Source organism: Musca autumnalis, unplaced genomic scaffold (assembly GCF_047663935.1).
Source record: "Musca autumnalis isolate F117 unplaced genomic scaffold, ASM4766393v1 scaffold_5, whole genome shotgun sequence".
Taxonomy (NCBI): domain Eukaryota; kingdom Metazoa; phylum Arthropoda; class Insecta; order Diptera; family Muscidae; genus Musca; species Musca autumnalis.
Genome location: NW_027412088.1, coordinates 117,067,362 through 117,139,450, shown reverse-complemented (window position 1 = coordinate 117,139,450; position 72,089 = coordinate 117,067,362). Strand labels below are relative to the sequence as shown.

The 72,089-nt window shown below is 35.6% G+C and overlaps 1 protein-coding gene across 1 annotated transcript; it reads left to right on the top strand.

Annotated features, from left to right (window-relative positions):
• Positions 1-40,504: 40,504 nt before the first annotated feature.
• On the top strand, positions 40,505-62,360 carry Dnaaf3 (Dynein axonemal assembly factor 3). Its single transcript, XM_073989654.1, has 2 exons — positions 40,505-41,291; positions 61,340-62,360. Exons 1-2 carry the CDS (start codon positions 40,602-40,604, stop codon positions 62,075-62,077), a joined length of 1,428 nt encoding a protein of 475 aa, XP_073845755.1. The 5' UTR covers positions 40,505-40,601; the 3' UTR covers positions 62,078-62,360.
• The last annotated feature ends 9,729 nt before the right edge of the window (positions 62,361-72,089 follow it).

Here is a 72,089-nt window from a genome sequence, read left to right as displayed (position 1 = left end):
GAAGCAAAATATTAGGTCTGTACGATAGCCAAAAATTGGTGCAAATTCGTAAAAATTTTTACTGAATGCTGTTCGATAACAAAATTATCCAGCAAAAGAGAGCGAGTTTGGAGAATTTTTGCTGGAAAAATTTGTCCCGCAAAAATTTGCAAGTCTGATCAGCTGGCTTTTAATCACCTGTTCAATGTAAACAACTCGAAATGTTAGCATTTTTGACCAAGAAAATTTAACAATTGCATATTTTCTTTACATTCTTAAGCGTTGTGGATAGGATTAAAGCATTAAATAAGTAAACTGCAATTTTAAAATTTATGTTTTTGTTTCGTTTGGTGTAAAATATGAAAAGAAACAAAAACAAATTTCATACATTTTCGAAAACAGCTTGCAAGTTTTTGCAAAATGTTGTTCGATAACTTTCTGCAATTTTTCTTGCTTGAGAGAGTAAAATTCACTGAGAGAGGTTGCTGGAACTGACTGAGTAATTATTGCTGGGAAAGTTAACGTATACACCTAATATCATAACGCCCCTATTCGTTTCATAATCTATGGTTTTCTGCAATTCTTGTTTTCACCACTGAACTCAAGCAATTGAATACGAAGGAAGGAATGCTATCGTAGGAATTTGAATTTAATGCTGAATATATATAGCAGAGGGATACGATCGTTATCAGGTAACCACCTTCGTCTGTTTTTTTTTTCTGACTTCTCTGTTTAACATGATCTCCCAAATTCTACTTGCATTGCAAGTTCGGAATTAGGAGCAATTGCACGGACAAATGCGGTAATTGAATTTTGTCTGAGACTGTACAATCCAGTACTTGGTACATTGATCCTTGTTAGTAGAGCTATTCCATTAGTTGCCGTTCTTTGTGTGTTTCGGATGCTTGTCACACTAACACGTGACTGTTGTCGATTACTTGATCAATCTATATTTAATTTCGACTTAAATAACATAGTCAAATTAATATCACAAACTAATTAACGTTTAATAAGTATTTACCTACTTAAGTCGCCCGATAAAGCATATTTATCAGATAATTCGTCCAAAAAATCTCCAGTGCTTCCGATTTCATTTTTTTCTTTCCAATTTGAATATCATCCTTTTTCGATGTACTCGTACATACGTACAGTGTACCAACAGTACCAGTGTACATACATATGTATGTATTTGGCCATTTGCAATTGCCTTCCCGCAGAGCACTAAACTGATTGAATTCATACTCCTTTTCAGTGGGGACATCATTATATATCTGGTATCAATATATTTCTGGTACAGCTTAAATTTTATACCGCAAAAATCGGAAGTTGATCTTTCGAAGATGTTTTTACTTACAGTTTAAAAGTATACATATATGCCACAACCTCAATTCCAATGAAATTAGCTCGGTGCTCTTGATTTTTCAAATAACCCACCATGTTTGCGGATTTGTACCTTTTTCTTCATAACTGTGGGAACCACTTCCGGCATTACCATCTTCAGCTTTTCAATCGGAATCTGACCGAAACCACCACTAATCTTTACAAACTCTAAACTAAGCCCTCTCCTTTTAACCATTTTTCTCTGTTAATTTCCTAAAAAGACACTTGAAAATAAATGAAAATCGCTTTGATTGTGAATAAAAATATTCTATACAACTTTCAAAAATGTACAAAACAGAGGCGTACAATGGACTCTCACAGTTGGTGCATATACAATTTTCGCCAAAAACTGTCCAAATAAGTGTCAAGGTATACTCCAAACGCGAAGCTCGATAGAAATTTGAGGAAAACTTGACATTCTAGAAAAGTTTTTGCAAGTTTTTCGCAAATTTTCGCGATTTTTTTTTTTTTTTTTTTTTTTGGTTTTATCCTTTTCTGCCATGAGACCATTCCGAATTGGTGCGAATTGTCAAAATCTGTTCAGCCGTTCTTGAGTTATAAGCGTAATAACTAACATCATCCTTTTTTATATATATAGATTTGTCAGGTTCACTGTTAGAGGGTCGTACAATAAATATTCTAGAAGTATTAAATAATACTAAATATTGTAGCCACTGATTTAAGTGAACCGACAAATGAAATTTGTTATGAAAATCCGAATTTAAAATCTGTGAAATGTTTCTACATGTAATACCATTGGCATTGGGTGAAAAAGTAGAGCTAAAACAGTAACATTTAAATAAGGTCCTGGATTTTAAATAATGTACTGAAAACAAAAAGTCAAACATAACTCCTCAACAAAATTATTTTTTTTATTCTGGACATTTTAGTAAGTTAATCTGAAATCATAGATCAATGCGACTATTGTTTTACAAGAGGAGAACAAAAAGGCCTAAATTAAAATGTCTCAAATAATAACTGTAATATAGGGGCCATGTCAAAGCGTGCGCATTAAATAACATTTTTTGAATAAAGGTTTTCCACATGTTGATATCACAAATTCCGAAATTAGAGCAATGTCGCACGCTGGTCGAAACCACTGATCTAGCGGCGCGAAAGTCAAAAAATCGAACTATAGAATTGCGAAATATTTTCTATTGTATCGATTACAGACACTTTGCAGACAAAGATTTTGTTTTTTCATTTTTGTTGTTGTAAATAATCACTCAAATACAAAAGTTTTTGTTGCATCAGATTTTAAAAAATTGTTGCAAAAAAATTAATTTCATATTTGTTTAAATGTTAAATAAATTCGTAATGAAACCGGACAAGATTTATTTTTAACTAATAGCAGAGGGTGTGATTTAAATTATAAAACTTAGTTTGGGGTCTGGAGGAACTTAGTTATATAGCAATACATTTTCAAAAAATTCAATTTTTTAGTGTTTTTATGGATTGTACGCGCTTGTTCCATAGAGTCCATCTTGTAAACTTGGCCGAACTTGGGTTCGATTATTTTTTTGGGAATGAAATTGGACTCTCTGGATACGGAATAACCACATTAGGGCTGCAAATATTTGCAAATCTTTTGATGACTGCACTTTTAAAATAAAAGATTTTGCTTGAAATTCATACAAATTTAGCTGTGCATTTGTATGAGAGCTAAATTAAAATATGGACCTATCTTGAGAAATGTTTGCAAGGAGGAGTTCTACCCCCGGAGACACTATAAACCCATATTAAAGCTAAATATGTTATTACATATGGTATAACAAATAAAAATTCAACGAATCGGGGGTACCATAAAAGGGGCTACATCGAAACATGAATCCGTATTGAAAATGTTTTGTAAGAAGATTTTACACGCAGTGAGAACACGGAATGCAAAATTACAGCCAAGTTGGTTTAAAAATGTGGTCATGATATTCAAAATACCTTAAATTGGGAGGTACGGTTACATGAGGAGGTACGGTCAAAACGTGCACCTATGTCCATATTTTTTGGTGGAAATATTTTGTGACCACTAGGAACCCTAAGTACTAAGTTACAGCTAATTTGCTACGAAATTGTGGAGCCGATATTTGGTCCATTATTACCCACAGGTACAAGCTGAGTTTGTGCAAAATTTCAGTGACGTATCTCAATTCGTTTGCAAGTTATTAATTTCGCGCCGCTAGATCTGTGCTTTCGACCACCGTGCGTCGGTTGGAAAATGTGGATAAAATTTTCAAAATATCCGTACCATGGACTGAAATTAAGAAAATAAGTTTTTTGGAAATTCAAACCAAAGGTGTACTTAAGTACTTAAATGAATTTATAATATATAATTATTCCACAAACATCCCAGAAGGACAAGGAAGACTTCTCTCATATCAATGAGTGCCCTCCGATTCATATTAGCTCAGTGATATGGGACCTACTGTTTTTCGCCGAGTCCGAACGGCGTGTCTTAAGACACACTTGTAGGAAATGTTGCCAACATTACTGAGGGGTATTTCCCACCGTTGAAAATTTTATGTTGGTTGGCCTGGGAATCGATCCGCAGACCTTCTGGGTGCAAGGCGGGTGTGCATACCATCAATTAAAATAGGTGTTATTAGTGTTCCTTTTCCGCATACAAAGTAGCGGGCATTTTGCTAGTAATACCATAAAGGATTTGAGTGTCCCTTTGCCATAACTTTACTTAGCCCGGCTGTACTTTGGTAATATCTAAAGATGCACAGAATTCAATTCAGGATTGATTTTATGTTATCGCTATAGCTTGTTTTTCTTGACTATTGACGTAGGTTTGAGATCTCGGACATCCACCATGTTGGATAATGTTTCTTCGAGCGTGTCACCATCTGAATTAAAATTTTATTTAAAAGCAGTATCTTAGCATTTCTCTAGAATGAATATCTGCCGTAGTATCATCTTTGTGTGGAATGTTGCAAGAAGAGAATACATTTTTTAGAGTTCATTAGTAAAGACATAGGTCCATTAATATATCCTTTCGGTAGTTAGATGTTGGTGGTTATCGGACAAATAACCCTAAATTCATATTAACCAATCAGATTTGAGTAAATTTGGAGTATACTGGCTATTTAGGCTTGATACTGATTTGATAACATTCGTTGTGAACGGAAGATATATTAACAAATCACATATATAAATGGAAAAAACGTTATTTTAGTCATCAATTAGCAAAAGTTCATTCATGCCTGTTAGAGGAAAAAAATTAAAGAAAAAAGTCATCGTCCTAGTACGCAAGTCTATTTTGACTGGACTAAATATTTTTTATATATGCTTTTTATTGTATAACAATACTTATACCACTTGTTCAGTCCAATAAAGACAAGGAAACGATAAAAACTGAGATACACTTCTTCATACCAATTATCTTTGGAATATTCTCCCTTCTATAATTAACAAATTTCACATTAAATATATCTCAGTACAAATGATTTATAAATTTGGAATAATATTGTTATTTTGCTTCAAATAATATAATACTATTAGGTCTTAAATATAAAACATTAATTCATAAGAATATTATTACTGTCATTGTACTGGATTTACATTCAATAAAATAAATAAATGAAACAATAATCTACAAAGTCAGAACAGAATTCAACAAAGACAAAACACTACAACGAATGCCAATAATTTGTATGTTTTCATGAAACTTAATTAAACACTACGAAATATTTTACCACATAAAAACATTGTTTCGCAAATTGAAGAAATTATGCACTTCATGGAAAATAACATAAATCTCATTGTAATGACTTCCAATAAAGAGCCATGAATGAATGCATCGCACCATAAACGCGCATACACATACAGGCGTTACTTCAAAGCATTTGAAATTATGTATTTCGCATTATTCACGTGATCTTGAAAAACGTAAAAAACGCTAATAACTGTGGCCTCAGCAGAACTCCTCGCTTTGATTTATTCGTAGAATAATTCAAGAGCCAAACAAAAAAGAGAGACATGGATTTATACTGAGAGATAGGCATGGAAACAAAAACAAGTGGGAAAAGCGTTAAGTTCGGTCGGGCCGAACTTTTTATACCCTTCACCACAAATTTCAGCCATTTCGGTGGATTAATGTGGCCACAACATTCAAAATATCGAAAATCTGAAATTACCGTTCTATGGGGGCTATATGATGGCGCGGACCTATACCTACAAATTTCTGGGGGGGAAGTTTTATATCCCCAAAGAAGACTAAATACCAAATTTCAGCCATCTCGGTGTGATAATGAGGCCAAAACCTTAAAAATACCGAAAATCGGGAGATATCGTCCTATGGGGGCTATATCAAAACGTGGACCTATATAAACATTTTATGGTCGAAATGTTTCTTAGCCTCTGGAAACACAAAATACAAAGTTGCAACCGATTCTGTTGTCAAATGGGACTAATACATTCAAAATATTTTAAAATGACGCGTACTTTATATGGGGCGTTATATGGGGGCTATACCAAAACGTGGACCTATATAAACCAACTTTGGTACGAATGTTTTTTTGGCCTCTGGAGACACAAAATACCAAATTACAACCAATTCGGTGGTAAAATGGGACAAATATCTTAAAAATTCCTTAAAACGACTACGCATCACGCGTCATTTTGTATGGGGGCTATACGAAAGCGTGGACCTACATAGCCCACTTTCAATACCAAAAGTCCTACGTACAAATAATAGATTTTCTCAAAATTTCATCCACCTACGTCAATCCGTTCGGACGCTAGAGTGATTTCCACAGACGGATAGACAGACAGACGGACGGACATGGCTATATCGATGTAGAATTGCACGCTGATCAAGAATATATATAGTTTGTGGGGTCTACAATTATTATTTCGAGTAGTTACAAACGTAGTGACAAACTCAATATACCCCCATCCTATGGTGGAGGGTATAACAATAATATGCACAGTGTTTTAAACTGATAAAAATAGTATAAACCAACTTTAATGTTTAAATGAACTTAATTAATGAGTTATATAACCTAAAGAGTTTTTACTGAAAAATGAAAAATGATAGGGAAATACCATCTAAGGAACATAGGATTCCTAAAAAGTGTGGAATATCAATGAAGCAACGTTAATTCTTTCTGCTATATTTGTTGTTTCGATAATAGAAAATTACTTAGGGCGCAAAATTTTTTTATTTCCAGTAGTGGGATTCACCAACTCGTTAAAATTACAATGACTATAATTTCGGCAGTTAACGAAATGTGTCGGTAAGTTTACGATCGAAATAAAGTTGTCGTTAAATCCAGCCGATATTCATAATTCTGCTTTTTAATTTTACAGATTTTTTTAGATAACCAAAAAATTGTTACAGAATTCCACTACAAATACTACCAATTATTTGGCACTGAGGAATGGTTCCTTAAGGGTAAACACTGTGCGAAGGGAAACAATTTTTATCTAATCATTAAATTATAACATTTGAGCTGCCTCAACATTTCATAAACAATAAACAATGTTACCGATCCAGATTTAATTTTCCTACCAACAAGTTGGAAATGTCCAAAAACAAGTGAAAATGTATCAGTCGGCTTTACCGACAGAGATATACACTCAGCCTGTGTGAGTTGAGACTTTCATCTATGGACGATAAAGAATTGAATACCGGCTACGCTACCAAAATCCATTTTCCCAACAATTATGTATTAGGAAGTTTTCAGATATTATGGCCCCTTTTGGGCGTATGAACTTTCCTACAAAATATATATTTGTATTAAAGCTCGCAAGGATGTACCTGAAGGAATGGATCGACATAGTCCATTTTGGAAGTGGATCTTATTTTGGGAGTCATTTCAGTTGGTCATCGTATAACTGTACCACTATGTCAGGAAGCATGGACTTCCCACGAAAAAACATAATATCGCTGTAAACAGGACCACAAGGAATAGCATCGGTATAAACTGCACTTAACCCGAAATGTTGAACTTTTGTGGGGGAGGCAACCCAATGAGAAGACCGATACGAACCATTATGGAAGTTAAACTACATTTAAACAAAATATTAGGAAATCCAAAGTTTGGACCAAATCGATTGCTGCGTACAAGAAAGTAACTTTTGTGAAAGTTTGTAACTTTTGTGGGGGAGGTACCCGAAGTGGATTGATATGGTTCATCTTCGAACTTATACTAAATTTGGTCAAAATATTTTGGCCTGATCCGTTCGAGAGTTATAGTTCTCTCCATTGCACAATGGAGGTTTTTTACACCTTTCTCAGGAAGTATGGACTTGCCCCTCAAAAAACTTGTACGGACGTAACGCGGGCAGCGAATACAAGTTGTTACAACAAAAATCAAAGCGACCTGATCTATGTCTCGTAAGAATATTATGTTGTGCAAATCAGTAGCTGCCTTCGAGGGTTATCGTACGCACTATTATAGCAAAAAGTTTTGAACTTTAGTGAGGAACTTAAACTATGTTTGGACAAAATATTACGAAAGCCAAATTTTGGACCCAATCGGTTTATCACTTCCAGAGTTATCGTGTGCTCCAGCCACTACACATGGTGACGTAGGGCTTTTTGCAGCTTTCGGATAATTTTCTCAGGAAGTATGGACTTGCCCCTGAAAAACTTGTGCGGTCATATGGGGGGAAGCAAATACAAGTTGTTACAACAAAAATCAAAGCGATTCGAGAGTAGGTCTTAAACTACTTACTTACTCACTTAGCTGGCCCATTACAGAATATTTGTTCTATAAGCCGAACTAGAAAAGATCTCCAATTCTCACTTTTCACTGCTTCGCTTTCTGGAATGCTGCTCCTTTTCATCTGTTCATCCACCTGTTTGCTCCATTTAAACTTAGGCCTGTCAATTTTACGTGCACCGCCATGTGGTACGTATTTATATGCCTTTTTAGCGGGTTCATCATCGCTTATCACGGTGCTCTGGAACCAAATTTAAATGGAAGGTGCTTGCACCTGGGTAGTTTTTGCTGAGAAAAATCAAGAAATAAAAAAAATTGTCGGAGCCCTTTTTAAATAAATCCCTATTCAAGTTAACATTTTTAAGGGTCTTTTAGGTCTTCACGATTTTAAATGGAAAACGCAAGTCCAATCGAAATGGGACTAAAAAAATTTTGTAGCTATGAAAATTCTGTACAAAATTGACTTTTATGATATCTTCGTAGTTTTTACCGTTATTGAGATATAGAAGTTCAAATTAGGACAATGGATTAACTGGATTTGCCAGGTCTAAAGCCACATTGGTATGACCCACTTATTTCGTTGACCGTAGGCTTCAGTCGTCCGCACAGTATCACTGACACTATTTTGTAGGCAATAGGGAGAAGACTTATGTCCCTATAGTTAGAGCATACAGTTTTATCTCCTTTCTTGTGGACCGGGCACAGGATGCTCAGGTTCCTACCGTCGGGTACTCGTTCTTCCTGCCAGATGGTGCTAACTAGCTGATGAATACACCCCAGCATTTCGGCTCCGATTTTGAACAGCTCGGCTGGTAAGCCATCGGCTCCTGCTGCTTTATATTATTCAGCCGGTTTATTGCTGTCTTAGCCTCATCTTGGCTGGGCGGTATACATTCAATACCATCTTCTGGGATTTGATCTGTGTATCTTCGCCGTCTTCGCTACTACCGGATACCAAGAGTTTGGAAAAATGTTCTTAGAATACTATCTGTATCATTTACTAAATTACCTTGCTGGTCTCTAAAGGAGGATGTGCCTATACCAAAGCCATCAGTTTGATGTTTCATTCGTTGGTAGAAATTTCGGACTTCATTCTGGCTCCTGTACATCTCGATTTTTTCACACTCCCGCCTTTACATATACAAAATATGTTTCCTTTCTCTCCTTTTCTCCCGATACCTCTCTCGTGTGCTACGCGTTGCTACGGATCGTAGAGTAGCCCTATATGCCCCATTTTTCTCTTCGGTAGCAGCACGACACTGCTGGTCATACCATGGATTCCTTGGTTTAGGTCTCTGGTATCCAAGTATGGATTTTGCGGCCGTTTGCATGGAGTGGACAATATTTTGCCATTGTGCTATGTTATCGGGACGAGGAGTGCTTTTATTAAGCAATTGGGCTAGTTGAGTGGAATATGTTGTGGCTATCGGTTGTGTTTGAAGCCTACCGATGTCCAACTTCCGCGTTGTATCTGTTCGTGCAACGTTTAGACGAGTACGTACCTTTGCTGCAACAAAGGAAGTCGTCCGAATTTATGTTCGCTCGATAAATATCTACCATCTATCACAACATGATCAATTTGATTACTTGATCTTTGATCTGGAGACAGCCAGGTGCCCTTATGAATATCGAGATACTTAAATCTGGTACTACTAACTACCATGTTATTTGCAGCTGCAAAGTCTATCAGCCTCATACTATTGCCAGATGTTTCACTGTGGAGACTGAATTTCCCGACTGTTGGGCCAAAGATATTCTCCTTTCCAATTTTGGCATTAAAATGTCATGGGCAGGGCAACGATCATAAGTTTCTTCTAAGCGCTCGTAAAATATATCTTTGGTCTGTTCGTCCTTTTCTGCAGTGGGAGCATGAGCGCAAATAAAGCTGATGTTGAAGAATTTTGCTTTTAATCGTATTGTAGCGAGCCTTTCATTTCGAAGACAATTTTTGGGGGTAAATTGCAAGATTTTGTTGCATATTTTTATATGAGAATGTATATCCGGCCAAAGACTACCCGCATATTGTTTTTTATCTGACTAAATAGCTTAACGTTTATAGTTATTGCCGTTTTAAGAAATGAGCAGACATTGAGTGCGCAGTCTTGTGACTCAATTCGAACATACTCACTGAGAGGACTTCTTCGTCTATACTCTAATCCCTTAAAAATTCGTATACAATTTGTGGTCCCTTGAAGTGGTTTCCTTCGCACTCATAAATTGAAAATCCCGATAATTCGTATAAAATTACCGGTACCTAGGGTTATATAAGGTTTCTACTGCATTTTAAAATACATACTAAATGGATCAAAGCTCATCGTTGATGTCATTGTCAAAACAACAATTTGTCAGAGACATAACGTGAATATATTCCTTTCTTTAAAAATAGATGACTGTTCCAGAACCTGCAAGAATCTATATTCTACTTCATGATGGAATGAATCCCTCAAATAAAACGTATGCCATTAAATAAAACACTGTAACTCAATTTTTTAATTATTTTTTATTTTTAACTTTTAGTAAATCCATTTTTTGACCACTGAGAACCCCATAACCAAATTACAGCCAATGTTGGACGAAAATGTAAATAAAAGGCTTTAAAATGCCCGAAATCGGGTGGTACCGCTTATTGGGGCTACACCAAAACCTTGACCTTTGTCCACAATTTTTAGTGGGGAAGTGTCTGTACCATTGGAAACTCCAAATGCCAAGTTACAGTCAATTCGGTTATTGTATTTTTTTTATAGCCTAATGTGTATCTGCTCTGTTGTCGAATATCTGAAACATTGAAGCTTGATGTATGTACATTCATTCATACCCAGCAAACCAATCGTACCGACCTCGTAACGAAATCGGAACAAAATTCGGACGATACGTCCGATATCTGATCCGAAACCGTAACGATATCTTAACGAAAGTTGTATGAAGTGGTTGACATAATTTCGGAACGAAATGTCGGAGCGACATCGGATCGATTTCGTAACGAAATCTGAAGAAAATCCTTGGGAAATTCGGAAAGGAAATTTCTTTCCGACATTCGTTCCGAAATCGGAACGAAATCGGTACAAAGTCTGAACTATTTCCTCTCCGAAAAATCGTTTAGAAATCGGAACGAAATCTGAACGACTTTGCTTCCGAAATTTGCTCAGACGTGTCGGACATCAGACATTTGGTTTGCTGGGTACATATGTATATGTATAAAAACACACTCGTGAAGTTCTAGTTTTACTGCAACTGTTGATTACATTTTGTGGTTGAAACTGCAAAGAGAGCCTCACAAGACGTAGGCATGGTTTATAGAAAACGTCAGAATATATCAAAATAAAAAAACACATCTGTCATCTGCCCCACCTCACCCGATGCCGTTGTGGACCCTGCTGCATAGCAAGGGAATTTCTGTTGTATCTAAGTTAGTGTGTATGCATATTACTCGAAATTCTTGAGTGTGTTCGTGCGTATGCATATAAAATGCATTAACCGAAAAACGCATAAAATGTGATTTTTATATTTTCCGAACATAAATGTTTTTTAGCGGCATCCTTTTTTGATATGAAACTGTGCAAAGACATCAGTCGGCTCGAGCACTGAGAAAGAAATCAACGCATACAATTTAGACACAAATCTCAACTCAGCAGAATGCATCCCGACAACGACTTCATATTAAATCTTTTAAAGCCTTTATGCACATTTAATAAATCTTTTATTCATGCAACAGCACTTTATGCCTTCATGCCCATTTGCAAAGTACCGAGTAAGAAGTGTTGAACTGAAAAACTTAATGAATTCTTGGCCTGTGGTTTTATGTTTTAATTTGCTTGGTGTTTTTTTTTTTTCTTTACACTCTGGGTAGTAGGAGGAGGAGTCTGCCTAATACTGAACAATCGAATCGACATATGCGTTTTTCGTTTAATATATGTACATATGTATGTATAAAATTTTAATCCACAAAATAAGGACAATAAATGTTATTAATAAAATTATGAATTTTATAAGAACAGCCAAGACGTTTTTTAAATGGTTTTATTTAGCTCACCCCGTTTGTTTTATTTATTATTTATTCTTGGGTCAAATTTAGTAATTCAAATTGCACCCTCTTCCTGTTAACCGATTAATCTGAAATTTTGTATACACTTTGGATTTTGGTGACAATACAATTTTGTTTATTCATTATCATTATAAATTCAAGATGGCCGCCGCTACAAAATGGCGGATAACGTAGGTTTTATCAATCCCATCAAAATGGGTATCAAATGAAAGTGCTCAACCAGTAGAATACAATGTACTATATAAAATTAAAATCCAAGATGGCGGCCTCTACAAAATGGCGGATAACTTAGGTTTTATCAATCCCATCAACATGGGTATCAAATAAAAGGTCTCAACAAGTAGAATACAATTTACTATGCAAAATTGAAATCTAAGATGGCTGATAACAATTTTTTATCAATCCCACCAATATGGGTATCAAATAAAAGGGCTTGACAAGAAGAATACAGTGCACTATACAACCTCAATATTTAAGATGGGCGCAGCCACTAAATGGCGTATAATTAAGATTTAAGTTTAGAAATTGAATCTGTAATTTAGGTATCTGATTAATCCAGCCTGAATCCACCACCCACTGAGGACAAATGACGGCGTCAGAAACGCCTGAAGAATATGAAGCCAGGTTAACAAAGCAACGTGAGCGATACACACAGATGATAGCGCCAGAAACGCCTGAATAATATGAAGTCAGGTTAACAAAACAACGGGAGCGATACACACAGATGTGTGTTGCCTTTAATACTATCATGGGCTTCTACAATACATAAAATGCAGGGCAGCACTGTGGATCACGCAGTCGTATACTTAGGTGCGAAACTGTTTGAAGAAGGTCAAGCCTACGTGGCTCTTAGTAGAGTAAGATCTTTGCAGGGACTACGTATAGAGGAGTTGGACTGCAATAAACTAACGGGCAAGAAACCTTGCAATAATGAAGCACTAAATGAATTAAACAGAATGTGAAATAAAAACTAAAAACTAGAAAATAAAAATAGGTAAAAAAAAACTTTTTAAGTTAAACGGTTTTATGTTAAACATACATTGCAATGTTTAAGATTAATGTACTAAAAACCAAAAAATAATAAAATAGGTACAGTCGTGGGAATTATAAACATATGCATAGACTAGACTAAAATAAAACCGTGGGGCACGTCAATTGTCTACAAATTATCGACTTAATGTGCGATAGAAGAATCGTTTAATTAGTCGTTAGACAGTTGGCCCGCAGACGGTGAGGAAATTACTTACTATTTTCTTGCTCATGGAAATTCCAATAGTTATACACTCCATGTAAATAAAAGAGATGTTTCAACTAGTTTATCGTTGGACATTCACACTGCTGGCTGGCGAGGAATCGTTTCACTGCTCGTAGTTTGTCTTTAATCGACAAAGTACTACTCGCTCACCACTATGAAACCCTAAAACTCGCTTATAATCGAGCTTGCTAGCTTGTTTCCACTTTCTAGCCCTACTTATCATACGTCCATCGTTGTCGGTTGAACAACTGCCTAATTATAGCGTAACATTACAAAACAAACATTTTAATCAACGATTGTAGACAATTGACGTGCCCCACGGTTTTATTTTAGTCTAGTCTATGCATATGTTTATAATTCCCACGACTGTATCTATTTTATTATTTTTTGGTTTTTAGTACATTTATCTTAAACATTGCAATGTATGTTTAACATAAAACCGTTTAACTTAAAAAGTTTTTTTACCTATTTTTATTTCGGTATCATGATGTTTGAAATAGCAAACGGTTGCATTTGCTCGTGAGTTAAAATTATAAAATTTAAAAATGAAATTCTGTTTATTTAAATGAAATTCTGTTTTTAAAAATAATGGCAAAAGCTTCCAGAAATTTCGCCACAAAATTATTGGAGACACACGTTTGTTTGTGCCTTATGGGCACAGATTTTCCTGGAATTTTAAGTATATTACAGCATTGTGTAAAATCTCAAAGTTTTATATTTCTGTTTTATTATTAGATTGTTTTATTATAGTCAAATGCTACTATGTGATAGGGTATATAAATAATAAATATAGTATATCAGACTCACTATAAGTGAGTAAAATAATAACCTTGGTAAGAGTAAATCATTTAGCTAGCAATCAATGGAGTTTGCTAAAAAAAGTCGGATAGAACCAAAACATTAAATTTGGTAGTTTTGATTCAATCCTGTATTAAGCGTTTATTAACTTTATAGGAATTATCAAAATTGTAATATACGGTGTCGCAATAGGGAAATGGGAAGCGGCATCACAGTTCTAGTCTTGAACTGGTAATATTGATTCATTAAGAGGCTTTAAACTTTTTACAAGTAATGCAAAATGCAATCCAATGTACCGCGAGTAACAGAAGCAATGTAGGTAGAAAAAGGGAGAGAAGTAACCCCAATAGAATCCAACAATAAAATTTCATAATACTAATTTATTTTTTCTTTGGAAATATTCAAACTAGACAATTATTATCACGTAATGGTATGTTATGTCCGGACTGGAAGGGTAAGCGGGTACTCATATGGGGAAGGTCCCCCTAACGGATGCAAATAATAAATATAGTTTATCGGACATACTATTTGTATCGAACTCAACTATTGTGTAGTAGTCAATATTATATTAATGTGTGGAGTCGCAAAAATGAGACGTGCAGCTTAAGGTAAAGAAATAAACCTCAAAGGACGGGGGTAGAACTTTATGGTATTTGTTAATCACTATTTCGTTAAATCGTTCAAAGTTGTTAGAGGTTGTCCTTTTAGCAATTGTTAGGAAGATATAACACGTGTAGACATAAGGGAGACATATACCCAATATTAAATATAGCATTTCTGCTTACTTATTTTAGAGGGAGGAGAAATCATCAAATCAAGAAATTAAACATATACAAATACTATCAGACCCGAGTTCGCGTTACTGGCCCGACGTTCTGTTTTTAATGGCAACATTTTATGGGCTTTATAATTTACAATTCAAAAATAGGTACTTCCTACCTCATTTCAAATCAAATCGAGTTATTCATTGAGAATTATGGATTTACCAACAGATTTTATCTGTAATCCCCAGGGTTTCGAAGTCCGACTCCAGACCAGATTTTTTTCAAGACTCCGGCGCAGACTCCGACTCCGAGTCGACTCCGAGTGTAAATTCCTATACCACTAAAAATGAAAAAATGTGGACAAATGTTTAACTTTTTCTTATATTTGGGGCCATATAGGCTAATCTGTTTGTTTTTCCTAACGTATTTCTCAGAATGTTCATTAATACTCAACTAAAGAACATAAATATGAAGTAACATTCATATTCATATTATTTCTACTGAATCTTATATTGAAAATTTTTTGTCAGTTTTACCTTTTTCCCGAGTATATTCTGGAAGAAATGTTTCCCCGTGCAAAAATCTTTACACCTTCAAAATATGTGAAAATGAAGGGCAATACAAATCATAAAACTGCATGCCGTCAAAATTGTAAGCAACTCATGACCAGGTTTTAAAATGGATGTAAGCCAAAATTTTACAGTGCTCCTGGAACCTTAGTGATGACCTCCAGTTGAAAAACCATTTTTCGTGAAATTTACGAAACTTTTTTTGTTAGATTTTTTCTTAATTTGAAAGAGTAAAACTTAATAGGGTTTCTGAATATTTTGTTGAAAAATATATGCGAAGTTATTTTGACAAATCGCCGTCTACGAAAACCTGTTTTTAGAAAAACGTTTTGTGGTGCCAACTCTGGCTCGAAAACTAATAAACTGTTTGTAATATATTTGTGGGCTTATCAAAGGCATACAAATCAAGTCCCATATCGATCCATTTTGTAACAAGTTTCAGATTTTACTGAAATGGTGGACACAAAAAGTCAAAATTCAAATTGTTGGTTTAAAAAATTGACGTTATTATCAAAAGCGGACAAAAAAATTGAAAAATAAACTCGATCGACGAGTTTCTAGATTTTGATGTCCTTACTAGATTTTTATGGAATCATCTCATAATAAAGATTTTATCTAATCTTATATAAAAGCTCTTCAAAATATGACACAGGAATATCAGGTTGTAAAAAATCATAATAATAATAACCATCCGTATTTCATACATAGGTAATAACTTATACGAAATATACCGAAATACATAAACATATGGATTTTTTGAGAATGGAACGGGTAAAACTGGTAAAGGACAATGTAAACGTGACAATATCGATTTTTTGGAACATAAAATTCTCGGAGGAACATTTTTGTAGAATTTTTTTCATGTAGAAAATACCGCCTTGTTTTTCTTTTTCTGTTGTAGAACAAAACGGACATGGAAGGAACTGAGCTGTAAGGTCAAAATATTCTACAAAAAGATTCCTCATCTCAAAATGATGAAACAATATCGCCAAACAAAGCTATAAAGCATATTTTTCAGGCGTTATTGGGAGCCAAGCGAAAAAATCATTACATCATAACTCAGAAATATCAGGTATGGGATCCTTTGGATTACTTAATATACTCAATATTGCCTTTCATTCCTGCCTGGTGTCACAGTGTAATCAGTAGGATATCCGAAGAGACCACAATGTCTTTCGACGGAGTCTAACAGGTGCTTTTATAGAAGACAAGGATGATTTCTCACAAAAGACAAGATGAAACAAGTGAGCCAAGGCTATAGTCGGATCGGGCCGACTATGTGATACCCTACACCACTACCCCTGTACATAAACTTTTGACTGGTAAAATTCAAAATATTAAAATTGGGATAGCTTAGCGCCTTTGCTCAGAATGTCTTCATTAATGCAGGTCAATTTTGTTGAAACGCATTTAACCCAGATAAAGCCACTGGTCGTTCAAACGCCAAAAAAAATAGTTGCCTTTTTATGGTATTGTCTGTTATCTGTCATTTCACGCTTATTAAGCATAATTTGACCTATGCATTTCCACGCATTTGGCCTAAAACCCAAACTATTCAAAAAATCGACTTTTTTATTTTTGCCTTATTAAGGCGAAGGTCATTTATAGTGATATTTAATTAATTCTCCTTCGAGTTGAGCTTATTAGACCTATTATATACATTGAAAAATTAGGAGTCTACTGAAGTCCAACACATTCAACCATTACGCTACGTTTCACGGGTGGTTAAGCCGATCTTCAGGCGTATTGAATGTTGTTTTTGTGGCAGACGAAATTTAAATATGCGATAAAAGTTTAATCATACATGTTAGAATCGAATAAAGTCAGGGATTTGTTAGGAATATATTAAGAGTATTTGCTCAATCAAAAACCAAGGGATTGGCATATATGGATATACCTGTAACACCCTCCAAAGTTTTTGGCACTTTTAAAAGAAGTCCCGATTGCAGTAAAACAATGCGTTTTGGAGAAAAAAAATTATATTTAAAAAATACTTAAAAAGTCTCAAAAATATAATTTTCATAAAAATTTTTAAGTTTTCTCGCAAAAAAATTCTCGGCGCTAAGTGGGTTAAGTGCATCGTCAGTAGAACTCAAATAAAAAAATGGAAAAGTGGGAAGTACGCCAACCATCAATAGGCTTCTTTTTCTGTGAGACCCCCATCAACCCCCAAAATTTCGTGAGGATCCGATCAAAATTCCGACCTGTAGTGTGATTGCACAAAAAATGAAAAAAAGGAGTGCATTACCGGCTATTGTGATATCTCTGTTGATTGACCACCTAAGACAACCTACTTCACATCGTTGTAAAGGTGATATTTTCGACTTTCCTTGCCAGGTTTTGCTTTCGTTACATCGTTTGCAAAGGTGATATTTTCTACTTTCATTAGCATTGCTTTTGATATACCCTTATAGATGCGGAGATATTCGCTTTGAAAAAACGTTGACCTTTTCTCCAAATAAGCTTTTTGCCCATTCCCTCCGGGACATTCACCAACACCCAAAATTTGGTGACGATCGGATTAAAATTGCGACCTGTACCTTGATTACAAGGTTTAGATGAACAGAAGGACAGATGGACGGACGGACACAAATAGCTGTCCATTATTTCGATGCGTAACAAACTTTTTGGCCAAAACCAACTTATAATACCCTCCCCCACATAGTGGTGTAGGGTATAAAAACCAGTAGACCTTTGTGAGAAGACCAGTAGCTCTTCTGGCAGAAGACTTGTAGGACTTATATAGAAGACGAAAATGTTCAATTATAACGATTGTTATAGAACTTTACTTTTGCTTGCCAAAAATTAAAGACTAAAAAATATTTTCCCCATGAATTGTGACTCGTTCGCTTATATGTTTTCTTATAGATTTGTTTTTAAATAAATAATGTTTTTTGAAAAAAAATTGGTGTGCCGAATTTAGTGTAATATTTCTATAATGTAGAAAAAAATTGCCGGAGTCGGAGTCGAGCTATTTTTTTCGACTCAGACTCCGACTCCAGCAAAATAGCTAGACTCCGACTCCGAAACCCTGATTCGATAACCTAAGAATAAAATATTATTTTATGACATAAAAAACGCCAAAACTTTACTTTTTTACTAAAAACCAATTAAAACCTTCAGAAATTTAAAATCTGATGATACAGACTACGACTCATAGATTCCGAATCTTTCTTCCAGTACTGTTTGAGACTACAAAACTCATGCATATCTCTGAAAGCCTGATGGTCAAGCATTGCAGCGAAATTGCTGCTTACGAAAATAGCAGCAGAGAACAAAACCACAACCATTAGTTTTGCACACAACATCTACTCAAAATTAAATATTTCAAAAAGTACAAAAATAGTACCTTTTGCGGTGAAAAGGTACATTTTATTTTTTTAAGAAAAACTGACAATATTTTATTCAGCAAACACAAACAAGTAAGGAAAGGCTATAGTCGGGAGGGAACGACCATTTAATACCCTACAGAGTTCAAACATCACCGTACAGTCGAGGTCTTATGAAAATACAAAGTCTCGAGTTTTTTTTTTTAAATTTTTGTGGAAATTCTCAGTTGAAGTAACATATCGCTGTAAGGATAATTATCTGCTCTTTCGAAATCAAGTAATTTCACAAAGATACACCTTCTACTTCAGGAGATATAGTCTCTAGAAAATTGCTGTCCAAAAATTTGTTGTTTTTTTTTTCAAATTTTTACACCTATCTTCATTAGGCCATATCTCAGAGATGTGTATAGATAAATCAAAACTTTTGGTATCTGTGTAAAGGTGGGATTCTCTTCTTTTGAAATAATTCGTCCCATAAACCCCTATAGTGGCAATGATTTTCCTCATAGAAGAACAATTTCCCGAATTCTACACAAATAAGTCAATTATTTAGTTAATTTTGACCCCTAAATATATTTAATCTCAACGAAATTCAATAACGTTGTTAATGAGAGGCACATCTGTACACAAAATGTTGTTACTAAAATTGCAAACTCTAGATTGATTACAAAGTTTAGATGGACACCAGACGGATTATGTCCGAATATTAACTACATCGGACCACTTTTTCGTGCACCCACCCACACAAAGTTTGGTAAAAGTGCAGTTTAAGGACTCGTCTGGGATCGACTTTTAATTTTTATTTTTAGCAACAACATGTATGCGGCCCTAGTTCAGACGCTACAATGGGCAAGCCTATACTTCCTGAGAAATTGACCCAACAACTCAAAAAACCCCTTTGGACGTCACAAGTATTGTGTTTACTTATTTTCCTTATAGTACGTTTAGACTCGGTTTGTTCGGACTCGGCGATAAACAGTAGGTCCCATATCATTGAGCTAATATGAATCGGGGTGCACTCATTGATATGAGAGAAGTATCCCTTGTCCCGTATGGGATGTTTGTGAAACAATTATATATACGTTGAGACTTATAAATAAACTCGATTTGCAATGTCAATTCCATAGTGTATACGTCAAATAAATCGTAGTTCTAAATCCGCTGGTTTTATTTGATGCATATTCTATCGGATTGACAGTTTAAATCATAGTATAAGTTAATAGTCTAACAGCCGTTTTAGGTCCGAGGAACAGCTGACTGATATTTTCTTACTTGCTTTTAATACATTTTTGTATACAGTTCCGCAAAAAATGGTTTTAATTAGGGTTAATTGTCGTCACCAAGTCTATCTATCAGAATAAAATTTCTAGCATTTTGCAAATGTAAAATGTTTAATCTTGGAAGCAAAGTGCGAATTTTGCATTGTTAGTTTAACATACAATTTTTCAAAGAGTACATTAAATGGTACTGAATTGGCAGCGCACACAAACATACATTTTATGTATTCAAACCTGTGTTAACACAACCACTCAAAAGCCTATGCACGCTCTGAAACCAGTCAACAAACTCAGCTAAATCCTGACAAAATACTATTAGGCCTTCTTAATGAGGATTTATTTGGCGTATACGCCAAGGAATTGACATTTGAAACCTAGTGGGTTTGTTAAATCCGGTTATATATAATCGTACTATTAGTCGACAAAATTCCATGATTATTGTTCCGGCTGTATTCTCTACTTTATTGATTATACCCTACACCACACAGTGGTAAGGGGTATTATGTCTTTGTGCATTTGTATGTAACATACAAAAGGAAACGAAATAGACCCATAGTTCCTTTTGGGGATATACATATAATCACTTTCTGAGTCGATTTATGCATGTCCGTCCGTCTGTCCATGTATTTTTGTTCGCAACATACAGGTCGCATTTTTTTGTCCGATTCAGCTGAAAATTGGGGAATATAATTTTTTTAGCCATAGGAAGAACGCTATTTATTTTGGTGAAAATCGGTTCAGATTTGGAGGTATTTGCTGCACCAATATTTACGTCCGATTTGGATGAAACTTGGAATGTGTGACTAAATTTGGTCTAGAAATAAGCGTGCCAAATTACATTGAAATCGGTTCAGATTTGGATATAGCTCCCATATAAATTTTCGCCCGATGTGAGGTATTTGCTGCACTAAACACGCTATATACATATTGATATGATTTTGATAAAATTTGGAATGTATGGCTGAAATATGGCTAAAAATAAGTGTGCCAAATTATATCGAAATCACTTCAGATTTGGATATAGCTCCCTTATATATTTTCGACCAATTTCACGTATTTACTGCACCAAACACCCTATAACTGTTTAATTTTGATGAAATTTGGAATGTGAGACGGAATTTTGTCTAGTAATAAGGGTACCATATTATATAGAAATCAGTTCAAGTTGATATGTATCTCCTATATATGTTTTACATATTCATAGTGGTGTAGGGTATCACATAGTCGGCCCCGCCCGACTATGCTTCTTTCCTTACTGTTTTTTTATTGAACGTGTAGAATTTTTTGGACTCAATGACATTAAAAACATTGCTGGACTCAGTTCTTACAACTCATTGGAACTAGAATTTAAATATTTCTTAAATTAAAGTTATTGCTTCAAAAGTTACATAGTTTTGTACCTTATAGAACGCCACATAATTATACACTAATAACAAGCAAATTCATCAACAAGGACTCTACCCTTGTCGATTGACCACTTGTGCCTAAAAGCTTATAACTCAATAACCGCTGAAATTTTTGTTTTAGTATGTGCCGGCAGGGTTTATTAACCTTTTGGGGTATTATCTCAGGAAGTATGTACTTCCTCCGGAAAAAATTGTCGCTTTGTAATAGGAACCGTGAAAACAACCTTCTTCACTTTTTCCAAATTTGATGTGGGAGGTACCCGAAGTACGGGACCGACTCACAGTGGGGAAAATAAAAATCGATGTTTTATTGTATGTTTTTCCATAAATATGATAAAAATAGCTTTAGATTGACCATTTTACTTAATTTATTGATATATTAGGTTAGGTTTAGGATGCACAGCTGCTGTGCTAGCAACCACTCCACTCGGAGACCTTGAGGTCCATTGTGATCATCCTGACTATTGAGGTATATGTGTTGTATGTAATGATGATGTTATGATGTGATGGGAATGTAAGTCGGCTATGGATGAAGTGATTGTGGATCCGGCTATATGGTGATGTGTGCATGCAGATGGTGATGATGTGACGTAGAAGTGTGATGTTTGTTATGGATGAGGCTATATGATGTTACGTGTCTGTAGATGATGATGTACGGATGATGGGCATATGGTGATTTGTGCATACGGTGATGATGCTGTGCAAGAGACATGAGCTGTGATGTATGTATATTCTGGGTATATGGTGATTTGTGCATACGGTGATGATGGTGTGCAAGAGACATGGCTGTGATGTATGTTCTGAATGGTGCTTTTTGCCTGCAGATGGTGATACGGGGCTGTTGATGATGATGATGAAGTGTGCTGAGGGGGAGGAGATGGTGTATTAGGTTGGAAAGACGGGAAAGGAAGGAAGTGGAGAGTGATGAGACGAGAGAGAGAAATAAGAAGAATGAGTGATTGTAGAGGAAAATACCAGATTTAGATGAGGATTGATTATAAAAAAGTATATATAAGACTACTCAAAGCCTATGTTGATCTGCCCCAGAGCCAATTTAGGCTCTTGCAGTAAGCTAACATGACTGTAGGGTCAATGCAGGAGAAGAAAGAGAGATTCAATCACATGCGCGCCAAAAAGTCTATGTCTTTTGACCATCAGTCTAAGACACCTACACAGAAGGTGCTCGATAGTCTCCGTCTCCTCCTCATCCTCGCATAGCCTACAATACTCAATGTTGTTATCATCCCACTTACAAGTCATAGATCTTATTCGGCAATGGCCAGTTATGACCCCTGTAACGATTCTGATTTCTGACTTGCAAAGTGAGAGAAGGGACGCAGTTCTACGCCCTGAGATTGCCGGCCAGATTGACTTAGATACCTTACATCCAGGTATGTCTTGCCAAATTCTTACGGTTATCTCTGCGTAGAACTGCCTGAGTTTGCCGAGGAAGTAGCAGAGCGGTGGCTTTACGCAGTGCTCCACCCTTAGGTCCGAGGATTGGGAGCCATGCCTCGCCAATTCATCAGCTATCTCATTACCCTCAACATCACAGTGTCCTGGTACCCAACAAAAATTGACGTCCAAATTGCTTGTTTTAAGAAAAGACCTACAGTTTTGAACAATCCTAGATTTGATGGTGTAGGATCCAAGCGCCGTCAAGACAGCTTGGCTGTCCACGTAAATGGTCGCTGTCATACCTGCGTTGTCCCTCATTTCCTCTAGTAGGTCTAAGGCTTTTAAAACAGCAAAAACCTCTGCCTGAAAGACACTGCAGTTTATATGAGCGGCTAATATTCAACTCTTCACAGTACACACCAGCTCCCGTGCCATCTTCCATTTTTGAACCATCGGTAAAAATGGGTAGACGATCGGGCAGTGGTCTGTCCTGCTCCCAAGCACTTCTGTCAGGGATAAACACATTCCCTTTGTGAAAGTCCAGGAATGGTGAAATATAGTCAGTATCACACCCTCTGCAACACAGTTTAATCTGGCTGTCTATCCGTTTCAGAATACTAACATGTCCAAGCTCTGACCAACGCCACTGATTTATCTCCTTAAGCCTCAAGGCACTCCTGGATGCTTGGTACTGTGTCAGAATGTCCAGTGTTTGGAAATTCAAAACAGCATTTAGGGCTGCCTGAGGGGTGCTTTTTGCTGCCACAGTTATGAGAACTGATGCAGCCCGTTGCACTGAAGATAGCCTAGACAGGTTGGTGTTAATGTTCAGGGCTTGCCACCAGACGAGACATACATATAATCACTTTCTGAGTCGATTTATGCATGCCTGTCCATGTATTTTTGTTCGCAACATACAGGTCGCATTTTTTGTCCGATTCAGCTGAAAATTGGGGAATATAAATTTTTTTCGACGGATTTGAGGTATTTGCTGCACCAAACACGATATATACGTCCGATTTGGATGAAACTTGGAAAGTGTGACTAAATTTGGTCTAGAAATAAGCGTGCCATATTATATCGAAATCGGTTCTGATTTAGATATAGCTCCCATATATATTTACGGCCGATTTTACGTATTTGCTGCTCCAAACACGCTACATATGTTTGATTTCAATGAAATATTAGAGATGGACAGGGGGTAAATACCCAATGGTAAATTGGGTAAATACCGGGTATTTACTATATTGAATCGACAATACAACATCTTACACCCTATTTCTGGGTTTAGGTTGTGAAATCGTTTCAAAATGAATAGTTTTATAATACTTTAAGGTACGGCTATACGGGGGCTATATCAAAACATGGTCCCAGGGACTCCATTTTCAATACCTTTAATACTATTGATATAAGAAAGATTTGAGCCAAATTTTGTTAGCCTACGTCAAGTGGTTCGACAGTTAAAGAGTTTTTAGCCACTTTTAGGTAAATACTCGAAATCGGGGTACACTTATATGGGGGCTACAAGAAAACGTGGACCTACGTTGACAAATTTTTGCAAGGATATATTATACTCATTGAGGACTCATTGTGCCAAATTACAGCCAATTTGGTTGTATAATGTGGCTAATAGATGAAAAATACCTTAAATCGGGATGTACGGCTATATGAGGGCTATATCAAAACATGGACCCAGGGACTCCATTTTCAATACCTTTAATACTATTGATATAAGAAAGTTTTGAGCCAAATTTCGTCAGCCTTCGTCAAGTGGTTCGGCAGATAATAAGTTTTTACCCTATATTTGGGTAAATACGCGTGTATTTACCCAAGTATTTACCCACTTGTTTAAAGAATTGTTAAACTATCCATTTTGAAACGATTTCACAACCTAAACCCAGAAACAGGGTGTTAGATGTTGTATTGGCGATTCAATATAGTAAATACCCAAATAAATACCCGGTAAATACCATCTCTATGAAATATGGAGTGTGTCACGGAATTCGGTCTAAAAATTAGTGTGCCAAATTACATCGAAATCGGTTCGGATTTTGATATAGCTGCTATATATATTTTCGGCCGATTTGACGCATTTGCTGTCCAATTTTATGAAATTTGGAATGTTTGATTGAATTCGGTCTAGAAATAAGTGTGCCAAATTATATCGAAATCACTTCAGATTTGGATATAGCTCCCTTATATATTTTCGACCAATTTCACGTATTTGCTGCACCTAACACCCTATATCTGCGTAATTTTGATGAAATTGGGAATGTGAGACGGAATTTTGTATAGTAATAAGGGTACCATATTATATAGAAATCAGTTCAAGTTGATATGTATCTCCTATATATGTTTTACATATTCATAGTGGTGTAGGGTATCACATAGTCGGCCCCGCCCGACTATGATTCTTTCCTTACTGGTTTTTATGTCAATTCATCCACCAAAAGATGACAACAAAGAAAAGATTGGTTAAACTACTTCACTCTCGGAACTATTTGGACCGAAGGAAATAAAAAGAACGACGAAAGAGAAAGATTCATTGAACAATATCGGCCTGGGAACTATTTGGAACGAAGGAAATAGAAAGAACGATAAAAGAGAAAGATTCATTGAACTTTATCGCTCTCGGAACTATTTGGAACTATGGAACTATATTAAGGAACTAGTTCCTTTTGGAAAAAGAAACTAGAACGATCGATCCGCTCCGGGAACTATATTGCCCAATCCTACAAGGAGTACCTTTCGTCAAAATGTCCACAGGATAATCGAACAATCTCTAAACAGCACTTATGTTGAACTTTTTTGAGGGAGGTACCTGATGATCTTGTCCATACGTATTCTCTCAGAATACGTTTGGAAGTAATTTTACGATATTTGAAGGAGTGGGCCGATATAATTCATATTAGGTTCGATCTATTTTTAATACTTCGTTGATGATAGGGAAAAAATTCAAGTTGGTATGCTACATATAGCAGATTTTGGCGCACAAAAGACATTTTTCCTGGACTTCCATTCCCACAACACTGAACTCGTATTTTTTGAAAAGGTATCAGTGTAAAGCGTTGAGACCTCTATATAGCTCGAATATGACATAACAAACATGGAGTGTATTCATTACGGAATTTGTGTTTGATAGTGAAATGGCATGACATGCCCCCTTCCCCCTGCTTATGTCCCTGCCCTTATCACAATGTACTGTAGGGTATAATTGGGTGCCACCGTGGTGCAATGGTATGCACGCCCGCCTTGCACGCAGAAGGTCGGGATTCGATCAAACATTTTTCTGCGGTGGCAAAATACCCCTCAGTAATGTTGGCGACATTTCCTGAGTATTTCAGCCTTGAAAAACTTCTCCACAAGTAGTGTCTTAAGACACGCCGTTCGGAGTCGGCGATAAACAGTAGGTCCCATATCATTGAGCTGAATATGAATCGGGGTGCACTCATTGATATGAGAGAAGTCTCCCTTGTCCCGTATGGGATGTTGTGGAACAATGTTTTTGTTTTGTAGGGTATAATTAAGCCAAAATATTGGTGGGTGTGGCCGTGGCGTGCTTCCAAAGACTAACATTTCTGGAGAAAAAAACTATAACAGATATTGTGTGTTTACACGAAGTAAGCTACTTCAACTTTCCTCTGGTACTAAATTTTAGTGAAATTTCAACTTTAGTGGATTAGAACATTTAGGGAACAGCATGGGACAAAGTTTCGTTTCCGCAGAATGATGCCTAAGAGTGTCCTCTTTTAGGCCATATGCCCATCGCGTTCAGTCCGTATTAAGACCTCGTCACATAAGGGGATTTCCTGCTTAATTCATTAAGTTGCATGTTCTTCCGGCTTTAAGTCAAAGCATACACATTCAGCGGCGTAGGGATGCGGCAACTCTATCGATGAATCCGGCTTTCACCCATTCAGAATTCGCGAACTGTTAACATATTCTATATTATTATTTAAAATGAAGTGTTTTAAGAGGGATCCCATAATGTCGACCATTAAAATAAATTTTCGTGGAAGCTGTGTTGGCATCAATGTAGAAAAATGGGTTGGAGCCAACTAGTTTTTTTATGTTCCCTTTCGATTTCTGGCTTATATATAGATCTATGCCCAAAGAAAGAATCACGGAATAATCCATGGGCAACATGATGCTAGTGTATGATTTTTCGATATATCCACTGCATCCACCTAAAATTGATGCTGACAGTTTGAAGCCAGAATTTCGAGTTTTTTTGAATTTTTTAATAACGGACGCGCAACGAGATAATATTCCAAACTCATAATAGGATTATAGAACTCGTGGTTTTACATCGTTTAATGTATATCTCATGAGTGTGTTCCTTACAGTTTCCTAGTAATTGGAGTCTAAAGGCCAAAATTTGATGCGTGAATTTTCTTAAATAAACCTATTTTTTGCGTTTAAAATTTACAAGTGTCATTCAATTTCCTTTGAACCCCGCGTGAATCTAGTTTTTTTACGCGACGGCTCTAATGAGCCCTTCCACGATCGAATCCATCCACTAAACCCGCGGATATATTTACCTTACAAATAGGAAAATCAACAAAAAAATATTTTGACAATTCCGCATACGAAATCGCGATTTTCATTAAACATTTTTACATAAATGGAATCCTTTACTCGCGATTATAATATTTGCGAAAACGCGTGTCATAAATTACAGAGATACGCGAGTAATATGGGTCTTTAACGCAAAATAGAATGTGGAGGCACACCGCGATTCTTAAAGAATCTCTTTGAAATAGGTGCTTTTGACGTATTTTTGATCAGCGCTAATGAAACCCGATGCGCGTCAAAATCGTACGGACATTGCGCGACTTTTACCCACTTTAAGGTTTTTGGCATTGTGAGATGCAACTGATGGCACAGAATGGCCGCTGAGTGAAACATCGAAATATGCATAGACATTGTAAGAGATTGATTCGATGCATCCAAACTCGGATGCGCATCAACCGACTTTGACTAACTCGCGAATAATATTGTAATTTCAATATTACTCTTAATTTCCTATCCTTATAAGTTATAACATTAAGCATTTAAGCTCTCGCGATGGTAAACCATTCTTTTTGATGAAGTTTTAGCAGTATATATTAATTACACTGTGCTACAAAAGTGGACAAAATTTTTTTGGAGGGATTCTGATGCATAAATTGGGTATTGTGGGAGTCCATGGAAGACGAAAATACCTTTGGTTTCTTTGGGTCACTTCGTTTTTTCATTTTATAACGGAAAATGAAACGGGGTTTCTTGGATTTTCAACTTAAAACGGACATAACTTCTTTTTTCCACAACGGAAATTTACAGCTTATTTTTTATTTAAAAGCCGTCGAACAAGCCATAATCGGGTAACAAATGGTTATGTTATAGTGATTTAAGTGTGACAAAACGCATTAAAAAACAGGAAAATGATTTCCTCGTGCTCTAGGCTGCGTAGAAGACACCAAACTGCGTAATTATCCAGCAAACCAAATGTCGGATGTCCGACATATGGGAACAATTTCGGAAGCAAAATCGTTCAGATTTCGTATCGATTTCTATACGATTTTTCGCAAAATCGTTCAGATTTCGTTCCGATTTCGGAGAAAATGTCGGAAGTAAATTTCCCTTCGAATATGCTAATGTTTTTCTTCCGATTTCGTTACGAATTCGGATCGATATGTCGGAAACAAATTTCCCTTCGCACAACAACCACCTTCTGTATATATCTAACAAGCATCATTTTAGTTTGTTGCCGAAAAACAAAATGGTTGGTTAGAAAATTCGCATATACATTTTTTAACTATTTTAGATATAAATGCAGCATATAATAATTCAAGCTAGTGCTGATAGACTCAACATATTCGTACGCAAAGTTTACATTGTTCTACTATAACTACAAAATGATAACAGTGAAAATCATTAGATATTTTTGAAAATAAAAACATAACTATAGATGGGATTCTACCCGGTATTTACCCAAAACTTGGGTAAATACCAGGTAAATACCAAATAAATATCTTTTTTGGGTGTTTATTTGGGTAAATAAAATTTTATTTTGAAATCAAAATTTTGTTTTTTCTGTCAGACAGAAAATCAAAAAGAATACCAGAAAAGCGGTAAAACATCAAATTGGTCGTTGGAGTTGCTTGTGCGAAACAGTTAGCGAAGAATGCAAAAATTATAGCTTTTTCGAGGAGGACGCAAATCACAAGATTATCCGCTGAAATCGTGGTTTAATCCATCTGATATATCATAAAGTTTGGATTTCGATCCAGCATTTATGATTTTCAGCAAGAAGATATACAACAAACTGCTCTAAAAGTTGTCAAATACCGAAAATATGATGTCACAATATATGAGATATTTACCAAAATATGGACCAAAATTGATCATATTTTAACTTGGCCCGATATCCAAAAACGGTAATTTTATTCATAGTCATTTAAAATTTGGTAAAACACAGCGTTTTTGCATCTAATTTCATGATTTTAGTTTCTATAGTTTATACCCACAATTTGGGTAAAATCGACCCAATTTCGCTCCGACATTTCGTTCCGAAACTATGTCAACCACTTCATACAACTTTCGTTAGATATCGTTACGATTTCGGATCAGATATCGGACGTAACGTCCGAATTGTTCCGATTTCGTTACGATATCGGTACGATTGGTTTGCTGGGTATTTACTTCTATCAAGGAGGAGATTTAGTTAGCTTTACCAAATGGGGAAAACCAATGAAATCGGTTGAAAAGTGCGTGAGTTATGACCAGCGTACGTAAAAATACTTTAAATAACATTTCCAATCGTTTCGTTTCGTATTTTCCATAGGAACAATACAAAACGAAACATAACCCACGTTGGCCGAGCTCGCTGTTTAGTTCTGTTTTGATTACATTCGTGAGTGCAAACAAAACGAAAAGCGAAAAGTACTCAACTCCACAAGAGCAGATAGAAAACGGAATAGTACTAAACACATGTGAATAAATCAAAAACGTTTGGTGGTTGATAAAGTTCACTGTGGTATGCTGATGCTAACTTATAGGGTTGTTAAGCAATCACATGTGCGTGTGTCTGAGTGTGTCATTGACAATACGCACGGGAAACGTTTCCCAAAAATACTTTTTGTTTCGGTGGTGAATGAAACAACTCGGCAAAGCATAGCCGAAGTTACAATACAGCAATCGTACGGTTTCTATCTTTTTACATTGAAAAGTTTGTGTTTTTGTTTTGGTTGTGAGAATGAAACGATTCAGAGAAGCTGAAAAGTTTGTGGCTTTGTGTGATTGGTACGGGAATCGTTTTGTTTGTTTCCGTTCATTGGTTATGACATCTTTAGTGTTTTTACTTTTTGGTTTTTCCTCATTTTTTCAACCTCCATTTTTCCGAATTTTACAAGGTTTTTAGTTTTATTATAGTTTGCTTCATGTGTTTGGAGTAAACTTAGTCATTCAAATCCAATTTGTATAAGAATTATACAAGGAAAACAAAATAATGTCAAAATTGAAGTAAAACATTTGGCTCATTTGAATAGAACCCCCCTTTAAAACTTGGGAATACAGAAAGATTGTATTAGAATATCGATGCATATTCCCTCTATATTGAAAACGAAGTACTTTCAGTAATATTCAGTAAAAGTATATCCCTCCTGATTAAGGATACACCCGTATATCCTGCTTTGGCAAGGATTCATTAAATAATCAGGTGTAATGTCTAACAAAGCTTGCTTTTTTCTTTCAACAAGTTTATTTTTGGAAGCGTACTGTCTCCTTTAGTCGTATATTTTACGCATAAATTATTTCCATATATTTTAGACAATATTTACCACTGTAGAATATGACGGCACCTCCAGGATATCCGCATTTCTTTTCAAAAAATTATGTTTTGATGACTCGAAGTGTACAAAAGTTTACAAAATCGTGATGAAATTGCCATTCGGGATATGGCAAAAATGCTTCTCACTACTGGAAATGCCTGTTTTAGAACTCCTTTGTAAATTGTCGTGCGCATTTAGGGTGAAAGAAATTGACGCCCAAGTCCTTCATAATTATAAGGGACTCTCTTCATATGGTAAACAATTGCATAACTGTTAACTATTGCTTTCGCGTTTATTGAATGGAAGACCATCTTCTAAATTGTTTCTGTAGCGATGAATGTGTCTTTATGGTGCTGGAACGCATTACTAATTACACTGTGCGATAACAAAAAAATGACAAGGAAAATCGAGTAGATTATGAAAGTAGAGCTAAAAATATGAGACACGTGTATCGGCGTTTTTAAAGTTTACGTCGGAAAAAACCAAAATAGGCGGGGCAAATTCCGCCCATTTTTAAATTTTTCGAAATATTCGAGTTTAGATATCTTGGAATCCTTGCATTTCGGGTATATAGTGTCTTTGGCAACTTTACTTAGGAGGGTGTGGGAAATATTTTTGTTAAAAATTTTAACCCTCATGCGGTTCATCAAAGGGGTCTTTTTTGTCCTTTTTTCGAAAATCTTTCAAAAACTCATTAAAAATGTGATCGTATCAAATCCGAATATTCTACAAAATTGTTTGCCATAAAATTTTACTATAGGTCTCAGAATACACCAAATCTGTAACTCTTGTCTAATCACCAGTAATCTCTAAAAATGAAAAACACGTTTTAGGGTTAAAGTCGGACTTCATCCGAGTTTATTCAAAATTGTCCCAATTATTGTAATTTTAGAGAGATAATGTCAGAGACAAAAATATTCTTCGTCAAATTTCACAATAGGTCACCAAAGAAATGAAATGTCTATTTATATTCTATAGCATGAAAATATCAGTATTAATTTTGCTGCAAAAACATAAAAATATTTCCCAATTTTTTTGGTGAAAAATTTTTCCTTCTTTTTTCTAGCTGATACATGGAAGTAATATAAAACTTGGCTATAGGTGAAAAGTGTCAAAGGATGAAAAATTCTAAACAAAATTTCACTATGAGTCTCAAAATAAACTATAAATCTATGTACACTATTTCCTTAAAAAAATAGATTACAAATTCATATATATTAGGATGAAATTATATGTTTTAATTTTGGACTGTTAATTTTACATACTTCCATACTCGATCAAAATCTAGCAAAATCCTTTACTTTTTGGGAATATTGTTAAAAAAAGAAATGTTCCAAATGAAATTTCATTATGAGTCTCTGAATAAAAGAAATCTGTAACAATAACATATAACATTATTAGCAGCACTTGTTTTTGATATATAGGTTTTAGGGCCATATTTTCCAATTTTCATACAGATTGTCGTTGTGATTTAAAAATATAAATAACTTATTGATGGTTTTTCGTTATAAATTCATACAGAAGATGTTGTGCGTTCAATTTAAACAGCTTTAAAAACATTTGTGGTGAATATATATTTGAAAAATATAAAAATACTTTCAACTTAAATTCCGAAGTTAGGATAAGCCATTGGTTACTTATATTGCATGCGAAAATACATTAGAGGTCTACGGCTATGGTCCAGTGAAAATATAAATGTCATATGGGCTCTCACATGCACAGTTTGGTGTGGTCCAAAAAAACTACAATGATGGGACTCACTCCTACTTTGGTGGCATTTACGGAATAAACCTTAGAAAGCTTGCTTTTTTGCTTTTTTTACTGGGAATCTCCAATCATCAGGGAATTAAAGAGTTAAAGTAAGTTCGCTGACAATTACACAACGTTAACTCTCTTTAATTCCCTGATGATGATTGGAGATTCCAATTGAAATATTGGAAATAAAATAAATTATTAAAAATCACAACATCGATTTTTATTTTTAAAAAGCCTATAGCCAAACGATAACAAAAACATCAAAATTAATAAGGCAAACGATACAAATTTAAACAAATATTTTTTCTTTATAAGAGAAAAAAAAACCGCTATACCCTTTGCGCGCATCGGCCAATTTTGTGAATGCGAACAGATTTGAAACCAGAATTTTTTCTTTAACCTCTATACAAAAAATCGTAAGGCCATGTTTATATTATAGCCTTTTGCAGGGTTAACCTTCTTAATGAGGATTTATTTGACGTATACGCAAAGGAATTGACATTTGAAACCCAGTGGGTTTGTTAAATCCGGTTATATATAAACGTACAATAAGTGTGCTCGCAAAAAATTTTTTTAATTTTTTTTCAATTGAAATTGTAAAGGAATTTTGGTTTTTACCATATGTGTATTTTAAAATAGGCCTGCTCCAAGTGAAATCGGACAGTTCGGAGAAAAGTAATTTTTGATTTCAATTGTTTTTGGTTCAATTTATGCTCCTAGCCAACAGAACATTTTAGTATATTTTAAAATTATTTTTTGACCAACGGTACAGAGATATCGCCTATTGAAATTATCGCATTTTTAAAGAACTATGTTCCAGTAAATACTCATAACTTCTTTAATATTGGTCCAAATGGGACCATCTTTTTTTTGATTTGTTTGTTTCTTTTATCAGCTATCGAAAGAAATATTTAAAAGAAAAATGCACAGTGGGCTTCAATGCTATTTTCGGGATTTAATATTTAAAATCAATTTTTAAACATGATTGCACCCTTCGATTTTTTCAAAAAAAATTTTATGTTAAACTACGTTCAATTATAAAAATTTTAAGCCCTATATCATAATGGGATTCGAACAAATACTATTTTTTTCGAATTTTTTAAAATTTTTGTTGTACAATATTTGTTAGTTTACTACATTGTACTGTGAAAAATTGTATTTGTTTCGGATCAAAGTGTTCATATTTATAATTTCTTTGTTGATAATTCAGTTCTAAGTTCTATCTGACGTATTGTTTACTAATTTTAAAATATACTAAAATGTTCTGTTGGCTAGGAGCATAAATTGAACCAAAAACAATTGAAATCAAAAATTACTTTTCTCCAAACTGTCCGATTTCACTTGGAATTCCCCAAATACATTTTGTTATTGTGTTGGTTTTGAAATACTCCCCAATAAAAAATCAAGTCATCGACGACATTTTCGTGGAAGATTCTTTGACGAAATTACCGAAATTTTCAAGCACGACGCGATGCATGACCATGTCTTGCAATGTGTCGTGCCAACAAACTCAAAAATGTTGAAAAAGCGTGCTATGAAATGATTGTTCACATATTGATTTAAATATACAATATTTGTTTTGGAATAATTGTAAGATAATAAAATCATCAAACTCTGAAATCACGTCAATACTAAACTGTGTGCTTTAACCAAAGAGCGGTAAATGAGAAAAATTATATTAAGGAACTTTAAAAATAATTTAAGTTATTCTTTTAATACATATATGTATGTAGTGAAGTCATGGAAAATTCCGAAAATCCCAGCGGTTTTAAAAGATGCGGCAGTCATATATGGTAAGATTATAGATTATTTTAGTGGTTATTGTCAGCATCCATTCATGATGTTTTCTTTTTACAGAATCCATATAAAAAGAAGGTCGCCCCTCCATAGGTTGTGATGAGAAATTGAGGCGCGGATAAATTCAAAAATAGGTGGATCGGAGAATATTCAGGAACGAATCATTATTAATGTAAGATAACATTTAAATTAAATAACATCAAAATTTGACACACGACAACAAAATGTAATTGTCTTTAGTAGGGTCGTTAAAGACAAATATCAAGACATTGTCTGTAAAGCTGTCGTCAACGAAATAATGGGTTTTTTGTCTTCGAAGTCGTCGTCGACGACAGCTTCGCTTACCTTGTCGCCCAAGTTGTCGTGCATGAATACTGGGACACTTGTGTGAAAAAGTCGTTAACGACCCCAAAGGGCTGTATGCAAGGAGTCGTGAACGAATTGGAAATGTCGTGTACGATTCATCAATGTTGTCTTAAAGACACTTTCTATTGGGTCAAATTTCAATGTTTTCATTTTGCCTCTGTAGACTGTGAGAAATATTGTACAAGTTTTTTTTTTTTTTATTTTACGTTTCAAAATTTAAAGTAGAAGAATTATTTTATTTTGACCAAATATGGCTGTTGATGTTATAATTTGTTGCGCCAAAGTGAGCTGACAAACCAAACACTCTAATTTGCCGTAATAATTTTCGGCAAATAAAAATTCGTATTCAGTATCTTCATTCATTTTTTCAGTATACGGATATATATTCATAGACAAAATCGAAAACAGAATCTTCCTCATGAATGTTCATTAGAGACTGATTGGTAATTTTGAAAATATTCAAAACAAAAACAAAAGCTCTCTTTTTAAATTGTGTGTGTGAGCAAATTAACACACACCGACAGCCCAGGTGCGCACTTTGAACAGGCCTATTTTAAAACCCCAAAGAAATTTTTAAATTTTTTGAAAAACTTTTTATTTTTAAAGTAAGCCCGCTTAATCACATATTTGTTGTTTTCAAAAAAAATTGTAAAAATGTTTTTTTAATTTTATATTTTTATTGTTTGTTTATTTTTGTAGTTTTTTAATATATTAGAATATATGAAAAAGTTAAAAACACTCATATTTTGATGCAAAATATGAAAAAACTCAAATATTTAAATTTAACTTTGAATTCCTCTGCAACTTTTGATTGTTTTTGATGCATCGGAAAGCTGATTGTGTTATTTGTCGAACAAAAAAATACAGAGTTCTGACCAGAAAAAAGTGCGGCGTTAAGTTCAACCGAGTCGAAATTTTATACCCTCAACCACGTGTTGTATCGAATAAAAATGGAAAAATGAGTTACCTCCTGGTTCCTTCATATTACTTGAAAAGCCGGTCCGCGTAGCTGACCATTGAAACGATTTTACGTTACCTTTTCTTAAGTCAATTATATTTTTCTTGCAACGCTTATTAGTCGGGATCTGCAAGTAAATAAAAAAATCGTCAGAAGTGTTGTTGTCGATATGCAATTTTAACATATCGTCAAAGAACTGATGACTTGAGGCATGTATTTATTTCATCTGGAGGAATAGAGTAACTGGAAGTGTTTGTCTGAAATCTAAACGTGAATTGCTTCTTAAATCCTAAAAGAAAGCTTGTAGGGAATTTTTATATGCCCACTTAAATATAGCTTATATGCCAACGTATAATATAGCTTATTAAGTTAAGTTTTGCTCTAATAGCGTTTTTAAAAAATGGGGCCTTGGGGAGGTACCCCGACCCCTCAGAAATTCAACAAAATATATGGCCTATTTTCACCAGCTGTCATCTCTGTACATTCTCTGAATGTAGGGAATTTTTATATGCCAACGTATATTCGTGCCAGATGATAATTTCTATATTTCAACAAGGGTCATCCTTGTATATCATATGAAAATGACATGAAAATCGGTTTGGAAGTTTTGGAGATATAACATATTTAAAAAAGGCATGGTCGGGCCCTTAGGTCCCAAGAAAGGACCTAGGGTGGTAGACACAACCACCATTACAAATTCATTTTCAACCCGATACGTTAGCAATGTTTTATGTTACCTTTTCTTATAAATGTAGGGCTTGGGGGAGGAACCCCGCCCCTTTCGAAAGAAAATCGGTTCAGCGGTTTTTTAGTCTATACGGAACATACTAACATACACACATTGCCTTTTATATATAAGATATACCATAATATAAACCTATATTATAGGGTATGTAGGTTTGTAGAGAGGTTTTTTTATTCATTTACCCCCACTTTTTGTAAAAAATTTTATTGTTCTCACACGAATTGTCAAATTTTGTAGATCAATTTACTCGCTTTAGCGCAAATGTAGAGCGCTGATTTTTAAATGAGGAATTCTTAGCGATATATGGAACGGGTATACGAAAAATTAGGCATGTATGTCTTCAGGGGGCTGAGCTATGGATGCCTAAATTATTACGAATATAGACGAACGAAGAAAAATAAGTTACAAAAACAGGGGGTTAGAATCCTAACTACCAAATACAGCCACTTCATTAAAAAAAATCTTTTAAAAAATTTAATAACGGGCGGTATCGTTTGCCTTCCAATATGAGAACACGCAACATCGGTCGTTATAGGTGGACCTACATAATATACCTACAATTTTTGTGGGTATATTTTTTAACCAATAGCAACCCCAAATTTCAAATTAGAGTTATTTTGGTCGAAAAATATAACTAAAGTTAACAAAGTAGCTAAAATCGTGAGGTACCATGATATGTGGGCTTAATAATATGTATGTGGATATATGGCGTAAATTTTTCTTAAAAAAGTTTTCTGATCTCTTGAAACCTTAAATGCCGAATTACAGTTATTATTGTGTGAAAATTTAGCTAAAATTATCAAAATAGCAAAAATCGAGATGTGAGGGATATATATATCAACATGTGGACCTATGTATGTCAACAATTTTTCGTGGAGTTTTCTGACCACTGGAACTTTCAATGTGAATTTACAGCTAATTCTAATAATTAGTAAACCGGTCGGTAGCTTTATGTGGGGGCCAATCATCTTAGGACTACTACAAATGACTGCATTAATCTTCATTGATTTCTACGAGATATTCTGACTTCTATTTAATTGACTTAGAATTGGAATTGTATGCCGGTCAAAACTGTATACTTTTTAGATTCTCTGACAAAAATTTAATGATGTTGCAAACGGAATGACAAATATAATGTACGCCACATCTTATGGCGGAGGGTATAACAATGAAAAATGTGGCTAACAGCTTCAAAATGCCAAAAATGGGGCGTATCTGTCCTATGGGGCTACATAAAAACGTGTATTTATACCGACAGTTCTCTGCAAAGTACTAAATTGTATTCAATTTAGTACAAGTTGGATTTGGGTAAACAGACAGAGCTGGAAACCTGAAATTTGGAATCAATATTACTGTTGGAGTGTATGATTGAGGTAGTTTTGTAAATTCGTACTTATGGGTACGGAAAGTACTAAATGGTAATAAATTTAGTACCACTTGGATTTGGGTGCACTGATAGAACTAGAATCCTGAAGAATGGAACTACGATGAATGTTGGAGTATATGATTGAGGTAGTTTTGGAAATTCGAACTTATGGGTACGAAAAGTACTAAATGGCACTAAATTTGGTACAATTCGGATATGGGTGAACAGATAGAGCTCGAAGCGTGAAGTTTGGAATTAAGATTACTGTGGGAGGATATTTTGGAAATTCGTCGAACGCATAGAGCTGGAATCCTGAAATTTGGAAATTAGGATAGAGGTAGTTTTGGAAATTCGTACTTGTTGGTACAAAAAGAACTAAATGGTATAGATTGAGCTCGAATCCTCAAATTTGGAGTAAAGATTACTGCGGGAGTGTAGGATTGAGGGTGTTTTGGAAATTCGTACTTATGTGTACAAAGTGTACTAAATGGTACTAAATGTGGTACAATTTAGATTTGAGCGAACTTGGACTGTGGGATTTAGAAAGGTTGAACGGATAAAGCTGGAATTAAGATTACTGTTGGAGTGTAGAATTGACGAAGTTTTGGAAATTAGTACTAATGGATACAAACCGTACTAAATGGTACTAAATTTGGTACAATTTGGATTTGTGCGAATGGATAGAGCAGCAATTATGGAATTAGGAATTAAGATTAGTGTTGGAGTGTAAGATTGAGGGGTACAAAGCGTACTAAATGGTACTGTATATGGTAGAATTGGATTTGAGCGAACGGATAGAGCTGAAATCCTGAAATTTGGAATTCAAATTACTGTTGGACTGTAGGATTAAGGAAGTTTAGAAAATTCGTACTTTTGGGCACGAAACGTTCTTTATTGTTCTAAATTTGGTACAATTTGGATTTGGTTGAACGGATAAAGCTGGAACCCTGAAATTTGGAATTAAGATTACTGACGAACGAAAAGTACTAAATTTGGTACAATTTGGATTTGGGTGAACGGATAGAGCTGTAATCCTGAAATTTGGAACTTGGATTACTGTTGGAGTGTATGATTGAGTTTTACATGGCTGAAATACTCAGGATTTTTGGTATGATAATGTAGCTAAAACGGCGCTTGCATTAGAGCTTTTTGCCGGGTTAACCTTCTTTATGAGGATTAATTTGACGTTTGCGCTATGGAATTGGCATTTGAAACCCAGTGAGTTTTTATACCCTACACTACACAGTGGTAAGGGGTATTATGTCTTTGTGCATTTGTATGTAACATACAAAAGGAAGCGAAATAGACCCATAGTTCCTTTTGGGGATATACATATAATCACTTTCTTAGTCGATTTATGCATGTCCGCCCGTCTGTCCATGTATTTTTGTTCGCAACATACAGGTCGCCTTTTTTGTCCGATTCAGCTGAAAATTGGGGAATATAATTTTTTAGCCATAGAAAGAACGCTATATATTTTGGTGAAAATCGGTTCAGATTTGGATATAGCTTCCATATACATATATTTTCGACCGATTTGAGGTATTTGCTGCACCAAACACGATATATACGTCCGATTTGGATGAAACTTGGAAAGTGGACTAAATTTGGTCTAGAAATAAGCGTACCAAATTACATTGCAATCGGTTCAGATTTGGATATAGCTCCCATGTGAGGTATTTGCTGCACCAAACATGCTATATACGTCCGATTTTGATGAAATTTGGAATGTGTGGCTGAATTCGGTCTAAAAATAAGTGTGCCAAATTACATCGAAATCGGTTCGGATTTGGATATAGCTGCCATATATAATTTCAGCCGATTTGACGTATTTGCTGTCCGATTTTGATGAAATTTTCCAAATTCAAATTCCTTCAAAACTCTTTAAAGTGAGGCGTCGCATTATATAGGGCCTTATATGGGACTTATATAAAAAAATGTTTTGTAGCAATGTTTTCTAGCTTCTGGAAACACAAAAAATACCAATCAAATGGAACTAAAAACATCCTAAAATGTCGACGCGTCACGCTTCACTTTGTATGGGGCCAATACTAAAACGTGGAGCTATATAGCCAATTATCAATACCAAAAGTTCTACGGACCTACAATAGATTTCACCAAAAATGTATCCACCTACTTCAATCCGTGATTTCCACATACGACCAGACGGTCGGACATGGCTATATTGATGTAGAATTGCACGCTTTATCAATAATATACATATGTATATACATTGTAGGTTCTAACCCCCAGTTTATGTATTTCGAAACGAAAATGTGTGCGCATGAAAGACACCCAAACTTTAGTTTTTGAAATATTATTTCATTTGCTTTTGCTTCAAAACAAAAAACAAATTTGAAATACACACTCAAATTTGGTAGTTTTTCTTCCGCATTCGTTTTCTTATCGACATACATAAACAGGCCCTAAAACAATTATTTCAAAGAGTTACAAACTTAATATATCCTCCATAGCATGACACAATTACCAAGGTAGGTGGTATCGTAAAATTATTAATATATTATGTCAATATTTTCTTTATGTTGTTGGGAAAATTACAACAAAAATATTTTTTTTATAAGGGATTTGACTTTTCACCACTACTTTGGTAATTGTGCCATGCTCCATAGTATGGTGAAGAGTATAAAAACCATTTGATGAAGAACTATGAATTAAACAAAAGTAACAAATAACTGTTATTTCCTTTAATCACTAATCGCATTGCTTCAATATAGTAAGCGATTTGTAACATTGGCAACAAAGATACCAACAAGAACAAACAATTATTGAAACTATGACAACTGACGGCTACTGCTCCAAACATTCGAAACTCAACATGTATTATTTAAAACATTACAACAAAGAACGTTCCTATCGGGGAAATTTAAATAAGTATTATTACAATAAATTCGAAAATATTTCAATCAAAAGCTATTATACAATGTTTTGGGGCCTAAGCGAAGCGTTGGATTTAATCGAAGAATATCTTCGCATTACCGGAGACTGCTGTGAAAATGCAGATATTTCTAAAAACGATGACAAAGGTTCCGGTAAAAAGGAAAGAAATAATGAAGAACATATCAACATTTTATTATTTGGTTCCAATGACCCGAGGCATGTAATAAAAACAATTGCGAAACTGTATACACACCGGGAAAAAGGCTTCAATTCGGTAATAAATTTCTATATTATTGATGGGTGCGTAGAAATAGTGGCCCGAAACATGTTATTACTTGGAATAGCGTTGGAAAATCCAGAAACAATAAATGTTCGAAGTAAGGCACATTTATTTATGGATGTCTATGGAAATTCTTTACTGCGTCCCTTTTCGCATCAATACCTGATGGCAAAAACAAAGTCACTTCTTAAAATGATAACAGACAGTGAATATCTACAGAAATTAGCTCCATTCATTAGCATCGAAGGACTGAAATACCGTGAGCGTGATGGTCTTCTGAATGCACTGAATTTTTGGATGCCAAAGTCTGAAAACATTTTCAACATCAAGCAATACTGGAGCGATAGAGTCAGGAAATTGTTGGGAACGCGTTACGACTATCGAGAAGGCCAATTCGATTGGGACCTCAATATGGTGTTAAAGGATAGAGGTGCATCACAGATCTGTTCACAGGTAATAAACGTTCTTAAACCAACTTAAATGATAAGGGATAAAATAATATGCTTGAAAATAATTCACATCCTGCAAATAATTGGCATTCGTTTAATAGTGATTGATATGTTAAATAGATATAGCAAACCCAACAATTTCTGTATTGTTGTCTTTTGTAAAAAATCAACAAAATATAACAGTGGAGAAGGTTTGTCTTTGGAGTGCCAAAGAAAAACTTCTCAAGGAGATTGTTTAGGTATAATATATAAGTTTATAATTTTATAAGTTCTACTACTAAATTAGCTGTTTTAAAAATTAAAACAACAACAATGGAGTTAGACCGGACTACGAACGGATTAGACAGGGAAGACTAAAGTTTCGTCAACATGTTTTTCGTTCAGACTCAATAAGCACATATCAGTCGGAAATATTTGTCTTATTTACAAGTAGAGTTGGGCAATTGGACGACAAACTAACGTGTAATGTTACGTATACGCAGTTTGTTCATACAAACAACCGGTGTCCATTGAACTAAATAGTGAACTAGGTCGTTCAATATAGTTCAATTGGCACAACTCTATTTACAAGTGCAGTTGTTCGAGTTAACCCTGCAGTTACACATGCCATTAAATTGGTGCCAGTTGAGTACATGTATTATACTCGAAAATGCCGAAAAAGTGTTCGACTGGCGTGCAGTTTTCTTGTGTGTTTACACATACCAGTGCAAGTTCAATTTCAAAATTATTTTAAGCTGCACATAACACACAAAATTGCATTATATTTCAGATTTAAAACACAATTCACAACATACATACATATTTCATTATTTTTATTTTATTTCCTTTTAAAAAGATTGTTTTCAATCATAAACATACTCGTAGTGAATCTGGTATTGGCGTCTTTTCAATATTGTATAATCCCAGAGGGGAAATTATTTGTCAACCTATATTTTCATGAAAAACATCAAAATTATGTCTTTATTTGCCACTAATATATTGCAGCTACGGATGTGTATTATTTGTATTTCATAACCTTTTTGAAAATAGGCATTAAATCTTTGCATTCTTAAAAGAAACAAAAATGTACATGGATAAATAGTCTCGGCAACTCTTTTTTTTTCATTTTCGACATATCACTGGCAGCCAGTTCAAAATTTTACTGGCATGAAAAATCGAGCGCCAGTGGAGTCGACAATTCAATAAATGTATTTGTGTTAGTAAAATATTGTATATGTACCCAGTTGTTCGGGTAACTACCCAGTTGTTTGGGGTAACTGGGGAATAACTAGCAATTTTGCTGGCTACTGGTAAACACCCCTAGTTACCACCCAATCTACTCGCAATGTTATAGACTGGTGAATTTAACATGGGGATGTCATAGGAAGGGGTCTATTGTCCCCTCACTGCATTACCAGTAACCACCCAATTCGATAGTCTTGGAAAGGAAATTGTCTCTTTACTGCATTACCAGTAACCAACCAATTCGATAGTCTTGGAAAGACAATTGTCCCTTCATTGCATTACCAGTAACCAGTCAATTCGGCAGTCAGAAATTATAGCTAAAATTACTAGAAAGTTGAAGTCAGATAAATGGTTAAATGCATAAATATGTATGCATTAGCCACACTTTATTTTATTGCATGATGTGCAAAAATTTTACAAATGACAATATAATCTTGTATACTTATGGATATGACAGGTCCGTCTTGATCCTTGATACTGGAACTAGAGCGTTACTACTTGATACAGCGACTTATGCTTATTTGGTCCTTGGAATGTTTTTCTCGTGTGTCCTTCAGATCATTCAAAAGTTCCTGAAATAAAATGTATAAAGTTTAATAAAATGACGCGATATAATGTCAAGATAGATACCAATACTTACCGCAGATATATTATAAATATTCTTCTTAAATTGTTCATCCTTTCTATGATTTATATCGTAACACGTTCATTCATGGCACCTTAAATTTTTGCACAACAAACGCATCAAAATACGTTTTTTTTAATTATGAATACACAATATGACAGAACATTTGTTTATATTTTTCTTTAAAAAAGAGATTACAAGAGAGAAACATTGTCGATTACACTATCCATCGGTAGTCTATAAAATAGTCAATATATTACACGCCGCATTACCTGTAACTAGTGAATTGACATGATAGGCAGCCCATTTCCATGTGTCATTTTTGGTTGTAAAGTAACTAGGATCAATGAGTAACTAGTTACATAACTATGTCACAGTATACAATTGCTATTTATTGAACAACTGGGTAGGGAATAACTAGCAATTTTGCTGGCTACTGGTAAACACTACTATGTAGTTACCACCCAATCTACTCGCCATGCTATAGACTGGTGAATTTAACATGAGGATGTCATAGGAAGGGATCTATTGTGCGCTCACTGCATTATCAGTAACCACCCGATTCGATAGTCATGTGAAAGGCAAATGTCTCTTCATTGCATTCCCAGCAAAATTTGAAGGAAGGGGTTCCATGCGATGACGTGATTTCATGGCATCTTTTGCCTTGGTTCAAATGAAGTCGTGAAAGTTCCGATCTTTTCATTAGCCTTTGAACAAATGCAAAGGAAGTCGTGAAAGATCCGATCTCTTCATCAGCATTTGAACCTATGCAAAGGAAGTCGTGAAAGATTCGATCTTTTCATCAGCATTTGAACCCATTCCATCGATCCAATAGAGACGAATTTTGTGTTTTTATTTAAACACATTTTTCTAAATATATAAGATTAATTATTTACAATAGGTTTGATGTTGTCTGAGACTCGAAATCACTAACAACTTTGTTAAAACTCTCTTCGTAATGATAATGTCATTGCAAAGGGTTGGTAAAATGACATGCCAATGCATTGGCGGAAATGACATGCCAAAGCATTGGTGAAAATGACATGTCAAAGCATTTGTGTAATTGACACGCTTTGGGTCCAAAAATGAATAGCATCTTTTGGGGTCCACGCTCATATAAAATTCATCGATGAAGTTGCTAAAAAGATGACATGCAAGATCACTTGCACCCATGATTGAACGGCATCTTTAGCATCGAACATTTTGCTGGGTTACCAGTAACCAGTCAATTCGGTAGTCAGAAATGATAGTTAAAATTACTAGTAAGTTGAAGTCAGCTAAATGGGTAAATGTACATACATACATATCCATTAGCCACACTTTATTTTATTACATGGTGTGCAAAAATTTTACAGAGAACTACAGTGACTGTCACTGAAAATGATGCAACCTGAAATAACTAATGTAAACGTTGATAACTTGGAAACGAGTTGAGATTTTTTTAAAAATTAAAAAAAAAACTAAAAAATTAGGCTGAAAAGTTGTCTTTAAGATGGCATACAAAAATTTTCCGATTACAGTACCGTTATACCAAAAAATAAAAATTGGCATTTTTAAATTGAGCAATAAAAATGATGCACCACAATAATCGATTAATAATTTTTCAGTTATACCAAAAAATAAAAATTGGCATTTTTAAATTGAGCAATAAAAATGATGCACCACAATAATCGATTAATAATTTTTCAGTTTTTATGTCATTTAAGTAATCAGAATGGTGGAATAATTGGTTCCCTACCGTTTTCAGTAGTTTTGTCATTGATTCCGATAGAAAAAAATTATGTTCCTGACGTAATTTTGGCATGATTGTAATTATTGTCCTTTGTAGGCAATTTGGCTAGAAATTTCTAGTTTTTGAAGTTATTTTCCAAAAATTTACTATGAAAAATCATTAAGGGTTATGTCCAGAGCATGGTGGAATAAGAAGGTGTTACATCAAATCATACCAAACGTCAAATTTGATCACAATAATGCAGTGCTGTGAATTGCTTGTTTACATTTTATTTACAATAATGCATTTTGACAACTAGTCTAAAAATCAGCTGTTTTTGGCGCTGTACCTTCTTATTGTGTCTTGGTCCAGAGTACGTACACACAATCTAATGATATATGGAAAGTCATATATTAGCCAGGCTTTCCATATTTCATAGGGGTGTATGTACACTTTTTCCTTATTATTTTTTTTTTAATTTTTATAGAATTTACCGTTATTCGTACTATGGAATATATTATTGTTGTAATTAATTTTGTTTATTAGGGATATGAAATAGAACTATGTACTTGGATTTTAATAAAAATGTTTCCTTACCCTTAAAACTCGAGATTTATAGGGTGTATGTAGACTTTTTGGTTGACTGTATATTATAAATATTCTTCTTAAATTATTTTTGCCCAACAAATATGTTTTTTAATTATGAATAAAAAGTGTAAAGAAAAAAATGACAAAACATTTTTTCTATTTTGTTTTCAAAAAAGAGGAATAATGTTGAAAAGAGATTTCAAGAGAGAAATATTGTTCATTACCCAGCGTTTATACATGCCAGCGACAGTTCGAAAAATTCAATACATACACAATATTTTACTACCACAATTATATTTTTTGTATTGTCGACTCCACTGGCACTAGATTTTTCATGCCAGTAAAATTTTGAACTGTCTGCCAGTGATATGTCGAAAATGAAAAAAGAGTTGCCCAGACTATTTTTTAATCCATGTAAATTTTTGTTTCTTTTAAGAATGCAAAGATTTAATGCATATTCTCAAAAAGGTTATGAAATACAAATAATAATCTCGGTAGCTTCAATATATTAATGGTAAATAAAGACATAATTTTGATGTTTTTCATGAACATATAGGTTGACAAATAATTTCCCATCTGGGATTGTACAATATCGAAAAGACGGTAATACAAATAATAATCTCGGTAGCTTCAATATATTAATGGTAAATAAAGACATAATTTTGATGTTTTTCATGAACATATAGGTTGACAAATAATTTCCCATCTGGGATTGTACAATATCGAAAAGACGGTAATACCAGATTAATTAGGTTTATGATCGAAAACAATCTTTTTAAAAGGATAATTTGTGTGGCATTTTTGGGTGGAAAGTAACTAGGATCAATGTCAAAGTAGACAATTGCTATTTATTGAACAACTGGGTATTGCATTTTTCAAACTGTCACTGGCATGTGTAAACGCTGAGTAAGGTAGCACCAAAGAAATTCCAATGGATAACATTTAAACATTGACGAGCAAAACATTCAAAAAATGTTCAAATGAATGTGTGGAAAAAATAGAAATTGGTAACTCGTAAAACACATTTTTTGAGTTATGACAGTCATTGAGTAAATGAGCGCATGGTATAAGTAAAGAGATAGATTTAAATGAAAACAATCTATAGAACCCTTGATTTTCCTGAATTCCTAAAACGTCAAATTTAGTAAACACAAAAGCAACAAGCGTGTTTGTTTACAATACCATTTTTGAGAATTTTATAAAAAACGCGAAAAATGAATGAAGTGTTAAAGTTTTTCCACATAATCGAGTTGTGGATATGATAAAATGTTTGTTTCAATGCAAAGCTGACGAATTTCTTCCATACAAATGTTCTAAAAACAGTTTTAAAAATCATTGAATTCGATTGTTTTTAAAATTGTTTGGCATATTATTCAAACAGCACAGACACATACACAGATTGTGTATATTGTTTTGACGTTTTAGGAACAGTCGAAAGAAAAAATTTAAATTGACAGAAAGCTTTGGCTAACCTTTCTTATTAAACCATGCAACCTAGTATCCCTACATCATATTTTGATGAGTTTTGGGCAATTTTTCAACACTTGGTTTCATATCAAAATCATGGAAAAAGTATACAAAATATGCAAACAGTTTTTTTGTCGAAAATCGTCAATTAAATTTGGAAAATCGTCAATAGGAGTAAGGGAACAATTTTTTAGCACAAAATGGGATATGGTACTAGAGTACCTTTTAGTACATACCTAGTACCATTTTGCAGGTTTTGGAATATAACTATTAGGGTTATGATTATTTTACCTTTTTTTCTGAAAAATTATTTCCTGTAGTAAGAATGAATGAACTTTTACCTAATAATGCCAAAAATAACGTTCATTCCATTTAATTATTAAAAAAGGTCACTCACAAACCACTTTTGTTTTTATACCCTCCACCATAGTATGGAGGGTATATTAAGTTTGTTTTTCCGTTTGTAACGCATTGAAATACTCATTTGTGACCCTATAAAGTATATATATTCTTGATCAGGATAAAATTCTAAGTCGATCTGAGCACGTCCGTCCGTCCGTCCGTCTGTGGTAATCACTCTAGCATCCACAAAAATGGAGATAGGACGCTGAAATTTTGGGAAAATGCGTCTTTTGTTTGCAGGCAGGTCAAGTTCGATGATGGGCTATATCGGTCCACGTTTTGGTATAGCCCCCATATAACGGTACCTCCCGATTTACGGTATTTTGACGTTTTTAGCTACATTTTCAGACCGATTTGGATATAATTTGACATTTAGGGTTCTTAAGTGTCAATAAACATATATAATAAAACTTGTGGACATAGGTCCACGTTTTCGTATAGCCCCCATATAACGGTACCCCCCGATTTGCGGTATTTTGACGTTTTTAGCTACATTTTTAGACCGATTTAGCTATAATTTGACATTTAGGGTTCTTAAGTATCAATAAACTTATATAACAAAAGTTGTGGACATAGGTCTACGTTTTGGTATACCCCCCATATAATGGTACCCCCCGATATACGGTATTTTGACGTTTTTAGCTACATTTTCAGACCGATTTGGCTATAATTTGACATTTAGGGTTCTTAAGTGTCAATAAACATATATAACAAAACTTGTGGACATAGGTCCACGTTTTCGTATAGCCCCCATATAACGGTACCCCCCGATTTACGGTATTTTGGCGTTTTTAGCTACATTTTCAGACCGACAAAGCTATAATTTGACATTTAGGGTTCTTAAGTGTAACTAAACTTATATAACAAAAGTTGTGGACCTAGGTCCACGTTTTGGTATAGCCCCCATATAACGGTACCCCCGATTTACGGCATTTTGACGTTTTTATTTACATTTTCAGACCGATTTAGCTATCAATTGAAATTTAGGGTTCTTAATTGTCAATAAACATTTATAACTAGTGGACATAGGTCCATGTTTTGGAAGAGCCCCCATATAACGTTACCGCCCGATTTCAGGTACCTACCTACAAGTTTTAACCGAATTATCTGTAATTTGAACATTTGACATTTGAAATTCTTAGTGGTCACCACACCTCTCCACCAAAAATTGTCAAGAAAGCCCCATATAACGGTACCTTCCGATTTTCAGTAATTTGATGATTTTACCTACAATATAAAACCGAACTAGCAGTAATTTGACATTTGAAGTTCTTAGTGGTCACAACACCTCTCCATCAAAAACAACATAGGTCCATGTTCGGATATAGCTCCCATGTAACGGTACCTCCCAATTTTCAGTAATTTGGCAATTTTAGCTACAATTTTTAACAGAACTAACTGTAATTTGACATTTGAAGGTTTTAGTGGTCACCACACATCTGCATCAACAATTTTCAACATAACCCCAATATAACGATACTTTCCGATTTTCGGTACTTTGAGGATTTTACTTAAAATGTTTAACCGAACGTAGGTCCATGTTTTTGTATAGCCACAAAACAAACCTCCCGATTTTCCGTACCTTAGCTTTATTTTTTGGACGAACTTTCTGTAATTTGTTCATTTAAGTTCATATTTTCGTATTGCCCAGATACCTCCGAACTAGCTGTTAATGACATTTGAAGTTCCCACGTTATGTACCGATTTTCGATATTTTGAGGATTCTAGCTAAATTTTTTAACCGAATTAGGAGCTATTTGACATTAAAGGCTCCCATCAAAAACTGTCAACATAGGCCCATGTTTTATTATAACCCCTATATAACAGTACCTCCCAATTTCTAGCCCACCAAAAATTGTCAACAGTTAGATATAGGCACCATAAAAAGGACCTCCCGAATGAAGCATTTTATGTACATTATCTGACATTTTAACGTACTCACTTAAAGTTGGGGACAGGAATGAATATTTTATGGTGGAGGGTATGAAAAGTTCGGCCCGGCCGAAATTAATGCTTTTTTACTTGTTTTTTTAAATACTATGAAATGATAGAAAATTTTTCTCAAAAATTATATCCTTCTGCACGAGTGAATGACCTAAAATATCTTTTATTCCATTTAAATATTGAAAATGGTCACGCACAAACCACTTTCACTTGATATGATATATGAAATAAAGTTATATGTGATTTAAAATGATATATACATTAAAATGATATATATACATTGGTAAGAAACAAAAGCTTATGCCATTTTGGTTATGCCGTGTGGCTTTAAAGCTTGTTCTGGATTATGTATGTGCTTAAAGTGACTCCAAAAATTTTTCAACAAAGCTCATATATGAAAACTTTAAAAGCTTTTTGTGCGTGAGCTTTTTCCATCGAATCATCTTATAATTAAGATATTATCTAATCTTAGGTAACAGCTCATCACGCTATGATACAGGGATATGAGGTTGTAAAAAAGTCATAACCGTAATAACTATAACTAAAAGTATACATATTGAATTGCCACATGTTAGATTTAAATATATTTTATATTTTTAAACCAGCCAAGATCAGCCATATACGTTAACGTGACTACAACAACAACACACGTTCTCTTTTTTTCTCATCTGCCGTGGTTTAGCAAAGGAAAGACACTCTCAGAGAGACTAATGAACAAAATATTTTGAGCATCAATGTTTTAAACGCATTTTGTACTTGCATTTAAAACATGTGTTTTGGGGATTTAAGTAATTTATTTGACAGATATTCTATGGATTTGACAACTACCCAGCAAAAAAGTCATTACCAAATAATGACTTTATTCAGTAAATTTTTACAATTGTAACTACTTACTGATTAACCGTAAAAGTCATTATTTTTACATGGGGATATCATAGGAAGGAAGTACTTCCTTAAATGTGTTTTTTAAGTACAGTACTTACCAGTAGTCAAAAAAAGCTAAAAAGCGTATGTTCTATTTTTAGAACAATTGTGGTGAAATTATATTCAAATTCAACACTCCAATTATTTTTTATTTCTTCTTATTCTTTTATTCCGCTCCCTGCTGGTGTCGAACACATGAAGTTCTGATTTCTAGCCAAACACACTACACACTAGGCCACTCTACAAATAGTAAGGGTTGTTTGTCAACAAAAAACTCCCATGCCGACCGTGAGCTTTGAACACACAAACCTATGATTTGCAGTCGGACACACTAGCTCTGTGCTACCGAACTTATTCCTTAATAAGTAAGTAGTAAGTAAGGAAGTAAGTAGTAATGTGTAAACCATTATATATGCACTACCTGATAATGCGGAGTGTAATGAGAACTCATTACTCGGTAATGCATCTAGTAATGACATGTGCTTACCAAATTTTTGCTGGGTATAAAACATGTTAAAAACAGTTGTAAAATTATGAATAAAAATCGTCGATTTCTTTTTGTTTTCCGTTCACATATTTTGTTTTTGTTTTGCTTCATCCCAGTCCTGTTGTCTTTTTTGTTATTTGAAATAGTTTTGTTTTCATTTATTCATAAATGTCATTGTTTACTGTCTACGAAAATTACCAGACAGGGCCGAGGCAACTAGCCAAATATTTGTATGTATTAGTAAATCAGAGTTGTATTTGCAGACAGTCTGTCTTGTGTAAACGCCAAGTTAATATACAATGCCTGGAACACACGGCTTATTCCGATCACGTAATTTTAGTTCAATGTACTAAAAATACGTAATTTTACAATATCGATCTGAATTCTACGCAAACTACTATATACATAATGAGGAACTGGGAAATTCTTAAATCCATCCAAGACGAAATGCCATGTAATAAGCAAAACGAAGAACACCTTGACATCATGTTGGGTTAGATAAATAAATCCACAACAATTTAATTTTATAAAATAGATTTAATGTTTATTCTTCAAAAGACAAATTAGAACTGGAAAAAAATTAAAATTATTTTGATTGTTACAAAATCATTAATTATGAAAATCAATGCTATGTTGATGAAAAGAGAATATTGCAAAGTCAGCGGTAACTTGCTGAAATAAAAATAATATTTTTAAAGTATATAATAATTGGGTATTTTCAAGCCGCCACAGTACTCCCCCTCCAGCGTTGTCATTCAACGAAACGAACTTTCTTTATTGTGGGTTTTGATTTCTTTGTTTCGTGTGCTTGATTGTTTATTTCATCGGATACTATATACGGTTTCAATCTGTCAATAGAAACAACTTTCTCTTTTCCTTCAACCAGAATCCTGTTATAACTGGCTTTAAATTGCTCATCTTGTTTCGGAATTCGGTTATCCAATCGGATTCTTCTTGTAGCGAATCAATAATATGTTCCCCAGATAATGATAGATTGCTTCCGTAAACCATTTCAGCAGCGGATACATCAGAATACATCAGAGATAATCCATGAAGAGTATCAAAAACCAACTTTCTAAATGACCGTGTTAAGTAAGGTCTTATAGTAGAGCCGGATACATCACAGTAAATCTCAGATCCTTAATTTTTCATAAGCTTATGTTGTAGGCCAGCGGATTGCTGCTCCTAGCTAGTTCTCTAAAATCTATGCATTGAGGTGTTTTTATTGCCTCTATACGTGACATGGTATCAGCAATAACATTATTCTTACCGCTAATATGTCGTATATCTGTTGTGAATTGCGCAATGTTACAGGTTTGTGGTCAGTAAACATGTAGAACTGACGACCTTCTAAGAAATACTGGAAATGCTTTAGTGAAGAATATATAGCCAACAGTTCACGATCATATGATCTATACTTCTATCTATACTAGTAGGCGATAATTTCTTAGAAAAGAATCCAATCGATTTCTACTCACCGTTGACATATTGCTGTAAGACACCACCCATGGGATAATCGGATGCATTGACACAAATTGATGTTGCAGCATTTTCACACGGATAGGACAACAAAGTAGTACTTGCTAGCTCTTGTTTGCACTGCTCAAAAGCTTGTTTTTGTTCCTCAGTCCAATTTATAACGCTTTTATCGTTCTTCACATTACCGTTGTACATGTTGCGTATAATTGCTTGTGAATTTGCAGCACCTGGGAGAAATCTTCTGAAGAAGTTGATCATACACTGGAAACGGCGAAGATCCTTGATAGTGCTGGGAAGCTTACATATGTGTTTGTATTACCTGAACTCTGCTAGGAAGAGGTTTCATTCCATCCTTGGTCACAAGATAACAAGAAATTCTAATTCAGTAGCTCCAAAAACACTTTTACCGATGTTGATAGTGAGACCGTACTCGAGAAGTTTTTCAAATAATTTCCTAAGATGCTGTTGATGTTCTTCCGGACATTTGATGCAACGAGAATGTCGTCTATATAAAAGTAAACGAAATTCAAGTCTCCACATACCTCATGCATAAATCTCTGGAATGTTTGTGCAGCGTTGCCAATCTAAATGTCATCTTGGAAAATTCGAAATTCCCTATGGGTGTTGTTATTGCTGTCTTCTTTACATCTTCTCCACCGGTATATGGTGGTAAGCTTTCACTAAATCAATCTTTCTAAACACCATCTTAGCATCAAGCAATGCACCAAAATCATGAATATATGGAACTGCGTGTCGTTCTGGAATTGTGCTAGCATACAAACCTCGGGCGTCGCACTCCATTCGGTTTCCTCACCATATGTAGCGGACCAGCCCAACTGCTATTTGGTGGGCGACATATTCCAAGACGACTCATTTCCTCGAATTCTTTCTTCACAACTTTTAATTTTTTATGTGGATGACGTCTAGGTTTGCAGTAAACTAGTAGACCTTTGGTTGTATGAATCTGATGCTGAACTGAATGTTTTGCATTCGATATGAAATTGATCTTTGTTAAATCGTCGAATTCTCGAAGTAATGACGTATACGCAGATGCGCTTGATATGCACTTAATTGAGGAATCCTGCACACTTGCTATAGAGCCACTACATCTCCGATTGGTGTGGGGGTTTATAAGACTATTATTTTTAATATCAATAATATCTGATCCAATAATAGGTTTCTGTACATCAGCAATCGCGAAGTTCCATTTAAACAATCGATTCAGCCCCAAATCTATGTAAAGGGTTTTTGTGCCATAAGTTCTGATGGGTGTCTGGTTAGCGGCATACAAAACAAATTGATTGGGAGGTTGACTGCGCATGGTTTTTGAGACCGGATACACCGTTAAATCCGCTCCTGTATTTACTAAATACCTGATTTTCGATTTAGTGCCTCGAACAAACAGGCGACATACTTCTGGGGTACACTCGTCCCTCACCAAAGACGGTCCATCATTCAGTTTTTAGATCTTGGTGTTCTGTAATTGCATCGGGCAACACATTTTCTGGCTTTCCCGCCAAATTTGAAATGATAACAGCAATACGGTTTTGATTTGCTTCCGGAATTCTAACGTCGATGTTTTGAGGATGACTTACCATCCGGAATGAACCCATCTGCTTGCAAAGGGTTTCTAATTCCTTCTAAACGAGTGTTTGATGGAAAGAAGCTGCATACATCAGAATACATCAGAGATAATCCATGAAAAGTATCAAAAACCAACTTTCTAAATGACCGTGTTACGTAAGGTGTTATAGTAGAGCCGGATACATCACAGTAAATCTCAGATCCTTCTCCTGCTCCTAGCTAGTTCTCTAAAATCTATGCATTGAGGTGTTTTGATTGCCTCTATACGTGACATGGTATCAGCAATAACATTATTCTTGCCGCTAATATGTCGTATATCTGTCGTAATATCAGTAAAAATGTAGAACTGACGACCTTCTAAGAAATACTGGAAATGCTTTAGTGAAGAATATATAGCCAACAGTTCACGATCATATGCCCTATACTTTGTCTGAGTAGGCAATAATTTCTTAGAAAAGAATCCAATCGGTTTCTACTCACCGTTGACATATCGCTGTAAGACACCACCCATGGCATAATCGGATGCATTGACACAAATTGATGTTGCAGCATTTTCACACGGATAGGACAACAAAGTAGTACTTGCTAGCTCTTGTTTGCACTGCTCAAAAGCTTGTTTTTGTTCCTCAGTTCAATTTATAACAGTCCTAGATTTAATAGTGTATGACCTTAACGCTTTTAGAGCAGCCTGACTGTCCACGTAAACAATGACTATCTTATCTACCAGGTCCGTCATTCCCACTAGTAGCTCCAAGGCTTTCCAAATCGCAAAAACTTCTTCCTGAAAAACACTACAATTGTCATTAAGCTTATACGAGCCTTCTTCCATCTTCGACCCATCGCACGGTGGTCGAAAGCACTGATCTAGCGGCGCGAAATTCATAACTTGCGAACGAATTGAGATACGTCACTGAAATTTTGCACAAACTCAGCTTGTACCTGTGGGTAATAATAAGCCAAATATGAACAATATCGGCTAATGTTTCGGTATAGCCCCCATATAACAGTACCTTCCGATATTCGGTATTTTGAGAATTTAAGCCACAATTTCGTAGCAAATTAGCTGTAATTTGGTACTTAGGGTTCCTAGTGGTCACAAAATATTTCCACCAAAAATTATGAACAAAGGTCCACGTTTTGATATAGCCCCCATGTAACCGTACCTCCCAATTTAAGGTATTATGAATATCTGACCACATTTTTTATTCAAATTGGCTGTAATTTTGCATTCCGTGTTCTCACTGCGTATAAGATCTTCTTGCAAAACATTTTCAATACGGATTTATGTTTGGATGTAGCCCCTTTTATGGTACCCCCGATTCGTTGAATTTTTACTTGTTATCCCACATTTAATAACATATTTAGCTATTATATGGTATTATAGTGTCTCCGGGGGTAGAACTCATCCTTGCCAACATTTCTCCAAAAAGGTCCATATTTTGATTTAGCTCCCATACAAATCCACAGCTAAATTTGTATGGATTTCATGCAAAATCCCTTATTTTAAAAGTGCAGTCATTAAAAGATTTGCACATATTTGCAGCCCGAATGTGGTTATTCAGTATCCAGAGAGTCCAATTTCATTCCCCAAAAAATAATCGGACCTAAGTTCGGCCAAGTTTACAAGATGCACTCTATGGAACAAGCGCGTACAACCCATAAAAACACTAAAAAATTGAATTTTTTGAAAATTTATTGTTATATAACTAAGTATCTCCAGACACCAAACTAATTTTTATAATTTAAATCACACCCTCTGCTATTAATTAAAAATATATCTTGTCCATTTTCATTACGAATTTATTTAACATTTAAACCAATATGAAGTTAATTTTTTTGCAACAATTTTTTAAAATCTGATGCAACAAAAACTCTTGTATTTGATAGTGAATAACTGAGTGAATATTTACAACAACAAAAATGAAAGAAACAAATTCTTTGTCTGCAAAGTGTCTGCAATCGATACAATGGAAAATATTTCGCAATTTTATAGTTCGATTTTTTGACTTTCGCGCAGCTAGATCAGTGGTTTCGACCAGTGTGCATCGGTGAAGATTGGTAAGCTATCGGGAAGTGGTCTGCCTTGTTCCCATTCACTCCTGTCGGGGATTATTACTTCAGCTATGTCAAAGTCCAGGCTTGGTGAGATGTAGTCAGTCTCATCTCCCCTGTCTCTTAGTTCAATCTGACCATATATCCGCTGTAGAACACTAGCATGTCCAAGATGTGAACAACGCCACAGATTTAGCTCCTTAAGCCTCAAGGCAGATCGTGATGCTTGATACTGTACAAGAATATCCATGGGCTGGACGTTCAGTATGGCATTCAATGCTGCCTGAGGGGTGCTTCTTGTTGCTCCAGTAATTATAATTGACGCAGCTCGTTGCACAGTAGCTAACTTGGACAGATTGGAATTATTGCTTAGGGCGTGCCACAAGACGAGACAACCATAGGTCAAAATGGGACAGACCACTGTCCTATGCAACCAATGTATTACATGTGGTCTGAGACCCCAACTCTTGCCTATGGAGTTCTTATAGGAATAGAGCGCGATCAGACCCCTCTTGGTGCGCTCCTCCGTGTTCCTTTTCCAACTTAGCCGATGGTCAGGACCACTCCCAGTTATTTTGCCTCCGTAGAGAGATCCAACCGCACACCATCCAGCATTGGCGGCACACATTCGGCAATATTTCTTTTTCTGGTGAATAGTACCAGCTCAGTCTTTGCAGGGTTCACCCCAAGACCATTTTGGTGAACCCAGCGAGAGAGCTGAACCAGCGCACCCCGCATCAGTTCTGACAGCATCGACAAGAATTTTCCACTAATTAAAATGACAAAATCGTCAACATATGCTACTACTTTAGTTCCTAAATATTCGAATTCCTTGAGTATCCCGTTCACCACTAGAAGCCACAGTAGTGGTGATAAAACTCCACCCTGTGGGGTGCCCCTAGTGACTGACTTCCTTACGGAAATCTCTCCAATACTGGAATTGATCAGTCTGCTCTCTAGCATTCTATCAATCCAGTTGAATATGATAGAGGGGACACTCTAGCTCCAGAGAAAAATTAATGGATTAAAATTTCACGTTATTGAACGCTCCTCCTATGTCTAGAAAAGCGGCCAATGTGTGATCCATGTTATTCATGTTCTTCTCAATATAACCCAGTACCTCGTGTTGCGCTGTTTCAGTAGATTTGCCTTTCATATAAGCATGCTGTGAGCTGCTTATAAGGTTACGATATATATAAGATCTAATCTTCAAGTCGAGCAGCCTTTCTAAAGTTTTCAATAGAAAAGGGGAAAGACTAATCGGTCTGTAGTCCTTCGGCAACGCGTAGCTTGGCTTCTCAGCCTTGGGAATATAAGTCACTGCTACCTCTTTCCACAGTGCCGGTATGTGTGACAGCTTTAGACAGGCCCTAAAAATAACCTTCAGTATAGTGGTCAAAATCGGCGGTGCGTTTTGAAGCATCGCCGGAATGACACCATCTGGACCAAGAGATTTGTAGGCCTGAAAAGTGCTGATCGCCCAAGAGATCCTTGGGTCGCTTATCAACCTGTTGACAAAAACCCCCTCGTCAGGAGTATAGATTCTGTTCGAATCCAGACTTGGATAAGTGTCAGCGTCCTTGCATCCCGGAAAGTGGGTCTCTGCCAGCTGGTCAAGAGTCTCTAGAGCGGAGTTCGTCCACGTACCATCACTTTGCTTGATGCTCCCAATAGGTTTAGGGTCCTTTGAGATCACCTTGCGAAATCTAGCCGCTGCATCACATATCACCTCACTAAAGTTTATCCAGGAGCTCCTCTTGGCTTTCCTGACCTCGTTTTTGTACTTATTGGAGCTAGCTCTATACTGGTCCCAATCTGTACTAAGTTTGGTCCTGTTCGCTTTGTTATATGCCCTCCTGCTAGCCTTCCTATAGCTAGCCAGATTTTTATTCCACCAAACTGTCTGTATTCTCCTACCTGGATAAAATAATGGGCAATCCCGCAGAATCTTTGTTAGGTCCTCAACCCGCCTGTTAACTTCCCTCTCTGTGTGAAGTTCTGGAATTTCACACAGTCTTGAAGAGGCCCAATAGGTTCTTTTACTTCCACACGAGACTCGAAAGTGTATCGTCCTATGTTCCGAAAAGGAGCATTCCTCCGATACCCTCCAGTCTGTTATGGAAGCATCCTCCATATTTGTAAGAGTGAGGTCTATTACCTCCTCTCTTACCTTATTCTGGAAGGTGGCCGTGTTTCCCCTATTACATACTCGTAGATCATTAATTAAAATGAAATCACAGCCCATTATTACTTTGCAACTGCCCGAAAAGTCAGCCACCAACTTACGCACCAATCTACTTAGTGGGTCAGGTACCTCATACGGCATGTAGACCAAGGCCAGCACCAAGGCTCTTTCAGAGCCAACATCCAGCCTCTATACTGTCGATCGCCATTACTGTAATTATAGAGTTGAATAAGAACTTTTAAACTTTTCTTCGCTATAATACAAGTCATTACCTTCTCCCCATTCGAGGTATAGAAAAGGAAGTAACTTCCATCGTTTAGTCCAGAAGCCCTATTTCCAAATAAATAGGGTTCCTGAAACAAAGCGATGTCTATTTCAGATTTTGTAAGGGAGAGAAGGACTTCTGCAGCCGCCGCTTTGTAATGATGCAGGTTGATCTGCACCACGCAAAGGCCCTGCTGCCCGAACTCCTTACTAAGACTGCGAGAAGCGGATCCGAAGCCAGTCCAACCCGAAGTTTAGCTCTCTCTTACAATTCTTAATAAACTCGGCGCTCGAACTATCCATGGTGAACTTCATCACCGTACCTCCTCCTTCTGTGAAGGATTTTACCAATTTCCAGCTGTCGGTCTGGATGGGCCTGTTTTGCTTCCTGATCAGCTTCAACACCTGTGCCACATCCCAATCAGGAGGTGGCACACATGTTGTCTCCGCGATTCTGGATGGGATTTCGGTGATGGAAGTCTCAGCCAGCCTGCAACCGACCCACAGAGCATCAGAGCCATTCACTGTTTGGGTGAGGAAATCATGCGATTCCTCATCCTTACAGTTAATAACTTTGACGCCCTTGTATACGGCTGCCCTGCCAAAGGCGGTCTTTCTCTCATCCACATCATCGGCAATTAAAAGTGGTTTGTGCGTGACCTTTTTCAAGATTTAAATGGAATAGAAGTTATTTTAATCATTGATAGGCAAAAGTTCATTTACTCGTGCAACAGGAAATAATTTTTGAGATTTTTTTTTTCATTTTACAGTATTGTGCGGGACCTTTTTACAGCGATTTATTTAACCATAGGCTAACCCAGCAAAAATGTTGTAGGCACATGTCATTACTTTCTGCATTACCAGGTAATGCGTAATCATTACCCTCCGCATTATCAGACAGTACATACATATATAACAGGTAACATATAACTAGTTACATCCTTACTTACTACTTACCTACAAAGGAATAAGTACGGTGGCACAGGGCTAGTGTGTCTGACTACAAATCCTACGTTTGTGTGTTCAAAGCTCACCGTCAGCATGGGAGTTTTTTGTTGACAAAATTACGAAGAAATGTTGATGTACATGGATGTTTTTAAACAACCCTTACTATTTGTACGAGTGGCCTAGTGTGTAGTGTGTTTGGCTAGAAATCAGAAGTTCATGTGTTCGACACCGACAGGTAGCGGAATAAAAGAAAAAAAGAAATAAAAACAAAAAATAAATGGAATGTTGAATTTTAATATAATTTCACCACATTTGTTCTAAAAATAGAACATATGCTTTTTAGCTTTTTTTGACTACTGGTAAGTGGTTAAATATGTACTTAAAAAACACATTTAAGGAAGTACTTCCTCCCTATGACATCCCCATGTTAAAATAATGACTTTTACGGTCATTTAGTAAGTAGTTACAACTGGAAAAATTTACTGAATAAAGTCATTATTTGGTAATGACTTTTTTTGCTGGGAATGAATGTATAGACAGAGAAATTGTAATGTGCTTGTTTTTTGTACGCCCTTACCGAAACTACGCAGACTTCTCACTCAATTGCACAATGTTCTGGGGTAAATTGCAATATTTTGTTGAATATTTTCATATGATGTACCTAGTAACTCATTTTTAACACATGTGCAGTTGACTAGACGATGCAAAACTTTGTACACTTTTCAGATTTGGATGACAATACACGATTATGAAAAAAAGAAATAATAAAAAATTAGGTTACAGAAATTAGAAAATAATTTTTCTCTTAGCGTCAATAAGTAAAGTCTTCTTCATGATGGGATATCTCAAATAAAACAACTGTCATTTATTGCCATTTAATTTTTCATTTTTCCCATTTTAATTTAAATGCAAGCTTTTTATTTGAGCGATTCCATCATGAAGAGGCTAAAAGAACATTAGGGTTATGACTTCTTGCCGTTTTTTTTTCAGGAATGACTGAACTTAGATTTTAAATAAACAATAAATAATTAAAACACTAAAGTGTTATTTTCTAGTTTTTAGTGCATTTATAAAATAAAACACTTTAGTGTTTTAATTATTTATTGTTTATTTAAAATCTAAGTTCAGTCATTCCTGCTACAGGAAATCATTTTTGAAAAAAACGGCAAGAAGTCATAACCCTAATGTACATACAGATAGCGTCAAAATAAAGTTTACACCTCTCAAAATCCAGAACATATTAGGCTCTTAAAACGCGTCAAAATAATGTTTACTCTTTTTGCCAATCGTCAGAATTTTTTTATTTCTTTAACAAAATGAAGGGTTATTTTGACCTTTGAACTTATTATCACATTCGAGCCTCCAAACAATAATTCAACGAGCGTTTTGGTGTAATCTGGCACCCTTTTCGTGTAATTTTGGCATAAAATAGGTCTCCATTTAAACATTCTGTCGAATTTTTTTGGTAAGTGGAAGATATTGTTCTCATATCCCTGAACCCATAAAATTAATTTAGCCAGACTCCGTTACTGCCATACACCCCCTGAACATATAGAAGACTTCATAATATTTGAGTATATTTACCGCGTTCCCATCATTGAAAGCTTCGTAGGCATTTCTGAAATTTTTTCGTAGTGTTTTAGCGAATATAACGTGGGAAAATATGTTTTTCCATAGTCCCGACGATTTTCACACATTGCGTCGCAAAAAATGCCAAAAACTGTAAAAAATAAATATGAACGAAGATTTTAACGGCGAGAATAATGTATACGCAATCAAATACAGTGCAGTCTCCTGTATGTTCGGGGGTGCATGACAGTAGCGGTGTGCGGATAAATGGCTTTTATGGGTTCGGAGATATGAAAATAATATCTTTCACTCAAATTGACACGATTTTAAAGACCCTAGTCTGGGGTTAATACCAAAGATATAAATGAAACATTGGAAGGGCCTAATATTTTCTGGATTTTAATTCACCACTAAATACTTAAAAATTGACATTTATATCTTATAAGTATAATATCTCTATGTCGGTGTAATAATGCAATCAAAACAACCTTGAGAGTTGTAAACTTCATTCTGACGCTCACTGTTTGTACCTACATATTTACTTTTGTTGTTTTATATAGAAAGGCTTTATCGGACCTTCTGTTTTCTTTTTTTTTCAGGAATATAGACATTGGCGAGAAACTGGCATCGCATTCACCTTCCCAGAATTTGAATATCACTTGCCGAATAAAACGTTATCAGCTGGATTGGTTCGCAATGGTGAACAATATTTTCATCGCGGTTATGTTGGCGATATTCAAACTGGTCCATTTGTAAATTTTGGTCTGACGACTTCCGATAAACGAATGCTAAAATCCGCACACGGGGAAAATGACTATCGCTCAACTGATATTACTGAACGAAATATTTTGGAATTATTTCACGAATTAACATCTCAAACACCATACGAACACGATCTTACCCATTCACATAAATACGGAAGTGTTCGTCTTCAAATGAGCAAAATTCTTACAAGTACTAATAATGATGTAATGGTGACGCTGTCAGATTACGAACATCCATGGATAAGAGCTAACGGGGTTCAAATTAACTTTCTCTCTACGGAATGTGTTTTTACAATGCAAAACAATAATTCACGCTGGACGGAATTTTTTGATATAATCTTTGTATCCCACAACTACTTTTCATTCCTGAAAGAGTCATTCGTCAGTATTATGCGCTCACCGTCTATACTTATTTTTGAAGGCAAATTGCTGTGTACTGAAAGGAAGGATGTGGTGGACAACTTTGATGAAAAACTGCTTAGTTTTGGAAAAGGAAACAATTTGAAATCCGTTATAAACTACGACGCTATTAATGCTAAACGATCCCATTTCAAATTTAAAAAAATTAATTAAATATTATTTAATTGTATTGTATGTTTTCTGTTAAATGCCTGAATATCATCATCATATCATCATCTAAAAACTAAAATGAAATACCTGCCTGAAAGTCTTTATACCAAAAAGTTATTTTGGCAGGTCTGTCTCTCGTTAATTTTGAAAATAGAAAATTTTAAAAATGTGTTGAAAACATCACAATTTTAAGAAAAAATAGAAAACATGATTGAAATGAATAGAATATAACATAAAATAGATGTTGGATGGAAACAAAATTATTTTTCCAGTTCATATCAACTAATTTTGAATGTCTTTTGTTTGAAACTTCCTTTAAAATCAACAAACAAAAAATATGAAAAAATGAACATGTTGGTATGAAGTATGCACCATGTCGTATGAACGGGTTAATTCGTATATAGAGATGGTATTTACTGGGTATTTACCTGGTAAATACCCACACGGTGAGTAAATACCGGGTAAATACCCATTTGTGGGTATTTATTTGGGTATTTACTATATTGAATGGCAAATACAACATTTCACACCCTATTCCTGGGTTTAGGTTGTAAATTCGTTTCAAAATGTATAGTTTTACAATACTTTAAACTAGTGGGTAAATACCCGAGTATTTGCCCAAGTGTTGGGTAAAAACTCATTAACTACCGAATCACTTGACGTAGGCTGACAAAATTTGGCTCACATCTTTCTTATGTCAACAGAACTTCTGGTACTGAACATGGGGTCTCTGGGTGCATGTTTTGATATAGCCCCCATATAACCGTACCTCCCTATTTAAGGTATTTTTTGTCTATTAGCCACATTTTACAATAATATTGGCTGTAGCTGGGCACAGTAAGTTCTCAATGTGTAGAAAATATCCTTGCAAAAATTTGTCAATATAGGTCCACGTTTTCTAATAGCCCCCATATAAGGGTACCCCGATTTCGAGTATTTACCCAAATTTTGGGTAAAAACTCTTTAACTGCCGAACCACGTGACGTAGGCTGACAAAACTTGGCATAAATCTTTCTTATGTCAAAAGAACTTTTGGTACTGAACATGGGGTCTCTGGGTCCTTGTTTTGATATAGCCCCCATATATCCGTACCTCCCGATTTAAGGTATTTTTTACCTATTAGCCTCATTGTACAATCATATTGGCTGAAAATTGGCATAGTGAGTTCTCCATATGTAGAAAATACCGTTGCAAAAACTTGTCAACATAGGTCCATGTTTTCTAATAGCCCTCATATAAGGGTACCCCGATTTCGAGTATTTACCCAAACTTTGGGTAAAAACTCTTTAACTGCCGAACCACTTGACGTTGGCTGACAAAATTTGGCTCAAAACTTTCTTATACCAATAGTATTAAACGTATTGAAAATTGAGTCCCTGGGTCCATGTTTTAGTATAGCCCCCATATAGCCGTACCTCCCGATTTAAGGTTTTTTGATCTATAAGCCACATTTTACAACCAAATTGGCTGTAATTTGGCACATTGAGTCCTCAATGATTATAAAATATCCTTGCAAACATTTGTCAACGTAGGTCCACCCTTTCTTATAGCCCCCATATATGGGTACCCCCATTTCAAGTATTTACCCAAATATTGGGTAAAAACTCTTTATCTGCCGAACCATTGGCGTAGGCTCACAAAATTTGGCTAAAAATTTTCTTATATCAATAGTATTACAGGTATTGAAAATGGAGTCCCTGGGTCCATGTTTTGGTGTAACCCCCATATAGCCGTACCTCCCGATTTAAGGTATTTTTCATCTATTAGCCAAATTTTACAACCAACTTGGCTGCAATTTGGCACAGTGAGTCCTCAAGGAGTATAATATATCCTTGCACATATTTGTCAACGTAGGTCCACGTTTTCCTGTAGCCCCCATATAAGGGTATCCCGATTTCGAGTATTTACCCAAAAGTGCATGGAAGAATAAATACAAGGTAAAGTTAATACTACAACAAATACAACTCGAACAACAACCACAAAGGAATTTGTTTTTGTTTGGAACGTTAGTGTCAAATATAAATGTAAACAAAATAAGGAAATGTCTATAAATTATTGGAATTTAAAAAACTATTAATTTTTCACATTTGATTGAATATTTTGAAAAACATGAATGAAAACTGGTTAGATTTTCAGTTTGAATGTTTCCGTATCATTCCACTAAATACACAATATCACGCAGGAAGTAGAATTCTTGCCAAAATGTTTGGGGTCGCTCGTAATTCATTGAAAAAAGAGAAGCTGTTTCAATCTTTTGTTTTTGAAAACAAAAAGCACATGTTTATTAGGGCTTTATTATTTTCAAGTTTAATAAAATACCACACATATTAACAAATATTGTACCGCCTCTATAAGTGGTGTTTTAGTGTGCGACATGTCGTTCGGACCTGGTGGAGGTTACATGTCATTGATATGAAGGAGTCTTTATGGGAAATTGTTTTTATTTCAGATGAATAATTTTTTTCTTCAAAAAATATATATCCCTACCTTTTCTTGTTCTACCATGCCAAAAGTGGGTAAAAACTCATTAACTGTCGAACCACTTGACGTTGGCTGACAAAATTTGGCTCAAAACTTTCTTATATTAATAGTATTAAAGGTAATGAAAATGGAGTCCGAGGGTCCACTTTTTGATATAGCCGTACCTCCCGATTTCAGAAACCCATATTGGGGCTACAAAATTTTTTGCAAGGATATTTTATACATATTGGGAACTCACTGTACCAAATTACAGTCAGTATGATTGTAAAATGTGGCTAATAGTTAAAAATACCTTAAATCGGGAGGTACGGCTACATGGGGGCTATATCAAAACATGAACCCAGGGACTCCATTTTCAATACCTTTAATACTATTAATATAAGAAAGTTTTGAGCCACATTTTGTCAGCCAACGTCAAGTGGTTCGACAGTTAAGGCCTGCGTACATAAGCTGCTCTGCCTGATTGCCTTGCTTGCCTGCTTCATTTTTGACATAATAAAAATAAAAGAATTAAGAAGGCCGAGGAAATTTCGAACTGGTTTGCCCTTTTCTTTTTTTATTCTTCATGGTACAATAATACAGGTAGCATTATCATGCCAGCTGATGGTAACATAATGTGTCAAGTGCATTGAATTGATGTCAAATTTTGACACCTTATGTTACCAACAATTGCCGATGCGGCTACCTGTGTATCTGTACCATGTTATTCTTTTATCAGAAGTAAGCAAGGTAAGCAGGCAAGGCAGCTTATGTACGCAGGCCTTTAATGAGTTTTTACCCACTTTTGGGTAAATACTCGAAATCGGTGTACCCTTATATGGTTGCTACAGGAAAACGTGGACCTACGTTGACAAATATGTGCAAGGATAAATTGTCCCAAATTGTCCAGTCCCAAAGGACTGGGTGAAATAATACGATGTGCAAAGCACAGTCTGTACAGTCGACAATCAGCCCAAACTAGTTAGCCCTGACTATTTAGTTTGCTGTCAAATATGGGCTGTTAATTTACTTTTGAAAATGGTAAAACCGGCAAAAATAGTAAACGTTGTAAACTGTTCCCACATGAATTGTATTGTGTCTGAAGTAAAGGAACGCTTTTCGAGTAAAAAGTGGTAAAACTTGAAGATTCTTGCACGTAAAGGAACAGAGCTATATATTGTTGTGACATACAATACAAAGGAAATCAAATCACAATAATGAACAAACTATTAGGGCGAAACCTATAGCTCTGCGTGTTGCGTGTGTGTTCAAAAATACAAAAACAAAATACATGTATTTCAAATTGAAAACAACAACAAATACATGTATTTTGTTTTTGTATTTTTGAACGCACACGCAACACGCAGAGCTATAGGTTTCGCCCTTATGTTTGTTATATGTCAAAAGTTGTTAACAGAACTCTGAATGGCCGACCTTCTGTATTCCTTGGTGCAAAGTTTGGACAAATCAGAAACTCCCTGCGAGAGTTATCTTCAGGATTTGGCATTTTAGATGGTGCAGTCAGGGTTTCTTGGACTTTTTAGGCCAGTATCTCAGGAAGTATGGACTTGTCCCCGAAAAGATTGTACCCATGGTACAATAATGTATAAGGTAGGCCACAGCTAACAGCTGATTACAATTTTTTTTCTTGTTATGGCCTGTTCTGTCAAAAGCAGGGTTGACATTTTTTACTGTTGTTGGCATTATGCAATTATAAAGGTAGAGGCATCGCACAGAGGGGAAATTTGTGATAAAATTTGATCAAAAGCCCTAGAAAGCTCATTTATAGTCGGATTGATATAAAATTTTGCACCAAGCATATCTCCTGTACAAGGATTAATCCTATGGAAAATAATGAAAATCGGTCTAGATATGGATGCAGCTTCCATATATATTCGCATCTGATATGACATAAAAATGCACCAAAATCTCTGAAATTTGACACATGCAACCTGAACTAGCCTAAAAAAACATTGAGCCAATTTTCAAACAAATCGGTACAGATGTATATATAGTCCCATATACATATATTTCATTCCAAATTTTATTTTTTGAAACTTAGTTAAATTAAATTTTTCTCAATTCACATGAGAAAAGCCGTGAATGTTTCTGAATAATGCAGACATATTTGATAGGTGTTGGCTTAGTCTGATAAATAAGAGTTCCGGTTATAAGGCGGAACAAAATTTAGTTTGAGTAAACCTTGCAATTCCATATAAAAATATTTCATATTTTAGTTGAGAATAATTAGATTTTTTCGGAATGGCGCAAATATGCGCAATTTTTTATGATTGAATCTGATATTTGAGACTCAAGCGCATAAAACATTAGAAGAAACTATGGTCGGGAAACGACGGGGAAATAGACTTTTTCACTATTGAAATTGTAGTAATCTTAAAAGTTATCATAAAAAATTTTTATAAAGAGGATATGTTGTATCACCATTATTAAAGAGCAAAGATGTAAAATCAATCTGAAAACTTTAAATGCTAATCTTGTTCGGAGACTGTACAAAAACAATAAATCTTGAAAAATATAAATTTTCGCGAAAATTATGACATTTTAATGTTAACCTAATATCTTAGTTTTCGAAAATTTACTTTTTGTTTTCAGTATGGCTGAGTTCAATCGACTGCTGCATTGGATTGGTTAATCTTAAGCTGAGTACACATTGCCAGTTTTGAATGACAGCTTTGTTGGTGCTTGCTAGTGTGGCCGTTGATTTTTGTCATTCATCATGCAACCACAAAATGTTTTGTGGTTGCTGGACGGTTGGACAGTTATCGATAACTGCTAAATATCGACATTCAAAACTGACAATGTGTACTGCTCTTTACAAAGTCGAGGGTGGTTATAGCAAACGTAGAAAAGAGTATTGTTGCCGTTTATCAATATTTTTTCATAAAAAAACCAATTTCATATTTTGAGTTTTGAGCAACTTTAGGCCTATGTTTCCCCTCTGTGCATCGGTGAATTGTTCCAACAAAAAACTGCTTTAACACTATATCTTGAAATTGAAAACAAGGACAAGAAATTTTGAATTTTTAATATGCAGTAATACTTGCGAATGAATGATTTGTCAAGTATTGACATTTATTGAAATTTGTTCTTAAAGTATGGGACGGAAAAATTACAAATATTGTAAAATGTCTAGCTGAAATGTCGCCGTATCTGCAAATCGCATCCCAGCAATCACGATGTTAGATCAGCCAAACTTTTCAAGTAGAAGATAAGAGAATGACATTTTTGTTTTCGCTGTCTTAGCAGCAATAATATTCTGAATAACTGAAGTGATTTTTATTTTTTACTCCATTTGGTGCTTTTTTTATTATTGCTCCATGTCATTTGACGTTTTAAGCCATGGCTACAGGGTTGTATTTTTCATCGATTTTCATACCTGGCCTACCTCTACCTTATTATACCATGATTGTACCTTCGTAAAGGGGCCGCAAGGACAATCTGCTGAAAAAATGTCAAAGCCATCCGAGAGAAGCTCTTAAACTTCAGTTATTGCGAGTTTTTTTGTGGTAGGTACACGAAGGAGCAGATTGATATGGTCCATACTCAAACCCGATCTATATCCCGAAAGAGTAATACGATTTGCAAAGTTTTGACCAAATCGATTGCGCCCTTCGGTAGTTATCGTTCACACCATTTTACAGAAAATTTTCGAACTTTTGTGGGGGAGGTACCCAAAGGAGTGGACCGATATGGGTCAACTTCGAACTTAAACTAAATTTGGGCATGGTATTGCGAAGTTCAAAATTAGGTTCGGTTGATCCGTTCGAGAGTTATCGTGCACAACAACCCGACAGAGGGTGTCCAAATTGTCTGAAAGAATGTCGTCCAAACACCCTTGGGGCGTAAAACTATTATTTCGATGAGGCACCTTTAGCCTAAAGGCTGAGGGTATAAAAAGCAAGAAATAGGAGGTACTGAACATGTTTTGATCGAATCATGGACAAATATTCTCTATCGGGCGACATATTAATTTGTGATTTTGATACAATTACCGCAGTTGTCCGTGTTACCATAGCCATTGCATCTAATTCAGAGATGAACAAGAAGAGTGCGCCCCTCTAATTTAAATTAGGATTCTGCATACCTATGATTCTATTCCGAACTTTCGAATTCGGGAGATCACTTTAAACAGAGAAGTCAAAAAAAACGGTTACATTTATCAAGTATCGGAGTAATCGGATCCCTCTGCTCCAAATAGGTTAATTGATTAAAACGCAAATTTAAATGAGCTTTAATAAACCAAAATTCCCCCTCCCCCAAAAAAACTTCACGTTCATTACTTTTTGCTACTTACATGATATGTTTTTACATATCGCTCATTTACTCAAAGAGTGACATAACTCAAAAAATGGGTTTTCTGAGTTAACAATTTCTATTTTTTCTCAGACCTCTATTTTATCTTGTGTCAAATTTTCATGTTGATATCTCCAAAGCTCAACGAGATACAGCTCATTTACTACGGGTTTGACATAATTCAACAAAAAAGTTTTTGAGTTTATGAACCACTAAAACACTTCAAATCATGCTTGATCTTGCACAGAAATTTAGCACTCATATCTGTTAAGCTCTTTACAAAAGATGGTCCAAGTAGTTATTTTATTTTTTGCGTAATAACATTTTTAAGTTGAGAAGTCAAATTTCAATCGCCAACTTAAAACGCGTTTTTCTCGAAACTCGATTTTTTGAGATGTGTCACTCTTTGAGTAAATGAGCGATATGTATTTACACATATACACAAAGTGACAACACATATGTTAAAAGCATATCGTGTAAAGTAGCTATTAGTAATAAAGCACTACAATTTTCCATCACAATAATAAATTATCAAATGATAAGAAGAAAACCATCGATTATGAAACCAATAGGGGCGTTACGGAACTACTTTGTTTCAACTGTGCGTAGCAAATTTGCTTAATAAATGTATATTAGTCCCGATTTACAGTTGCCCAATTGTCAGTTAATGGACAGAGATTCGAGGAAAATAGAAACACTTTGCATCTCAGTAGCCTCTTTCTTCGACAAGCTGACAATTATCGAAAGTACAACTGTCTAATGTGCATCTGCGTCAAAGGTCGTCCTAAATAGTTCAAAACAAAGAAACATTTGCAATTGAACTCGACAACGAGACAGCGAGAATTGCTACACAATCTGACCCTAACTGATGATGATCTGGACACCACGGTGATTCCGGCTAAGTCTACTCAGGAAGATTGCTGTGGCTCTAAGGAAGAGAGTATGAACCTTGATGCCGAACCGAAGGCATGTCTGATTCCGACTGGTCCTGTGTCAGCACATGCCGAAAATAAGCTTCAAAGGCAGACTGCAACTGAAACGATGTCCGACGACGGGGGATCTGACGAGACCCCAACGGTCAGCGACTCAAAGGTTGCACCTGCCCGAGAAGCATTTGATGCGAGGCACTATAAACGTGCCGTATCTTATCTTCGCAAGTTCGTAGGGCGAGATGCGAACCTGCATTCGTAGAGGGAGGTCCACCTCATCAGAGGTAAGCTGAAATTTATAAGGAAGTTCGAAAGAACTTACCCACGTGAGTTTCATCGGGAGCTCCAGGTGGAAAGGATCTTCTTCCCGGATAAAGTAGTAGAGGCGGCGAAGCCCACTGCCTCTGGCATAGGTGCTGAGCCGAAATCTGTTCCGATGCCTAACCCGAGCCAAATGGTACTGGAAAGGCTATTGAGTGCACCCCAAACCAACGGACACCCATAAGGGTGATCGACCGCCGAAGGACTCTGCCTCAAAGAACGACTCTGCGCCAAAAAGCAAGTGTAAAGCTGATGGAAATGTCGGTCTGAACAGGAAGATGGTAAAGTCAGCCAAGGAAACATCGCCTTCTGGAGGAACGAAGGTCCACAGCCTTCACCTAAGAAGACGATGACTTCTCGGCTGGTTGACCCATCAACCTCGTATGCGGCCGCCGTTGAACGTACAACCAAGGAGAAGCAACCGAGTACAGAGAAGGCATCTACCTCATCTCGAAAAATTAACTCCAAGGAGCAGGGTCAAGGGCGCAAAAAGCCGGCCACAGTGGCGATTCATGAAGACCTTCAAGTGGCGATGCTACCGGCGATGCTTCAATTTGCATCGCACGTTTATATCAGTTCCTGGAGGAGATCTATAGGGCGTGCTTGACTCTCTCATGTGTACCGCGTCTGTGGAAAGAGGTAAAAGTTGCTTACATTCCCAAAGCGGGAAAACCTAGTCACTCTGCACCAAAGGACTACAGACCCATTAGCCAATCATCCTTTCTCCCTAAGACACTCGAAAGATTGATCTATCTGGAGATTAGGAGTCATGTAGACACAGCCTCTCAAAGCAACTCGCAGCATGCCTATATCAAAGGCAAATCTGTGGAATCTGCTTTGCATGAAGTGGTAGGTTATATTGAGAGGAACATGGAAAACTAAAACTTTACGTTGGCTGCCTTTCTAGACATAGAAGGAGCTTTCAACAATGTAGAACTTGAATTCATTGACCTCTCACTTAAAAAAGTTAACAGACCTGAAACCTGTATAAATAATATGCTAAAAAGCAGAATTATAAATTCCAATATCGGGGAGACAAAAATTAGGAAAAACAGTAACTAGAGGCACCCCCCAGAGTGGAGTGCTTTCACCGCTGCTGTGGCTACTCGATATGAATAATATTTTAATAGGCCGGTATCAAAGTTGTTGCCTATGCGGACGACGTAGTGCTATTGATTTCAGGTAAGTTCCCGTCCACCATTTCGGAGCTTATGCAAGGAGCCTTATCCACACTGTCGCGTTGGGCCAAGCTAACGGCCTTGGAGTAAATCTAACAAGACAGAAATCGTAAGCTCGGCGTCTTTGATCCACCAGCACTGGATGGAGTGCAGCTCTCGCCCGAAGCAAAATACCTTGGTACAATCTTCGACGGTCAATTACGGTGGAATAGGAATGCTGAGAAGAGGGCGAAGAGAGGGTTAATTGCACTTTATTCATGCAAGAATTCTATTGGAAAAAGTTGGGGTCTAAACCCATCGATTATACACTGGTTGTATAACACCATTATGAGACCCATCAAAAAAGAAAAGGTGCAAAGAGCAGCCTCGATTCTTATAACTGGAGCCACCAGGAGCACACCCCAAGCTGCTCTGAACGCAATGCTGAACTTAAGGCCTCTGAGCCTCAGCATTAAGTGTCAGGCAACTCGTAGTGCCCTAAGGCTGCAAGAACAGAATCTCTGGCGCGATTGTGCCTATGGGCATGGATATATCCTGAATGAATCAGGTATAAATTCCTTTATAGGTTTTTTGTGGGGTTTTTCAGACATAAACCACTATAACTTCGCCATTTGTTAACCGATTTAAAACAATAATAGCTTATTCAAAAGACATTATTCACCCCTTTAAAAGGAAGAAGGATCAAAAGAAATCCGTTGTGGAAAAAATAAGATATGCCCGTTTAAATTTGAAAATGTAAGAAACCCAGATTTTCACTACTTTTACCGTTATAAAAAAATAAAACGAAGCGACCCAAACGAAATAAAGGCATTC

What these genes read in the sequence shown, in the direction of transcription:
- Dnaaf3 (XM_073989654.1), top strand. Translation starts at nt 40,602, where the DNA reads ATGTTTTGGGGCCTAAGCGAAGCGTTGGATTTAATCGAAGAATATCTT. An exon ending in CATCACAGATCTGTTCACAG is followed by an intron (nt 41,292 to 61,339) that starts GTAATAAACGTT and finishes TTTTTTTTTCAG; the next exon opens with GAATATAGACATTGGCGAGA.